Consider the following 72,089-nt stretch of genomic DNA (forward strand, 5'->3'; position numbering starts at 1 on the left):
ATTGCTGAAACTGCTTATAATGATACTGGCCAAGAAGAGGTATATCCTATACAATCATCTTTGAATAACAATCTGGTATAGTTTTTTTGTTTAGTGTTCTTCCAGGACACATTTCCAAACATATCTCCATATGCAGGTTCTCTACACTTCTGATTTACTGTGGTTCATTAGTACAAACTTGCTCTCAGCTTGTTTTTGATGGCAGCGCAAAAGGTGCACAGAGCCCAGCTATGTAAGAACCCACAGGATGCTCCTGAGGCCGAGCGGTGCTGGGCGCCCCGTTCTTATGGATCGCTGTGCGCTTTGGAACCCACAACTGCCAGGTGTCAGTTAGCAGAGTGATTCTCCCAGAGTCTCTCATGAATATGTACAACTTGAAAAGCAACGCAGTGATGGCCTTGGAGCCTCGAATTCTCTGTCAGATTCTGCATAGAAGAGACACAGAAATAATTCAGACCTTCACTACCTGCCATGGTTTCGTATAGAAGTGATCAGACTCTGCTGCTTATATGATGACTCTGCATTTGAGTAATACTTCAGTTGTCACATAAATTTTCGAGCAAGCAAATATAAAGTCCCAACATGTGTTTGACTTGCAGAAGATAAGCTTAATTGAACAGTATTTCACTCCTTTATGGTAGGAAGATGTATTGTGATGGTAATGATGATGCGTCTTCTCTCGCTAGCTCCACTTCTTGAGGCTTCTGCCTTTGCCAGCGAACTCTTCCACGTTGCAATATTCACCTAGAAGCTGTGTTTCTGGTAGAGGCAATCACTTCTGATCGTTGTGCGGCAACATAATAGCTTGGTTAATTGTATGTTGTGCAAAGCTAAAAGAGAGGAAGGTGTCTGTGTTGTTATTCACATGGTATGTGAACCTGCATCAGCTGTCTTTATGTTTCATTTTAAATTGCTAGTTCTTTAAACATTCAGCAGAAAGCGTGATTTAAAGTCAAAGTCATAGAGGTACGTTTAGCAGTGCTTAAAAAAATTTATTACCAGCTGAACTGGTAGCAGAATGACCATCCTGCTTATGATTCGGCTGGTATCCTGACTTTCTTGCTTTCCAGATTATTTTTGGATAGTTTGGCAAATCTGTACTTTCGGGCAGTTCAGCACATCTCTTCATAATACAACATAAATTGAACTGTAAAAACTAATGGGCTGGAATATATCAGGGCTTTAAAGACTTATGGCCAATTCTATATATTTTGTGCAGTGAAAGAGACTATCAGCCTCATGTTTGTCATAAGAAAACCCAACCTGAGGTTGAAAAACCCTCCAAGCTTTCATGTAGTAGCAATCTGCCTTCACTGGAGAACGGCCTGACCTTTCCTGAAGCGCAGTACGTACACGTCAATCTGATTTGAGTGCCCTGTTGTTGGGGGCTAATGTTGCTCCCTCTGCTGCACAGTACTGCACTAAGGAGAAGAGGGAAAGGAAGGTGTACCGGTTCGGTGAGCAATTCAGCAGAACAGAACAAGTGGTAGAGAGACCTTGCGGAGCAAGGTCAGCAGGTGCTTTGGAAGTTGACATTAAGCCACCTTTGTTCTGCAGGAGACAAACTTTTTTGAGAAGCAGACGTCATCTTCTCTCTTCTGCTCCACTGTTTGTTAATAGTGCTAATGCGTCAGTATTAAAGAATGTCACCTCACCGAGCCACAGCCTGCCCGAGCGCCAAGCTGGCTCTGCTTGTGCTTTGAGAGCTGGTCAGTCTTAGTTTTTAGCGTGGTGCTTTGGTAGCAGTATTTCCTTGGGCTGCACGAATCTCTAGAATCGGTATCATTGTCATTCTTTATTTGTACATCCAGAGAATTTGTACATCCTAGCTGCCTCAGACCTGTCACTTTCGCAAACCACTTTGACAGAACAAATGCTCATCATTTCAACCCAATATCGTCCTGTCTGTCCCTGCTCTTGAAAACTTTAAAGGATATAAGAGTGAAGAAATTCACTACTTCATTTGGGGGATGATGTCATCTCCCTTCATTGGACCTTTTCCTACTGTATTTGATAAAAGTCCTATTTTGACTGTTTTCTTCTCAGTCTTTTGCTACACATTTTATTGTCAGCAGTCCCTGCTGTCTGTGCCCCAGGGGAAGTAAGTGTCAGTTGTGTGCAAAGCTGAGAAAAGAAAGAGATGGCCCCTGACCAGCGTAAGACGCGTGTCATCCGTTCTACAGCAAGTCAGCTGTCATGGTTACAAAGCAATTTTTTGTTTGGATTTGGGTTTTTTCTATGTCTTTGTTGTTGTTGTTTTTGTTGTTTTTTTTTTTTTTAACCTGAACACTTTCCAGGAGTGTAAATGCTAAAGACATAAGAACATATTATGTTCCTAAAAAGTAACAGAAACTTTTATCTTACTTGCTACTGATCGCTTATTTGTATATTGATTTCACTCGGAGATGTGAGTATTTTGCAAGTTCAAATGAATTCACGCTGGCTGCTTACTTTTTAGATAAACAGTAGTTTTATTAATTTCAAAGAGGAATAGGTAGTTTACCACTACTGTTTAACGAGTATTTTCTTAAGCATTTGGGCTACTGGAGTCAGGTTTCCATTAGGTTTGTGTCTGAGCTGCTCTGCTGAGCCAGAGGCCAAAGGGGCGACCAGAGGGGTGACCAGAGGGGCGACCGAGGCGTTCCAGTGCGTTTGGCGTGCTGTCAGCATTCATTGGCTCACATTTGGAGGCTTGGATTTGTCCAGCAGCCTTTCTTCAGTGTAAGCATTAACTGTTTCTTAAAAAACATTTATGTTCTTTAGCCACATTTTATAAAGTGGTTTCTTCGGCTGTGTAAATTACTGCTGTGAACAACATCCATCATGCCAAGCACAAGTCAAGCAATTATAGGTTCAACTTGATATAAGAACACACAGAAGGCTACTCACAGATACCAGTGGGGAAAGTGGGCAATTTCACCCCAGATTTGTGCAATACTTGGGCTGTGAACTAAATTGTCTGAAGGTTGTGATGTTCCGAGTCGCCATGGCACAGCGAGCCAGTTACAGAGAAGCGAAAGGGTCACCGAAAAAGTGGAAATGTTGCCCCAATGTACGCGTTCAACAGGCAGATTTAAGCCAGGGTACAGCAGGAATATTTTAGTATCTTAATCTATTTTGTATATCTAATCTTTAGTACTTGGTGTACCTGCCCTGTACTAGGTGTTATGGCTAGTATGAAACACTAAAGATAAATTGTGTAGTGTATTATAATACTAATACATTCTGAATTTATTAGTTCTCAACCTATCCTCAGAGAAGCTGATAATGAATATTAAATAAAATGCTGTCACAAAAGCATTTCACATCATAGTCTTGGGTAATTTGTAATATACTAAATATTTTGCATTTAATGAAAAATCATTGGGTTGCATCTAGTACTTTAAAAATGAGTTCTGAACCGAGATAGCCAAGGCATTAAATGGCTTTATTGTGGTAAGTACTTATGGGTATTTTTTTGTGTAAATCCTTTATTTGATGCTATTCAGACATAACTAATATTTATCAAAGTTACTTGTGCAATGATCTGTTACTATTAGAGGAATTCTTTTCTTTATGGTCCACAGATTTGTCTCACTTTGAGCTTTTTTTTTTGTGTAAATAATTCAAATTATTCTTTTCCTTTTAATATGATCTAATCAGTATGTATCATGCATTTTAATGTAATAACAGTTTCTAATTATTTAGAACCATTATTAGCTTTCTGAAATTCAAGGGAATTAAATCAGGACGATTCCAGTTCCTGCCAGCATTGTCAAGGAAGCTCTTAGCATTTAAACCTCGTTTTTAAACTTTATTTTCCTAAGGTGTTTTGAAGCCTTGAAACTAAAACTTTACTGATTTTTCAACGTTTTGTCTTTATTTTTGAGAATGCTGGTAATCTGCTATTGCTTCAGACCAGTCTGATTACAAGAGAAGGTTGGTTGGTTGGTTGTTTTATGTTTGATAAGGTAGAATGTGGTAGAATAAAGACCAGATTTGTAGGTGAAGTACAGTTAGTGGAGTGACACAATGTGCAATGTAGACTTCTGTTGATCTGCAAAGGCAGGATTTTTTCCACACCCGGTTGTGTGCCTTTATTCTGACCAAGGAATACTGTCTGTGTATGAAGCCTTTTATTGAGGGAATCTTCATTTTGGAAAGAAAAATATTTTAAAATTGTAAATTTCCAAGAACCCTAATGAAGTTAAATCTTTGCTTCTTTATTATACTCGGTTGAATCTTTGCATCTGTTTCTTAAAATTTCGATTTTCACTCTATAGCATTAGGATATTACATCACTAAATGTAAAGAAAATTACATGAGATTAAGAAACAGTTGGGAAAGAAAACTGCTTTCCAGACTGTAAAGCACAGGGAGACTATGGAAGTCTGTGGGCTGATGATTCGTAGCGATGGGGAAGCGTTGCCTGAGAGCTGGTGGGACGATGGAGCTCTGGAGCCAGGCTGGGGCCGTGGGCAGGTCTCTACAAGCAGGCCAGTTCTTGGGAAGCTGGTTTTGCAGGGGAAAAGTCTAAACCTGAAGGCAGGTTGCAATGGACCAACCTTTCTATGACATTCAATTGAAGCGAAGGGCTTGAGTGATTGAGAAACTGAAGAGTTTGCAAGATCGAGAATAAAAGAAACCATTTATTAGGGAGTTAGCAGAATTTATCTGTGTTACTGTACAGCTGAAAAAATGGAATATGTGCCTGTAGTATAGATATCCTTGGTTCCCTCTGGTTTGACTTGGAAAGCTGGGGAATAGAGGTGCGGTGTGAAGGCAATGTGTGTAAGCAAGTTAAGCCACCAGAATGCATCTCCTGTTGGGGCTGTAGTTGCCTTTATATCCCTTTAAGCGAATACTTTGATAAGGATTAAGCTACGAGAATTTAGGACCACCAAGTAAAATCTATATAAATGACTTAATGTACTTGAAAATCAGCACTGGATTAACAAAACAAGTTGGTTTGCCCTCACTTAAACCCTTCTTTAGAAAAACCTTTGGAGGTCCTGTGCTCAGACTTGAATCCCAGAATGATGCTCCTTAGTTTCTGTGTACGTAGCAGCATTCATACTGTCCCAGGACAATATTTTAATACCAGTTTGTTTAATGTACTTTGGATGTGGTTGGAATTGAAACATACTCCCTCAATTCATCAGCACTGTTTTCCATTTGTAACAGCCTAGAGCTTTGGGGATTTCAGAAGAATTTGCTTTAGCTTTCTTTTTCATTAGAATTTATTCGCAGCTGAGGGAAATTCCAACAACAGCCAGAAGCATCATCATATAAATGAATGGGCTGATCCCACTGTCTGACCTGGCACAGCTTTGGGGCAGACTTGTTAAATCCTGGCAATACAGGTGTGCCTCTTGCTTCTGATTTTCCAGTTTAATAATGAGAAACTTTAAGGTCATAATTTACAAATGCAAAACACTGATTAGCTGTTTTAATTAAATTAATAACACATTAATATTCTTTGTATGCTTATCATAGAAAGACTCAGATTAATTCATCGCTTCAGGAAATGTGAAGGATTTCTTTCTTCCTTAAGTCAGTGCTGTGTGCGTGGGCTGGGGATGCAAATCCTCAGGGTGACGCTGGCAGATTTGTCGGGCTCTGAGAGGTATCACAGTATCACAGTATGTTTGGGATTGGAAGGGACCTCAGAAGATCATCCAGTGCAATCCCCCTGCTGGAGCAGGAACACTCAGATGAGGTCACACAGGAAGGTGTCCAGGTGGGTTGGAATGTCTGCAGAGAAGGAGACTCCACAACTCCCCTGGGCAGCCTGGGCCAGGCTCTGCCACCCTCACTGAGAAGTTTCTTCTCAAATTTAAGTGGAACCCCTTGTGTTCCAGTTTGAACCCATTACCCCTTGTCCTATCATTGGTTGTCACTGAGAAGAGCCTGGCTCCATCCTCCTGACACTCACCCTTTATATATTTATAAACATTAATAAGGTTTCCCCTCAGTCTGCTCTTCTCCAAACTAAAGAGCCCCAGCTCCCTCAGCCTTTCCTCACACGGGAGATGCTCCACTCCCTTCAGCATCTTCGTTGCCCTACGCTGGACCCTCTCCAGCAGTTCCCTGTCCTGCTGGAACTGAGGGGCCCAGAACTGGACACAATATTCCAGATGTGGTCTCACCAGGGCGGAGTAGAGGGGCAGGAGAACCTCTCTGACCTACTGACCACCCCCTTCTAACCCACCCCAGGTACCATTGGCCTTCCTGGCCACAAGGGCCCAGTGCTGGCTCATGGTCATCCTGTTGTCCACCAGGACCCCCAAGTCCCTTTCCCCTACACTGCTCTCTAATATGTAATTTCCCAACCTATACTGGTCTGGTGATTGTTTCAGGTGTGGCATCCGTTGACTTTTCCTTTCCCTCTGTTTTTGGCACCGTGACTTTGTTGAACTGGATGAATGAAGGATACACCTTTACCCAGCTAGTCTGCCATGGATCTGCATTTTGCTGACAGCGTCACTTCAGTTTGGGACGTTATCCGGGTGAATCAAAGAATTTCCACATTCGTCCAGGACGCGTGGTGGCCCAACTGGAGCCACTGGGCAGTGTTATCTGAACAGACTCAGGGATATGCCAGGCATTTCTGTACTGTGCATGCCTCTGGCTCCAACCAACAGGCTTCTGATTTCCCTCTGGAGGGCTCGATCTATAAACCCTTCCCTCTTCCACACCTAAGCTTACAGGCCTTGGACCAAAGCTGTGAAGGAGGGGAGATGCAGAAAGGGTTTAGTGGGTTTAGACTGTGCGGGAGAGAGTGGGAAGCTTAATCAGGCTATTAAAAATCATCTTCAAAGAGTCTGTGCAGTAACACGCTTTGTTCTACAAGAATGTAAATTTTTATTTATTCATGCAATTTGTTACTGTGTCAGTCTGCTAAGTGCCAAGGTAGAGCAGTCTGGCTTTAAATCACCAAAATTTCAGGAATTATTTAGCTTATAGTACTTACAGGTATTCCATATGAAAACTTAAAGCTGTTGCCATCTGCAGTTCTTTCAGAACTATTCTGCATCTCCTCGAATGGTATTTCCAAAGGAGCATAGCATCAGCTCATCTTCTCTTATGCGGCAGTCCATTAGACTTTTAACAACACTGAGCATTTTTAAACCCCATTCATTCTCAGAAAAAGCTACTTTGCTGATAGCATCCTGTTTTCAAACGTAGACAAGGCTGAAGTAATTTCATTGCATAACCTGTCACTTAATGGCTACAATTAGCTGAATGAAATTTCCCACAATGGCTGGAGTTAAAGTTCTCCTGATTTTGCTCTTGGCAAAATGCACGCTTTCCCCCTGAGATTCCATAGTTGATTATTAAAAACCTCAGCCATCATTTAGACTTCCCTGCTCATATCTATCATAAAGAAAAATAACATTACATATGTTTACTGCTGTCACCTGCTTCCTTCCCACAATACATGTGTTCTGCAGGATATTAAAAAATCTATGATGCACAAGTGAGTCGTAACAAGAAAAGCAATTACATCTCTATCTTTATTCAGAGCACATAAGGTATTGGGCTGTTCAGACAAGGATATGACATTTTCAGGCAGACAGTGTTATTGTTCCACACACTGTGCAGTTTAGGATTTTTAATAAGAACTTTCTCTTGAAAGCCTTTCTAAAATATTTTTACATCTGTTCAGCTGGGCATTCATGTGTGAAGGTACAATGCAGGTGAGGAACAGGGTTACCCAGAACCATAACTGCTCCTGTCTGTGTAAAAGAAAAGCTCTCAGCTTTTGGGGCTGTTGCTTGCACTGTCCTGTTTGGAGATGAAGCCAGTGGTGGGGCTGTTAGTGCAAGGACAGTTTCTTTTTTACAGGGATATGTTCTCAGATTCTGGTCATCCAGACTTCACCACTTGAAAGTGTCAGGAACGGAGAATTATACATGGGAAAGCAGTATGAATGTATTTTGCATGTATAGAGATGCTTTTTTGAGAGGCATCTACTGCACAGGGTTGATGTTATCTGGACTCATCCCCTTCAGCTCTTGAGGCAATGAAATCAAGGCAGCCCAACAGCTCACAGCAGGGGCAGACCCTCCAGCTATTGAAGCTCCTGTAAAATTGAATAGCTCACACGCAGCTCGCTCAGAAGGGCTGGGGGCAGTGGACGGACTGCTGAGCAATTCTGCTCGAGTCTGGGGAACACACAAGCCAGAAAATGACCCTGAAATTCTCTCTGGGTTGTGCTGACCAGCCGCAGGTATAACGAAGGTCCCTCCAGGAGCAGAGAGGGAGACTGGAGAGCTGTGGATGTCACTTTTCCATTATGTGAAACGTTTCCACCATTTCCAGAGCTGTCTCTGCTGCCACCTCCCTAAGGTCATGTGCGTGTTTTGTGGCTCTCGAAGGTATGTGGTTTTCCACGTCAGGAAACTTGACCGTCGCAGTCTGGCACCATGAGGAGGATGCTGTGGCATAATTTCCTTCTGTAGTGACCCTCCCTGCATCATGTGCCAGGGATCTTTCTAGTGAAAAGTCCTGGGACCTGAGAAAGCAAACATAAGAGCTGCATTTCAAACCTGTCTTTTCGAACTGATGATTTATTAGTTGTCTCGACTGGGCATTTTCTTTTTTGTAGGGCTGATATTTTGTCTGCAGAAAAATGTAACTATCAATCATAAACTGTTTGCTAATTCAGGTAAGTGAATAGTTCTCACAAACAACCAAGTGGATAAAAATATACTAGAAGCCTGAAAGGAATTACACATTTCTGAAATGAAGCATTCTGGCTTCTTGCAGGAGGGTACAAATATAAAATCCCTTATGAGATAAACACAGAAAGTAAATAACGAGTTGTGTCAAATGAGGAGTTTGGGTTCAGAAGTCTCTCCTGCAGTGGTATCTTGGCGATAAGGTTTGCTGTACATGGTTGCACTATCCAGATATGTTATTTGCAGAACGCAGTACGTGGTCCTGTGTACGGGCATTTTCTCAAATATTGGTGTGATATTCCATAGAGAGATTAAAACATCTGACATTTCATAATCTTCAAACCAGAATGTGTTTGTGTGTGAGTGTTAGCAACAGAGGTAGAGGGGGCCAGTAAGAGTCTTTCCTTCCTTATTTACTTAAAGTTGTATTGATTGTCTCAGTCCTCACCACATACTGTACTCAAGGTTTCAGGTTTCTTCTCTTCCTTGCTGAATGCACCACCAAAGGAATACATGAAAACCCTTTTGTAAATACATTTGAGAGACTACAGCTTTTATCTTTGTCATATTTGCCTCTCTATTTTTAAACCTTTGCTGCAGAGAATATATTATCCTTACCTCTTTTACTGTAAAATTATATCTGCTCTCTGTTGTTGGTCTCTTTACCTTTAGACCGCTTGTATATGTGTGTCTGCTTTCTTTGTGGTCCTTAAACTTAACAGTTCTGCGGTTTTCCAGATACTGAAGCAATCTGTGAATTATGAGAATGCTTGGCCTAGTCCAGTGTAACGTGGGAACTTCTTCTGTTGAGTGTCCTGGCATTTCTACTTGGAAAGTTCTTATTCTTTTGCAAGACAGAAGTGGAGGTTTTGCAGGACAGTGCAAATGTATTCTTGTAAAGTTTGGTTTCAGTGGGCAGAAAGGACTGAAGAAAGGGGCCTGTGTAAAATATACCTATTGACAAACATTAAGAGAATCTTTTCAAATTACTGTTGAAAAGACTGTTCAAATTATAATATTCATTCGTATAGCTATAAGAAACCAGGGGGAACAATTCTCAATCATTCCTTGAATCCCCTATGGACTTACAGAGACATTTTGAAGTATTTTGCTGTGTAGCTACGATGCATCAGCCAGACAGTCGAACATGAAAGGCAGAGGTTTTATGTGTGTTTGGGTCAGTGCAGGCTAAGCCGTCAGAGTCTGCTTTTGAACTGCACCATTACTTACACACTGAGTGTTACTTGGTGTTGGCTAAAATTGCTATTAGATGTTGAATTAATAGCAGAAGCTAAAGTTGCTAGTTTATCATGTGGACATTAATGGCTTGGTGGGGTCATATTTAAAAATATATGTGTACATAAAAAGAATACTTTCATGCTTTTTAGCCAATTTTCAAAGCAGCCTGTAGAGATCGGACTGCATTGCTCCCCAAGAAGGGGGACAAAACCAAAAACTGAACAAAACTTGCTTACGTTGGGGTGTTATATATAAGCATTGACTTAAGTCTGGGATAATGCAGGAAAAAAAAATAACCTGTATGTATATTTTCCCCTTTACAGATCAATAAATTAAATGGCTTATTGCAAGCAGGCTTGCTTGCTCTTAGGAGTAAAAAAAAGAATGAACAAACATAAAGGAGGGCAAAATGAAATCTCACATCTGCGTGGCTTGTTCAGCCAAGAACTTGCCTGTAAAGCACAACTGCAGGAAAAATCCCAAGTACTAAGGTCAGCAAGCAGAGGAGGCATCACTTCCCAGTAGATGTGTAGGTGTACTGGTATTTTAAGAACATGTAAATCTCTATGTGAGGTCTCTTTGTTTCTGCCAGATCCCAAGGTTTTTGAAATGAAGAATTTGTGTTACATTTTTCCATTGCAGTTTGACTCTGTATTTTTCCCATGTCTGGGGGAGATGAAGTGCTCTCCCTGAGCTCCGGGGAACCACAGCTCTGTGTGACCACCCTGCACATTGAGGGAAACAAAAATAGTCTTGTCCATCAGTGCGCAGGGCTGTGGAATTCCCCTTTCAATTTAAACCTTGCTGTTGGTTGTTCTTCGTGGAGCCAGAGTATTCTGCTCTTCGTGTGTCCTCAGCGGTGGGGCAGGAGGCTGTTGTTCCGGAAAGCTTTGTGAGAACCGCTGCTCGGCGTGTGCTGAGCCGTGAACACCCTCACATGGGGGCATTTTGTGGTTCGAAAGATGATCCTGGAGCAGCGCTGTGTAGTGATGAAGCCTATTTGTGGACGTTTCAGCTTGTTTCTACATTGGTGTTTAAAGCGTCTTGCGGCTTTGAGAGCACAACGTAACATAAACTACTAGTAACTTTGCTTTTCTCGCCATCAAGTGACAGCAGTGGATGGGAGCAGTGGAGTTTTGATGTTCTTGCCAGCTGGTGTTGTGGTGCTGCTGCTGGGCTCTGCCTGACCTCGAGCCGCAGGTACCCAGATCTGGGGGTGAGCTGCTGCACGCCCCATGGGCACTCCCTGCTTTGGGATGGGGGCACCCCATGAACTGGGGCTGTGTTTTCAAGCAGCTGCTCAACAAACACCAAGAGCTGAAGTAGAGGAAGCTGCTTTCCATCTCTCCAACCCATCTAATGCTTGTGGAAAAACGAACTTCTGTCGGGTGCTGATTTTACCGCTTTTTGGCTTGGTGTATGGCCTCAGTCTTCCAGGTGATGTCTGTAAGTTCAGCATTAGGCATATTTTCTGTACAGTAATAGCAACAAAAAAAGACCATAGTCTGACAGTGATATGACTGTGGTGACCTTATATATCTGAGCTCTACACTTGGAGCAGTTTGAATCTCCTCTTGGCTCAGTAGGGCAACATAGTGACTTACTTTTACAATCACTCCATCTTTAGAGTTTAATCTATGTTCACAGTTTAGCACGCTACTGGTGATAGAGAGAATACAGTGATTAAGTGATGGCAACCTCGGAGCAATGAGGAGACCATATAACGAAATAACTATTAATATCAAATCACCTTATGAGAATAATTCATGAATTTAATTCAGCTATTTTTAATTTTTAATTTCCTAACAAGAAACTCGTCTATACATGTTTAATAAAGGTCTAATTCCTATAAATCATGTAGCTGTATTTATTTTAGGATGTCACGAGAACTTGATTTTAAAACAAAACTGTCTCTTCATAAAATACTATATTGATAATCCATGCAAATATGAAGAAATTGTCTTTGGGGAAGAATCCAGATAGGTGGATCTTAGGATTGAAAAAATGCTGTATGAAAATGGCCTGAAATCTGCTATAGAAAAATGTAGCTATTGGTGAATTGGAAACTTTGTTTGCAAGTGAAAAAACCTGGATGTTTTTTAAATCCATACCAAAATTATTCATACTGAACATAAACCCCCACAGTTCTGGGCTCTAAACCCTAGAGCTTGTGTTTTCACCAAATTTGGGTCAGAATCCAACTCAAACAATTCATGTTGCCTAAGACTTCTAGTCAAGTCTTGTTAATAGTTGAAAGGGTAGAAAAATCAAGCAAAACCTCATAATTGATCCTTGAGGAGACCTTTCTTCACGTAGCCCTCATAGGAACCTAAAATAGGAAGGAAGGTCTATTAAACGTGTTAGCTAATACAAAAAATGAAGGCTCGAAGAGTAAGAAATGGAGATATTGAGGAAAAAAATATCTAGAAACTACAAATAAAGTGGACATTTTCCTACTTTTTAGTGACAGTACTTTGCCTGATCAAATGGGGACACAGTACAAATATGAACCATGCCCATGGCAACTACTCCAAAGGCTACTGAAGTGCAGGTTCTGGTTTGGCTTCATATAGCTTAAGGTATGCCCGGGTACCTCCCCCATCAGGCCAATTAATTGCTGTGGTTTTTTTCATCTCTTAATGTTCTTTATAAGTGGCAAAGAGAGGTATTGAAGCTTAGCGGTGATGCTGATGCTGGCAGATTTTTAGCTGTGAGGAAGTCACTGCTCTCAGATTAGTGTTGCCTTAAGAATCACAAAGCACTCAACAGCATATCAGAAAAGCAAGATGCAGACAGATAGATAGATCAGCATTGCTGCTTGAAATGGCTCCAAGTAGGGAAGTTTCTACAGTGAGGGCTGTAGCGTGTGTGGGTGCCCACCTGTGCGTATAGAGGTGCACCCATGGGCGCATGTAAGTGATGTTTGTGCATTAATTCGACCGTATCCACGTTTGTCTAAGCGTATGGCACAAAATGTACGGTGAGGTATATTATGTTACGAAGTGTGATCCTGCTTCAAAGCACTGACACCTGGTCTGCATCCCACTGGGGAAAAACCCCTTGGAAATTACACTAATGGACTGAACACTCGTCAGGAAGAGAACATCATTTATTAGGGTGAGAAGTGGGTAATGGTGTCTCTCTGACTTCCTGCTGTCACTCTATTTACTCAAGCCTGTTGGTGCCTAAGTGGTGATCACTTGAGGCAATACATTAAGACTTGAAAGGAACAATATATTTTACCATTAGGTTAGCAAACACAAGCAATGGTATTTCTCCCTGTTGATAATTACAAATCAATTATGTTATATGTTCTAAAAAATGATAACTCCCACGGTGTTTTTGCAAAGCAAATATTCTCGGAAAGAGATGAGATCTTCAGGGCCAAGTACTAGAACATGTGCAGTGGTTAGCAACAAAAATATTTTAACCCTGAAGCAGTACTTCTGTGAAAAATAGATTAAATTAAGGTCAGCTGGAGCTAACTGCTGCTAAACATGGTTAGTGTAAAAGAGAGAGCATCTTCAAGGAGTGAGCTAATGGCACTGAATTTTTATTTCTAATGAATTGAAGATGCAGAGTCTGATGCAATGGTTTATAATCTGTTTATTTTACTATAGGGGGTTTTCTTCAATTCCGTGAGCAACATTGCGAGTGTGAAATAAACTGTTTCATAATAAACAGTCTGATTTCCACAAATCATCATTTCTGTTACAAGTAATGGCTGAGTTAGTTATTCTTAAAAGAGATGAGCATTGAAATTATTTACTGTAGCGCTATATGTAGGCTCGTGGAATTAATTATCAAATAATCACAGTAAATCCATTCTCTAGTATTGTATATGTAACGGTATTAATGGAAAGACAAGAAAGGATGAGTGGGAGGTGCCTGTGAGGAGCTGGGGTTCTACAGGGGGCCTGGCCCCGGGTGGCTATGGGGGCTGCTCGCTGCTCACCAGAGGAGGAGCTGCCTTACCGCCTGAATCAGAGACATATTTGATACGTTCCTGAATATTTTCTGGCTTTTAACAGGTGTAAATGCTCCATTCCACCCATATTTAAAATTTTGCTTCTACTTGTGTTTGTTATCGCTGCTGTGAATCGGTGTCTCGTTTGTTCAGGTTTCACTGCTGCTCTATGGTTGTGTTTCGCGAAGGAGGTGTGGACAGGCTGCTTACACATGGTAGTGTTCTGTTGCTGTTGCTGTGAGAATCTGTTAGTAATTAATCAAAACTTTGCAAATAAACATGGACAGTATGTTTAAAACAAATAAATGAAAACTATACACACACCAACTTAATTCCTGTATGCAAATGTCATGCGTGCAGGTGCAAACAGGATAATTGCGCCTGGAAATAATCACAACTCATTTCCATGTATAATTTGTATATACAGTAACAGCATATGAATACCTGCTGGTGCAAAAACTTACTTGGAATCCAGGTAATCACTTTTGTATTGGTTAATACCTGGAAGCATTTTCTCTTTTACAGTCTCTTTTTGCTATAGAGGATCTTAGACTAACACGATGCATGTACTATTGAATCTGTGAGATTCTTTCATAAACACAACAGGGAAAGGTTATGTCTGAAAATCTGCATACAGCAAATAGGTCTTTTCATGTTCAGAAAAATGAAAATATATATGAGGAAAGCACCATTCCCAAATTATCTCCTATTTTTCCTTGGGAAAGAGAAAGAGACTCTGAAATGGAAAAGGGAAGAAACCCAAGCTCATAAGGAAAGGGGCCCTCAGTGACACTGCGTCCTATTTCATGATGTAAGCTGCTGATATTGCAGCTCCACGGCATTTCCCATCAAACGTGACAGGCTTTATAGCAGTTCTAAATTAGAGTATAGAGGAAAGTACAAATGGTTCGAAAGTGAGTGTAGCGGGCAATTGCTGTAGAGCTTATTGTCACTTTCAGTCCTCGTGAAGCCTAAATACTGTATTATTGTCTGTTTTGTTGACAGCACCTGCAAAAGCAAACAAAAAAATAAAAAGTCTTCACTTTTTCTTTGACACTGAAGTATTACCCGTGTTAATTTTCCATTTTTTCCTTCAAAGGACAGATATAAAACTGCATTTTCATACCACAGCTTTCAACTGTGTGGTTACTGTCTGGCAATTAGAGTTTAGGATTAAAATGAGTAAAAAATGCCACAAATACTGCTTTGGCTCCTGTTCTGTTTATGCAAGAAGAACGTGAGCACTTTGATCATTTCTGCTGATAAGTAATTTTAGATCTGTTTTGTATGTGTATCTGAGAGACTTGAAAGCACAGATCTTCCTTAGTACCTAATAACATTATGTTTTATACTTGTGACAGAATATGATATATTGAGTAGAAATTATATTAAATAAATTTATTTTCGTAAGTTCTACTGCATGGTAACCTTATGATTTGTAGTTCCTTTCTGCTTGGGAAAAAATTCTATCATAATTAAATAGCAAAGTTTTTAATTGAAGGAAAAGCTTCCTTTGGGCACTCTGATTCTGAAAGATTATTTATGCAGCTGATGTCCAGAATCAGTAGTTAGTACCTTTAACATGCTTTTAGCAAAATGGCATCTTTCAAGTGGCACGTCTTGTAGAAAGTAGGAAGAATCTATGAGAGATAGACTTGGCTTTTTCAAGGGCCTAAGAATATCTCTTAGGCCCATGTATTGTGTGTGCTGCTGCCTTTTAAAGAGTTTTTAACTTGCAGTTGTCTTAGGAGATTCTGGTGAGAGTTCCTGGGCACATCAGCACTTTCCTGTTGGTTGACTTTAGATGTGGGCAAGTTCATGGTTTAGATCAAACTGATAAAGAGATCGCTACATAACTTCATTTATTTATTTCGCTCTATATTTTTAGGTTTCTGTGCCTACTACAGTTTATTGACTCGTAAAATACAAAATCTGGTGAACTTTATCATCTAGCTTAAAGTTAGTGTGTCAGATACGTGAAATGAATGCAGCTGATTTGTGTAGGAGTTCAGAGTACACAGTGGGAGAACGAACAAATCTGAAAGAGCAGGATTCACTTTAAAAGGTCTTTCCCTTAGAGTATGGAACAAATATAGAAAGTTTGACATCATGAGGAGTTTCATCATTCAGTCTGTCTGGGATAGTTGGCTCATGGGCTCCCATCATGATCTTGTTGTGCTGGATGAAGTTTCCGTGGTGCTGTTGTGGTTTAACCCCAGCTGGCAACTCAGCCCCACGCAGCTGCTCACTCACTGTCCCCGCTGCCATGGGGAGAGAGTTAGAAGGGTAAAAGCGGGAAGACTCGTGGACTTACTGGAAAAGGCAAACGCCATCACTCCAAATGTCCCCACCTTCCTCCTTCCCCTGCCTTTATATGCTGAGCATGATATTGTACGAGGTACGGCCCTTTGGCCAGTTGGGGTCAGCTGTCCCAGCTGTGTCCCCTCCCCGGTTCTTGTGCACCCCCAGCCCGCTCGCTGATGGGGTGGCATGAGGAGCAGAAGAGGCCTCGACATCATCCCTGTCTTATCAATGCTGTTTCCAGCACAAATCCAAACCACAGCCTCACACCAGCCGCTAGGAAGAAAATTACCTCCATCCCAGCCACAACCAGCATAGTTGCCTTTGGAGCAGTGTATGGCATGAGGTGACAGGATGCTTGCATGTGCAGGTCTCAAATGTCCGGTAGTTTTGCAGCCTGTATTTTGTGCACTTGGAATTCTATATGGGTGGATTCAATTCATTAAGAAGTTACTCCTCATTTATGGTCAAGTGTACTTGCAGGTCCCCTAAAGTTTACAGTCAGCAAGCATGGCAGACATCAAAAATAAGCCAGCTGGACAGCTTTGCTATTCATTTTTCCTGTGTGTCTTCAGATGAACAGAAGTGATGAGTTGTCCACAAAATAAAGTGCCAGTTTTTATTTATGTTAGCCACGGAGGTAAGAAGCCATCTCTGCCAGCATCTCGATAGAACAGGACCCTTATTTTTCCAATATGAGAAGGAGTCCCTAGTGAATAGTGTACATAGCCTCCTTCCTTTTGGGATGCAAGAGCTCTCCTAGCACATGTTGCTGGCGCTGTCGGTTTTGTGGAGGAGAACCCACGCCTGGGACTCTGGCACAGCCGAGCACAATAAGATTAGAGAAGTACATACAGACGGCTTAAACTAATACGAGGCAGAAAGCTGATTATGGGCTCTGTTAATTCATTGGACTCAAATCAAAACGTCTTAGAAGCCAGAAGACCTGCTAGGTTTAGTGTTATGCATTACACTGAAGATTATTTCTAGCAGTAATATATATATAGTCTGGATCTGTTATATGAATGCCCACTTTGTCATTTCTAGAGAAATGACATGTAACTCTGGGAAGAGTTATGATATCTATCTACTCGGTCTGACAGGAACAAGAATAAAAGTGGTGTGTGTTGGTTGGTTGTTTCTTTCCAACTGAACATGACGTACAGAAATCAAATCCCAAGTTGTGTAAAGAAATACAATAACAGAAACGCACCACTTATATAGCACATGCATTTGACAAGTGAGCTTAACATTATAGTAAAGATAAGTTATCAAAAAAAATTGACAAAATTTCCCTTAACTAAGAGCTGTGTAATCAGTAGAGTTTGCTATTTCAGCTTGCCAAAGGTAGTTTTCAAATAGGAATAGTTTTTATCGTGGAGAGCAAAAGAATTTCTCTGAACTGTTACTGTAATTTCTCCAGAACTTTCTCAAGGCCAGTCAGTTGTATCCATTACTATAGGTTTCTTTCCTCTTCACTGACAACTCTTTCTTTGCACTCAGAAAGACCCTTGAAAATACAAGTTAGATGACCTCTTCTGGCTCTCAGTCATATTAAATTTCATGCTTTTATCAAAGAAATTCATTACCCTTATAGTTAAGATCTAAAGGATAACTAGCAGCTTTTTGGAATTAGAAAGCAGTCTTATGTTGTATCTCACACTGCACTTTTAACTTGCTTCATATGCTTTGACGTTTTATTTAATATTGTAGAGTGCCCCAAGGTGCTGTAACCTGAAGGCTGCTATAAAAATAAAGTGATAGATGAAATGCTTCCCCAGGAGCATTTTGGGAAAAGTAGGCTGTCAGGTCATTGGTACATAGGGCCAATAGTTAAAATACACAGTAAAAGCAGTGTACAGTGCTCTGCAAGAGAGAAAATAGCCCAGCCCACCAAAGCCCAACCCTAAATAGAGGTTGTTCTATTATATTTTTACAATTAAGATAATAGTTCATGATTTTCTCTTTCTTGTCTTAAGGAAAGATAAGCGTTTGTATAAAGCCTAGTTATTAAGAATCCTAAGTGCTATCATTATTGTATAGCTTTTTATAATCTTAAAATAAAAATGGGAGACACAGCATTTTTAAGTGCTTTAATAACTGGTTGTCACTTGCCGAAGAATGGACACCAAGAATATCAGCAATTCATATACAGAGTCTCTGAAAAGCTTAAGAATGTGTAATTGTTATTAATTTCAATCTAAAGGACCAAATCTACTGACTGGTAACAAAATCAACTTTCTGACAAACTTACTCTGGGGATACAGGGTTTCAGCTTTGGGCGAATCCTCAGAAGTAGGATTGTACACACTCCATCCTCTTACAATGAAGTTTCTCCTCCATTCTATGTTCGTGTCACATAGTTGGGTGGGTGGAGATAAAGCATATTTTAAAAACCGAAAGGCTATTATATTCAAAGAAACTCACTGAGCCACAGTACCAACTGACTTCTGGTTTATGAATTCTCAAAGCAGTTTGGTAGCACCATCTCCAAAATTCTCATATTTATATACTTCCATTTCTTGGTTATATATATGATTGCATATACCTGTATATGTATAAATAACTTTTAGTATTATGCTGTCATCTAATAAAAACCTCCTGAAGGCTTAAAAACTCAAAATAGCTCTTCATTACTGATGGCAAAGCATTTGTCACTTGCATATCCGAATGCTGAAAGTTTCATTACCAGTGTGTGAATTTGCTCCTTTAGATTTTCGTTAAAAAAACCCCAACACCTAAATCAACAATGTGAAACACTTTGGATCAAGCCTTATTTTGTTTTACAGTGTTAGCGTATTGTGAAATATCACATCATATTAACTTACTTTTTTCTGGCTCGTTTGCTTTAAGGTAATAGGACAAAATGCAGCATAACCTGAGCATTAAGTGCATGATATAGTTTAAAATCTTTTTTCCCTATAAATAGCAGCCATCACCATGCACAATATCTTGAAAAAGTGAGGCAGGGGTTCATTGAGAATTCTCAAGGGACAGTTCACAGTGAGTGGCTTTCTGCATTGCCATCCGTACATCACCAGCTATGGCTCTGTTTTTGCTCTCAGGATCTCGCCTTTCCCAAAAAGCCTGTCCCTTAGACAGCCAGTCAGTTCCGTGTACTGGAATTGTGTTAAGACAGCATTGCAAAAATCTGTTTACAGCTATCTGTCCATCGATCCAGAAACAAAGCAATGGCTGAACACCAAGAAAAGCTGTCAAAGCCTAAACGCTTCCTTGCTGATTCTTACAATACATAGGGTAAGATCCAGAAATACTGGTAGCTTGCCACCCCAGAGTTTTCAGGCTTCCTTCAGTTGCTTGTTTACATTTGACCAGGATGGACAAAAGACAGACCCCTATAGCACCTGCATGACAAAGGACCTTTGGCTTAACAATGCAGTGAGTGAATAATTTACAGAAAGGTGCAAAGAAGCACTTATTTGATGCTATTTTCTCTGTTCTAGTCAAAGATTCTGCCATTCCACCAAATTTATGTAGTGTTATAATATTTACTATTAAGTGTTTTTCCTAACCTTCATCCTTTGTTCTGACTCATGCTGCTTAGTTTTATGCGGACAGGCACAAATGCTTCCCCTGCGAATATAAAATGTGGCTTTGAAATGTTCTGGATGGGAATGTTCGGGTGCTGTTGTGAGAAGGGTAGGCTGATAGACATCTCATGGTTCAAAGGCTTTTGATAGATCTAGAAAAGTTGGTTTGGACATCTCAGCGTTGTCACTGGACGTTCATGGGTTACACACTAGTCTGAACAGGGATGTGGCATCATTAATCAAGTTGGTGAAGAACATTTCCCTATTTGAGGTGCCCCCCCCCCCCTTTTTGGAAAGTAACATCCCAACCTTCTCATTTCCAGTCATTATTCCTCAGTTTTTCCTTTCTGGAGATCATGAAATCTATTCCGTGCAGTGATGCATCCCACACGCATCCTTATGTTGATCCAGCTACAGCAAAGCGAGTTAGATGGAGACCTCAAATCTTAGTAAAATCCCTGTATCCACTCACCCTTGGGCAATGTAGCTTTTTATTTTTAAGACAGGAAAAACTGAAGCTCACTATTACACCTTCTTGAAGAAATCATTTGAATTCTTAAATGAGTGATATATTAGAGGCATTACAAATATAACAAATGCTTCTCTTCTGAATAGTTGCAGATTATATTTCACTTTCAAATTGAATTTGGGAATTAAGGGTGCTGCAGTTGCAAGTGGAAGATAGCTGAATTTCAGCTTTCTGCACTTCAAAACAGAATATTTCCATGAGAGCCATTTATACAAATGGGCCAAGACATATCACAGTCTCATAAGTGCTGCTGATGCTCGAGCCTTGTCAGGTTTGTGCCTCCTGATCTTCACTACAAAGAAATTGCGAAAACATGTCACTTTATCACTTTGAGGAATTAATTTGTCATCCAGGATTTTTTAATCTCCGAGAGCATAACCATTTCCGAATTGTTTGTTTTATAACTCCACTCTGAAAGAGAGATGTTACCTGCTTTGATGTGCCTGTTGCTCTCGCCACAGGGAGAAAATAACATGTGAGTAACTAAAGCATTTAAAATACCCGAGGGACCTGAAGGTACCTGTTGGGGGTTCGCTGTGCGGGGGGTTCTGGGTGCCCGGCCGGGTTTGGGGTCCCACCAAAGTGGTGGCGGCTCTGGTCTCATGTGGCCCTGCAGCCGCTATGTGGGTCACGTCTTGAGGTAACAACCGCTGGTGTCTCTTCGATCGTGTACAACGTCTGTTTCTCCTGACTTAACGTTAGAGAGATTTCTGACAAGAGGAGTCATATATTATTAAGTAACATTTTGAGTCGTCTGTTTTCAGCAGATCGCTCTGATCTCTGCTTTCCTTCTCGCGCTCGGAAGCAAGGGGCTGGAGACACATCGCTACTGAAGGCTTAATTTCTGGGGGTGCGGGGATAATTTCTCAGTTAAATCATTTAAGAATCATTGTGTGCTTCATTTTCTGTCTAATACTAAAAAGTCCAATTGAAAAATTACCGGTATTTATCTCCTCAGAATGTGAGCGGTTATTGTCTGAAGGTATATAGTGTAAACTGCCTAATTGCTGGTTGCTCGGTACAGCCCCCTCTCCCAAATCTTGGCAGCCTTTTCCAAAAGAAAAATACTTGATGCCTCCATTTTCTTTGCACCAGCTCCATCTGGGTGTGTTTTGGATCCTGATTTAACCAGTACCTTGAGCACATGTATTTTTTAAGATTTTCTTGTATTATAGCTCTGCCGAAGCTGCTCGGGAGCTACTGTACATTGAATGTGATGAGAACCTTAAAAGTAGTTTCTGTTTTTAACTCCATGTATTTGTGTATGTACATAGAAATATAAATAGAACACTCTTGATCACTTATTTATGAAGGTTGGAATATTTAGATCATCAATATCATACTGCAATAGTTAAGGGTTTCATCAAGATAAAAATTTAAAGAGAAAAACAACTTTTGTCACGGATTTGCTAATGCAGTAATAAAAGCTTTAAACTGGAACTGATGGAGGTCAGAAGTATAAGCCAGAGAGTTAAAAGTCACACAGTGATATGAACAAAGGCCAAAAAGGGCAAAATATGGGTACTTATAGTAAGGTCAGTGGAAGGATAGATAGGAAGCAGATTATATTAAATGTTCATATTTTTATACAAAAAACATAGAATAACCTAGAGGAACTGAAAGTTCTAAATTGGATTTTATTTGGTTTATTGGTAAATCTCTTGGAGCAACTCGATGGCGTATTGACACAGGAGTTGTAGTCGTTGCTCTGAAAGACGCCAGGGGGTAAAGCAAATTTGCCTTGAAGGCGTGTGCTGCCTGGGGTCCCCCAGGATCTTCAGAAACGTGTTGAAGGGCTGAGAATTTCCTGAGGCACAGGACCTGCCACTAGAGATCAGCAGGGGAGGCTTTAGGTGCCTGTTGGGAAAGGCTGTGACTGCACAGAGAGCAAAGCTCTTGCTCTGCAGCTTTGACTTCTGAAGTGCCTGACACTCTGGTGCTGCCCACATAGACGACGGAGCCCATAAACTTAAGAGTCAAAGCTAGGTGCTTACGGATAAGCAGCCTGCAGGATTTACTGCCTGAGAAAGCCTAGGAATAAGTTGACAACGGTCTTTTTCCAACTTAAAATTTGACAGTAGCATGTATTTAAATATAAATATATGTTCACAAACACACTGTTTTACATATATATAATACATATATATAAAATCAGGCTACACTGATCAGCTCAAGTAATGAAGCTTGAGGATGCATCTTCCACTGTTCGTATTCAGGGAGCTGGAAGTGTTTATTTTTTTGCATTAGGTAACCAGTTGGGCTTTTCCTTCCTACTAGCTCATGATAGTATCCTGTGGGATACCCTAGAGCCCCTCTGAGCTCTTTGTGCCGCACAAATCATCTTTAATCTGAGCAGGCTGCTCAGGCTGCTGTTGCGCTAAGTGCCTGACCCTCCCCAGAACACGCTGTTGTGGCTTTGGTTCCATGGATGCCAAGCTGGGCACTGTGATCTGTGACTGACAGGCTTCTAGGAATTTTTTGGCTGTGCGGGCAAAAGATCCTTTTATTCCGGTAGAACAGTTAGAAAAGTACGTGTTCACTTGTGCACAAATGCCATAATGTTGGTATGCAGTTGTAAGTTTGTGTTTACATATTCCACACCTGTGGGTAAGAACATCAGTATATATAATCATGCATTGCCTGAGCATAATTGGCCATGTGAAAAAACCCTGTCATTTAAAATTCCCTCGTTGTGGAGGAATGCAGAATATTTCAGGCACCCATATCAGAAGCAGTTATTTCATGTAGAGTCCTTGTTTATCTTCCTGATTGTTGACTCTGTTAGCCAGGGCTTAAATCAATAGCTGTGAACATGAAAACAAAAAGATCTGTATGGACAACCAGTCTGTTTTGTCCCGATTGAATTTATTATATGCTGTGGTCATCATTCAGTGAAAATCAAGAGCTAGAAATAGTGGCTTCACATCAATACAGTCAAATCACTGCTTAAAACTGGAGTTATAATCCTTTAAATTTAATTTTGTGGGCAAATTGCAGCTGCCAGCTCCTCAATTTGATTGGTTCCAAAACCAACCCAACATAAGAAATTGAAAATGCTGGGAGGCATCAGTCCTGTAAATATATTAGTGTGCCATCTGGAGTGTACTGACCTTGGCCATTTTACTTGGCCTTGCTATCTTATTGCTTCAAGTCATTCAGCTATTAATACTGGATTGAGTTTATGCTTCTGACTAGACAGAACTTGATCTTTACTTCTCACTCAAAGAGCAGGTGACGTTTGATTTAATAATATGTTAAATGTGCTTTATAATAATTTGTTAGTTTTCTTATTGAAAAAAACCAAGCAAATAAATATAGATTGTTTTGAAACCTACTGTATAGTGCAATACAGGAAAGAGAACAAGCTTTCTGGGTTTTGTGACAGCCTCTGTGAAGCATACCAACTAATTTTAGAGATGTCTGCCTTTGAGCTATTATTTATCAGGTTTCAAAAAAATTCTAACTGATTGTACCTAAAGTCATTATCAAGTTTTGGGGAAAACATTTCTAGATTAAATTACTTTAGTACTGGAGAAATGTTGAGACAGGGCCCAGTGAAATTACTGGAAAACATTCTACTGATTTGAAGTGAGCTAATGACCAAGTGCTTCACAGGTTCATTTACATCAGCACGTTGAAAAGTATCAAACCTTTGGCTCACCAGAAGTGACATGTAGCCTACACCTCACTGTATCCCGCCTGCAGGTAACGTATACCTGCATATTTAATTGTGCACGTGTGGATGGGCTTGGTAACATCCATCGCACTGCTCTTGTGGTAACATTAGAGGTGCCAGTAAGGACTGGTAAGTGAGTATCAGAAATTTTAACGCTAGCTGCCTTCTAATATAGTTGTTCGTTATGACAGCAAGAGTGTTGTACAGAATTCTGCACATAAAGCATATTAATAGTTAGTAAGCTTACAGAAATCTTTAGTAACTTAGTGGTGTTATCTAGTCTCCTTGTAATGTCTAAGGTCTTGCTAATCTTAGAAAGACTTTTAATTATAGTTTGAATCTATCTCAAGGTATGTACTTCTAACACAGTTGTTGGAAAAGCCTTTTAAAATAAATAATGTTTCTCCAAAGCAGGGAGATAGTACTGAATATTTCAAGTATATAGTATTGAATATTTCAAGTATATAGTATTGAATAGTAGATAGTATTGAATATTCCCACCACAGTGGGAAGTTAACACAAGGCTTTAGAGCACTCTAGGGTTAAATTCCCATATAGTTCATGTAAAAGCAGCATTTTATGTATAATATACTTGCTTAACCTTGCTCGTAAACTCAAGTAAGCACGTTTCTGCATGCAGGCTGATCTACACAATGAAAGCAGTTTCTTTGTACGCCAGCATTTACATGAACGTGTCCTCGCTGTGAGGGTGGGAGCCCTGGGCAACCTGCACGAGGCAAGAATAGAGCCCAGGTGCTGGGCTGTGCCATTGGAGCTAGAAAATAGAGTTAATATGTAAAAATAGCAGAAAGCAAAGTGTGAAATGTGAGGAAATATTAATTTTGATTTCATATACATGATTCGTTCAAAGTATGAAATAATTGAGAAACGAATTAGTAGCAAATTGCTACAGCTGACATGTGAACTGCCCTGATGGAAGGCGATGGGGAGGGATGGCGCTGGAAGGGGAAGCCTGGTTGGGTTGATGGAAGGGTCAGGGGTTCACCTGAAGTCAATGGCAGATCTTCCATCAGCCTGTCCCTCTGTCCTCTTCCCTTGGGCTGAATTTCGTCTGTTAAACGTGTGCTCCCACAGTACTGTGAATTCTCACAGTAGCGCGTTTTAATGAATTAAATTCAGAAAATGCAAATGATAGGAATTATGAAGTCACAGATCTGCTGATTTGCTTGAAGCACAGATTAAACTCAGGGAGTTTTCAGTGTCATCTCGACCAGATAGTTGTACTACTACTGATAGTTAGCTATTGTACAAGGGGTTTCAAAGCCTTATCATGTCATTTTTTATGAAGCAATTTAGTAAATCAGATCCATATGAGCAAATATTGCAAATAGATAAGTTGTCCATGTCCCAACAGTGACATTAAGACTAAATTCTGAATAAAGGCTGACTTCTGTTAGGCTGGTCACTTGAACAGCGACATTGTGCACCTGAGTATTTGTCATAACAAGAACATCACAAACTCAATGGTGCTGAAGGACTAAAGTGAGAGACCTGAGGAGACAACACGGGGGATGGACTTGGTAATAAATCTCAGTGAAGAGAATGTTTTAGAACCTGGCAAGATATGATCCTGATCTAAATGAATGTCTTGGGGCCTGTGTGACCAGGCAGCATCTCCCACAACATTGCGAACAGGACTGGTCTCATGTTACCAAAAATACTGCATCATTAGATTTGACCACTTACATTGATACATCTTTTCATCCTTTTCCTGTGTCTTTTAAAGAACTAAAAGTCTTTCTGGAAGCACAGTTTTTGTAGTTTGATTTTTAAAGCAACCAGAACATATTGTGAAAGAGAAATAGTGATTTAACAAGGCAGAAGAGGATCACCTTATCATTGCAGCTGTGCAAAACACTAATATAAGTAAAAATACAGACTGAGAGGGTTTGATATTATATGTTGGAAATGTAATGTATAACTCTCATTGTCTGTGATGAGATGTTATTTCCTGTTTCATTGAAAATTTCCTTTAGTTTTGCAAAGAATTGTCCTGAATCTCGGTCTTTCATACTGCATCTTTTAACAAATATTTCTACTTGCATTATCAAATGCTGCATAAAGATGGATCAGTCGTTCTATTTTGAGTGGCTAAAGGTTTTCCCTGCTTTCCTTCCACTAGGATGGAGAGGGAGAACATTTTGACAAACCTTAGGAACTCTGAGGTCAGTTGCCTAGTGAGTCTTACTGATATCCCTTACAAAATACATTTTGAGAGTAATCCGTTCTGCGTAAGAAGCGGGAGTAGCTTCTTACGGAGCTTCTTATGGAGGCTGGCACGTCGCGGGAGTTGTGTTCAGTCTTCTGCCTCCATCCATGCCATGAATCGTAGTGTTTTAAGCATTTTTTTTTCTTTTTTTGCATTACTGAGAGAAAAATGCATTTAAAAGACATAAAAACAATCTTCCCCTTGCTTGCCAGGGCGGCCTTTCTGCCCTCCCTGACTGTTGTGCGGCTCTGTTCTCTCACAGTGTCTCTGTGGGAGAGACGGGGTCCCTGGCTCATGGTCGTGTTTGGTGGGACCCCTGAAGAGCCTCCCACCAAACCCGCCTGGGCATCTTGAGTTTGACAACCACTGCAATCTCTTTGTCTGTTCTCCCCCATTTCTTCTTTAATCTAAAGTAAAAGCAATGTTTAACACACTGGGAAAGCCTGTTAATGAACTCCAGGAAAGCGTCTGGGTAACGTGGTCATTCCTGGCACGGGGAGAGTTGAGAAACTTGAAACCGAGCTTAGTGGTGCTGACTGCAGGCGGTGCACTAGGAAACGGGATCCGCCGCTGATAAATAGCACGGAAAGGAATGGTTCCAATTAGTGGGAGGCTGCAGTATTGCTGAGTGGCTTGCTTTCCTTTGTATGTTTTTGTTCCCAAAATTAAACTTTGTTTTCTGAATCTCTGTGCTTACATGGGAGAGTTGATGTTTTCATTCTGTAAGTACTTGCTGAAATGGCATAAATACCGAGACACAAACACTCCAGTGTTTGCTGAGTGTTGGAGAACAGAAGAACAAACTTTCAGCTTATATGACACTTCAGAAATGTGAGTTTGGAGCCTCAGATAGAGACAGGCAGAACTGGCTAAAAAGTCATTCCCAAACCACAAGCACTCCATTGGAGGAAGAGGAATAGACTTGGCAGACAAAACAAACAATGCCGAGTGTGCTGTAAAACCCAGTGCTTTTTATTTTTCAACTCAGCTGGAACACTACTGAGTGATTTATAGCGTGGAGAGATTTTACAGCTCCACATCCCCGCCTTTCAGTCTTACAGCCATACCTGAAGCAACTTTCTCCCCCAGCCTGCGTTATCCAGGTTGTTTTATCTGCTCTTGGCGTCCACCTACTTGGGACTGACGCTTCCTACGAATGTGGAAGTTCCTTGGGAGCAATTTAACTCTTCAAGACGTGTCCATGCAGCAAAATAGTTACCCTGTATACCTTTCCATCTAGACATGGTATTTCAGAATGAAAGTGGTTAATCCAGACTGGAGTTAATTATCATGGGGAAAAAAAAATAATAATAAAAAATCCTTTAGTGTGCTATGTTTATAGTGGGAGTTAGACCAGAATAGCACAGCAGAATTGGCAGAGTATAGTTATGACTGATGGGAAATTTCCCGTGTAGACAAACCTCAGACAGAGGGTCTAAAATGCCAGGTTTTAAAGCAAGTCCTGACAATAAGAAGAAAGCACTCTTCCCAGACGCTCTGCCAAGTTCCACACACAGGGAAATTCGAGGCTTCCCCTGCCTCAACACAGTTTTTTTCTTAAATAAATCCATTTCCTCTGCCGAAGTTTTCTGCTGAGGAAGCATCTATTGGGAGCACAGGCAATGGCGTGCTACTTTTTATATGCTCCATAGGCCATTGAGCATCAAGCCATTGCGCAAAGAATTCAACATTTGAATTACGGTTTCTCAAATTCAGGAAGGAAGAAGTTCTATTGCAATATCTTGGGTAAAGTGCAGTGCATCAGAGCTTCTTACATTGATGGTCCTTTACTCTGACGTTTTGATTTAGTTTAAAATTCTGTTTAAACTCTACTTCCAGATAGTGGCGCTTAAATTTTTTATTGTCAGTCTGTTTAGAACTAGTCTACCCAATTTGTTTTCCTTCTGTGGACTGGCTGACGAAAATACAGAAGTAAACAGTAGCTTGGAAATAATCTCTGAAACTTTAAATAAACCGTGGATCTGACAGAGAAATGAGTTCACTAGGAGGATTCAGCTCTGGTAATTGTACACCTGCCCTCTTGCTTAGAAAATGAGCCATCCTACTGAAAACATCAAGATTAAATGTCCTATATTTAGGTAACTTCTTTAGAGTCTGAAAAATCTAATTGAAATGCTACACTATTGTAAATGTCTCTTTCCTGGTGCTGTTTTAAAATGCCTACATGTGCACTGTAATTCCTGAAGAGTTAAAAATCAAAGTATCTTACAAATTTTTATGCTAGTTTCAGTAATTCTTGGAGCCTGCAGTTATCAGGAATTCATCTATACTGTGATGATTATTAAAGTCAAGAATTGGTATTTCTGCCTAAGATAGAACAGCAGAATTCTAATATATCTATTAGGTCAATTTGGTGATTGTAAGGAATGACACCAGGGTTTAACTTGGTCCCTTCTAAATTGCAAAGTGTGTAATTTTCTGCTGAGGTGCGGTGTGTGTAATCAGATATCCAGGTACTTTTGTCATTCGTTCAAAACACTTGAAGCCTAAGAATGGAAGCATCCAATCTGATATAGGGACAATCTTACAATAAAAATTGACAGTTGCTATTGTAGAGAAGAAAGGATTAACTACTCAAAGAAATTGTGCTGATCTTCAGAAGTTTGTACTTTGGTTATCTGAAGAGTTATTAGCCTGAAATCCATTTTGTTAAATAGAATTTTGCTCTTTAAACCACTGTTGCATTTATGCTAATAAAAAGCCTAATTTTCAAACGTACAAAATGAAAACCCGCTTAAAGCATAAGTCTATCCAGAGCCACTCTGCGTAATCCCGTAGGCAGGGAATTGCTAAAACAAATACCTAGAGCAGCCCTTCCTGACATTCACCAAGGCAGTCCTTCCAGAAATTTCCTCTGAATTAAGTTCAGCTGTTCTCACTGCAGGGAGATTTCATTATTCATTTAACTCTTTTGGGAACAAAGGTACAGATCTGAAAATCCTTTCCCTGAAAGATGCTGAACTCCCTCAAATGTCTCTTCTCATTATGTATCACTAGATCGGCCTGACAGTTTTAACACAGAGGACCAAATATATCCCACATGCAAGTCTTTCAGATTCACCGAAGCTATGCTGAGGGTGAACTTGGCTATCAACAATTTTTGAAATCTAAATATCAGGGTCGTTGCTTAGATCCTTTAGTCCTTGATGTGGGTGTCTTACAGCTCAGGAAAGGAGCAGGGCTGTTTCTATACTCAGGGAGCAGGGGGTGCCTGTGAGAGCAGCAAGGGGCCTCCTCCTTTAAATGGGCAAAGAGTTCCAAATGTAGAGAGGGAGAGGAAGAGAGAAAGCTGCCAGAAAAGAGGGTACATGGCAAAACGCAAAGAAACATGTTTCAGGAGGACAAAAAGCAGAAAAATCTCAAAAGTACCTACCGCTAGAAATCTAGGAAAATGACTTTTTTTTTTTTTTAAATAGCAAATTGTAAAATGAAGCGGTAATGCAAGATCCCATTGCTCTACCCAACCATTATGGCCCCGTTTTTGGTTAGAAGGAACCAGAACTCATCTTCATACCACTCAACCCCGGATTGTTTTCCTTCCCTTTTTTTTTAAATTTTTCCCATCCCTTCTTCCTCAAAGGACGTTTCAAGTTATAGAATCAGTTTTGGTGCTTAGACGCAAATGCAATAAAAAGCAATCACGGTAATTTTCTTCCTTTCTCTCATTATCGGATTATCATTCCTGTGCTTTGTGCACCTTTAGTCAAGTGGGAGAAGTACCTAAGTCCCCACTATCTGTCTGTGCTTCCTGCTGACCCATCGCGGGGCGTGGGAGGGAGCAAGTGGCTGCCGTGGACGTCAAGTCCAGACCGAATATATAGACATATGAAGTGGATTCATAGTTGCCTTTATAAGGATGTATCTGACAAAGGCTTTGGGTTTTAGCAGAATGAGTGAGCGTTTCCCTTAGTACCAATGCAACTTTAATCTACTCAAGGAACTTCCTGAATTTTTGATTTCTAAAAACGCAACCGTGGAGCTTTAGAGCGTATAACAGAGTTCATGTTCTACCTGTTTCAGAAAACGTGGCGAGCTGTTTGTCTGCTGGTCAGAGACAAGTGGGAAGAGTCTGCTGGCACATCGATGTGTCACCCAGCAGGAGATGGTCTGTGAACATAGCTGGGGCAGCAAGAACTAGGACTGCCAAGGAACTCGCTTGTTTGGATCCACAGTAAGGCAGTTCTGGGTGATTTTTGTTAATTTTTTGTATTTTAAGTGTGTAATTTCCTGCCATGAAGGCATTTGCAACATCTTTAAGTGAAACATTTAAAAGTGCGTCATTGAAACTGTCAGGCCTGAAGAGCCCCAGGGAGAACTTTTCCTTAAGCAAAAGCTTTCTACAGCTGGTAACTTCTTGCAAGTCTAACGTAGTTGTCAGATGATCACATTTCCCTCAGGGTTCTCCTAGTAGGAGACATGGGGCTCTTCAGTACGTGGGGAAAGGCAATTACATAGCTGGCTGCCGGGGAGAGCACTCATCCTGCAGCACAGCACGGGCTCTGGGTTGTACAAACAGCTGCCCAAGTTCTGCCCCCATCTATTACGTCTGCTAGATTAACACTCCTTCAAAACAAACATCCTTTCCTCATCTCAGAGCTGGCAAATAAAGCAGTCTTTGCGGATGAAGGCAAGTTACAGATACCATTGAACTGGCTGCAGTTGCGATGACTAGTTTGTAATCAGAGTCCAAACTAACCAGGCTGGTCTTTTGAGGAGGGTAAATTACTTTCCCTTATAATGCATCTATAAATACTATTGGAATTAAACACCAGAAAGTCATCAAACTGCTCAGGTCCATTTCAGTTACTATTAAATATGTTGTTTGGATTGTTTGTAAAAGTCTCTAAAATTGCCTCATCTTTCTAAAGAACATTTATGGAGTGGTTTGATACATATGAAAGGGCATAGCTTTCCTAATGCTTTCAAAGCAACCATCACTCTCTGAGCAGACTTAACATCTACCAGAATAATTGAAATAAAAAAAAACCACTATTATAATCCTCTAAAACCTGTCATGAATAACAAAAAGGCTGCAGCACTGATATTATAACCAGATGTACAGTACAGAAACTATTTCTCTGGCCAGCAAGGTCTCGTTCTCTCTGTGCATTAGAAGGCAGAACACTGAGCTGAGCCGTGCTCTTGACCCCTGAATAAATATGCGTCCACTGCTCTTTCTCCAGACAACATTATTTTCCATCCACATCAGGAAAAGTTCCCTGAAGTATTTACTTCTGATTTCAGTTTCTGCTGACTACAGCTCTGCCACATTTTATATACAAAACAGATGTTAGTACAATCCAGGTTTTAGCATGGAAGCCCTTATGGAGCAGGATTTTAGATTGTTGGTTTGTTTTTTAAAATAAGTCATCTCTAAAGACAGAAAGATGAATTTTTCCAGCGAGTTGTGTTGGCAGGTGAGTTTTGCAGCCTGTGCAGTTTATATTGTCCCATGACAGTCTGCAATGCATTGCAATTATGAAATGTGCACATTATACTGTGAAGTTGAGGGAATAGCGTATTTTATGTATGTAAATCATGTAACATGTAAAGCATATGGTGTACGTACGTATGCCTAGTGGCACATCGGTAAGCTGCTCTATATGAGCTTCTCCTGCAGTGAAAGAACCCCAAGGACTTAGGTGCCCAAGTCCTAAGAAGTCCAAAGGAGGTAAATTGCCTGTTAATGGGCTTTAAACACAAAATGATAAACCAGAACTTTACTGAACTCCATAAACCCAAGCTCCTATGTCAGTGGGAGCTAACCAGTCATTTTTTGTGAGAGGAATTGGATGCCTGGCTCCCTAAACTACTTAATCTTACTGTTTGTATTGAAAAGTGCTATGTGGTCTTGGAGAGATGCTTTTGGCACCTACACTTTTTCCATTGCAGTATTTGGATACGAGAGATGTGAGTGGACTTGCTTTCTTCTTTAGCCAAGGCTGTGGTGAGGATCAGATGAAAAGTAATTCCTGAAGGCAGCACCATCAGACTTTGCCTCCTAGAAGGAGGTGAGCCTGGGTTTCACTTACCTGGTGCTTTTGCAATCTGATCTTTAATTAGTGCTTGTCTGTCTATTTTCTCTTCCTTGGCTCTCGAAAACATAGGTGTTATTTTGGAGTCACCTTCTGTACAACTCATTCAGCGTGTTTTTCAGTATGATTATTCTGGAAGATAAATAAGTGGAGAGTTTGGGAGGAGATGAACTCTCCACATATCTGCGCAGTCAGCCTGATGTGATTGTCAGTGGAACTGAAAACAGGCACGCTGTCTCTCATCAACAAAGAGCTTGCCTCCCCTTTTCAACGTTCATTTGATTTCCAGTTAAATACACTGAGAAGACTGAAAGTCTCTGTTTACCTGCTCTGCTCATGTGTGCTGTCTTTAACTCTTGTGGGCTCTTACAGAGGTGGAATAAGCAGCCTGGTGTCTGGCCTCCTCAAACTTTGTACCTCTGCTGAGAAATCCCAGAGTTGTACTCCTTGGGACGGTCTTTTTGGGATGTCAGCACCTGCCCACTCACGCTGTGAGTTGCTTTAACTGCTGCCAGATGGCAGAATTTTCTTTCACTATATGAGCTTGCTTTGAATTTAAATTAACAATCTTGAGGCTGCAAGCTCACACGTCAAATATATTGAGCTTACAGTTTTAAAGATGTATTTTCTAGTAACGTATTTTCATATTTGAAATCGTAATGTGTGGTTATGGCAGCACAAGAATACAGCCGTAAGAATACAGCTTATCGTTGCTAACTATTATTGTAGAGCAAAGAGTTACCATCTTAGGCTGGGTATTTAAGACAGAAGAAACGGTGAGTGAGTTCCAGAAAGATTCAGATTTAGCCAAGTTAGACTAGCCTAGGTCTAAATGCTGAATATCAGGCTTTACACTGTACACTTCACAATGTCTTCTACCTTGAAAGCACTTATGAAACTTGAGCTTTAGTAAATAATTAATTGAAAACAGTGTTTTGTGAAGGCACTTACCTTTCAACATACTCTAAAGGTACCTAGCACAGTTGGGCATTTCGTGTTGCAGTCCTCTGAGCCCTGCATCAGAAGCAGCTGGCAGAGGCATGGAGACATATAAACAGCTTATGCTGTTCCCTTATCCCCGCAGGAGTACCTCAGGGCTGGAGAGCATTTAGTACAGTGCTTGTGATAAATTTTAGCTTTGTTTGCAATTTTCTGTGGTTCAGTGGACCAGAATGGAGCCCCTTCTAGAGCAGTGTCCTTAAGTGTTAGCTGTGACTGTTTGGTCTTTGGGAGGTCTCGGGTAAAGCACAGATTGAGTTGGTGTTGGTAAAACTGAACCACCTTTGCTTCAGAGGCGTTTCTCTGTACCACAAATGAAAATCTGGTGTCTAACTTTAAACCACCTTGGCTGGGCGCTCGGAACAGCGCGGTGTCCTCGTGAATGGTAACCCAGAGCTTTTCACGGGAGTTTTGCAGCTCGTGCTGAACGTCCCTGCTCCTGGTGAGGGACTCGGTGCAGCTCCTGAGCTGCCCAGCCTAAAGCAAGCTCGGGGGGTGGCTTGAGGGATGCTGCTGACCGCAAGGCTGGGATACCTTGGGAAATGTGTTCTGTGCAAGTTGTGTGTTGCAGTTGTTAGAAACAGACTGACTTCTCGATGGTTCTGTATGGATTGCTTGCATCTTTTCTTTCTAGCAAGAATGTCTTTTTTTTTGTGTGTGTGTGTTTATGCTTTCTCCTGTGTTTTAAAGTCTGAGAGATTTTTCATCCACCAATTTCAAAGCATGTCGATATTACTCTGCCAAAATGCAGAGCTTGAAGCACAGGGTAAGGAAGTGACTTACTGTAGCCTTCTTAACAGCTTTTAACAGCTCACAGGTCTCCTAAATCCCAAGCCAAAGCTCTGTCTGGTAGGCTACTCTGCATTTTCAGATTTTGTACAGATACAGCAAGTACATATTAAAAAGCCTACACCAGAACACAGGATTAAAAGGCGATATGCGAAGTACAATATCCTCCAAGTATTTGAAGGGAGGGAAGCAGTTGGAGGGTGACAGTCTGTTCCCTGGCAACTTCTGACATTTGTGTTAATTCTCTGTTGGAATGAAAAATAAGCCTTTTGAACTCTTCATGTAAATTGAACTGGTGAAAAACCTGTTTTCAGATTTAAACTAGAGCATAGGAGCATCTGGGTTCTTGGAGGACTGTGCCATTTGTCCTGGATCAGATGGTTATTATGTGGCTCTGGCACATGGGATATTCTCGTCCAGGTTCCTCCTTTATTTAATTCTCACAGGAATGGAGTAAGTACTTAAAACATACTTTGATTGTATTGCAGCCACAAGCTGGTCTGCATGGCTGTTACTGCAGTGTCAAGGTTTGTTAAGAGGCAGTGCCATTCATGAGCTTTACGTTTAAGGAACATTTCCTGCTTTCATCATTGACATCCTTTTTCCATCTAAGGAGTAGAAAACTGTATAACCTTTGCTCCTGTTCTTTATGCAGTCTGGCAATAAACCTCATCATCTGAGTAACTTGAGTCTTGATCTAGTCAGGCGTTCATAACTAAATAGGTATGAATTTCTATTTAAAATGGGGAGGAATTCAGTCTATGCACAGGCTTAAAGTAAAGTGTGAGTTAAGTACCCTGTTGGATTGAAGCACAGACTGGCTGTCACAGGTGAAAGCTGTCATATTGCGGGATATGTCCCCCGAGAGAAGAATAAGAAGGGCTTTCTTCCCTTTGTTTTTTTGTTTTTGTTTGTTTTCCTTCTCCATTCATTTTCAGTGCTCCACAACCTTTCCAAAGTCTGCATGTCTTGACCGCATTGCACTCGTCCTTCCTGGTGGCAGAACTGGCTGAGCCATTGTGTGATGTTTAGCTAAGTTGCGAGATGTCTCAGTTTGTTTTCAAAGAGCACATACCTGGGTGAGACAGAATAACACGTATTGATTTTTGGACCGTTTGTAAAAAGGCTCCTTGGTCTTGAGTACATGAAAGCAGAAATGAGGCATTGTGTGAAGTTAAAAGCAGAAAGCATTCTTTCCAAAATCAGAAACTGCTGATACTTCCAGATGGTATGCCAAGAAAGTTTTATTAGTCTTCCATAGACTTTTCACTTTTTCCAGATCCCTGCGAAATAGAGAGGCCTCTCCCTCTGGTTTTCTTGCCAAGTTTGAATATGAATCTACTGTTTATCCAGATTGCACTGGCTTTAACAAGTGCTTTACATTGCCTGGTTTGCTTTTGTCCAGTATGTTGGATTTAGTGCCTGTGGAGGTGGATTCAGGCACTGCTGGAGAAGGGCATTTGTTGTAAACTTGCATTTTAGGAACTAATTCTTTTAGAAACAGCAGGGAAGAGGAACTGACCCTTTTAAATGACATCTGTGAACCGAAAAAAAAATATTTGTCCGTAATTTGATCTGCTTGAGTGCTATTTTGGATCAATTGATTGCCCCTTTTTGTGCCAGGTGACAGCTGTCTTAAGAGAACGACTCAATTTTCATGTTTATTATGCACAGGTCCTTTCCCAAGAGTGGGTATTTATCTATTAGAGATAAGATAATGGATATCATGTTGAAAAAGGTTATATGACAGTAATTGGAGCAATATGTTGGCCTGGCATATTTAACAATGAGATTTTAGCTGCATATTTTTTAAAAGCAATTTGACAGAAGAAGTAGAAATCGAAGCTGTTTATTGATTTGATCCTTCTTTTCCTTAGATTTAAGGAACAGAGCATTAGTGGAAGAAGTGGTATTATTTCTGGCTTAGTATTTGCATATCAAAAGATGACATTTTAAAACAGAGTCTTTAAAATATGCTGGTGGTTTCAATTCTCTTTGACATATGTGAAATTAGAGGAATGCGCAGAGCTATGTTTCATTAGCTATTCAGGGAAAAGTAATTTGTCTAATGGCCTTTAAAATGCTGTGGTTCGAAGTGAATATGGATGTTTAGGACCCAGCAGTCGCAGTGATGGTTTCCAGGTAGAAGGCACCGTAATCTGCAAACCTGTGAGCATCTGAGCTTTGCTTTTTAGTTTTAATACTTTTGCCATTATTTGAAAAGTTCAGGTAAATGAAAAGTCATCTCTCCTCCAGCTCACTGGAGTTTAAGCAGGGCCTGTCTTATTAGTGTTACTTTCAACTCTGTTGAGGCTTTTTTTTATGCCATAAAATATTTAAGATTCATTTTAGTTGTAGCATAAGGAAAGCGATTTACCCCCAATCCTCTATAAAAATCAATTTTTCTTTCCTGAGATTTCTTCTGTAATGGGAATCTGTGAATTTGTCGGTTTAGACATTGCAGGGAAAAACTGGTTTAAAACACGGGAGATGTGCATCCAAGACAGCTGCAAAAACGCTCTTCACCAATTTTCCTTTTTCTCTGTTCATTTCAGAAAACTGTAGATTGTAAATTTATCCTCACTTCTTCATCCATACAAAATCCAAACTATTTCAGACAGAAACGAACGGACAACTTTGGTTTTAGTGTCTTGTACAATGAAGCCTTTCCCAAATTCAAGTTAAGTGCCATGCCGTTATCTTTTTATTGATATTTAGAAGTACATAAAGGGCTTGTGTTATGCTGTGTACTGTAGAGAAACAGAATAAAGAGACAGCCTGGGTTCCTGAAACCAGGGGTGGAAATATTGATACCAAACCACTTGGAGAAGACCGACAGGACACTATCCACTGAATTGTATAGAGAAAGATAAATTAACCCCTAGGAAAGAGAAAAAAGGAAATCTCCTCAAAGGGATTAGAGTAGAATATTTATGCATAATAGCATCAGAATAGCAGCAGAATTTTGCGTTATCTGGCATTCAGGTACTACAAAATGACTTGCAGCTTCTAATGGGCTGAAGTTTATAGGCTCTGTGTGGTGTCATTTCCTCCTTCAGCAGCGCTGCATCCCACATGTGTCCAATCTGTGCTACTTGTACACGTCGGATAGGTACTGAACGTTCTGGCTGGCACGCTGGCGTGCTATTCTGGGGCCGGAGACATTCTTCCAGAAGGTGTGATGTCAGATGCTCGGCAGCTCCGGGTGCGACGTCATCCTGAGCGCCCTGCAGCCGCCAGCACAGAATATGCATGAGGCCTGACAAGCTGTTAGATGGTGGCTCCCACGCTCTCTTACACTTGTAAGCTCTGAATTGCGCAACCATATGATAATTCTTGCTATGAGTGAAAGAAAACGACTGTTTTCTTAACTATTAAAAATCATAAGAGCCTTACATAATTAGCAGGGTAAGAGAAGGTGGCTCTTTCAGGGGAGTGACTGTCTTCATAAATGCAGGTATGGAAAGGAAACGTCTAGAATCTCCCCACTGCTTTGGTGTCTTTTTATCTTCAAGGAACATTCAGTGTGTCATTGCAGCACTTCTGCTGCCTCTTTCAGCTCTTGGGAACTGTATTGCACAGAAAATGATCTCTCCTGGCCCCCTGGTCTGCTCTGTAATGTTGCTCCACTCTTTCAGAATAGAAGCAGTTCCAAGATTTTGTTGTTTCTTGACTGAGATGCAGAAATTCACTTCACATAGAGAGCTAATTACCCCTCATGATGTATGCATGAGAAGCAAAACAAACCCCCCAAATTAGCAACATTTCTCCTTTATGCTTTTTCTCCTTTCCGTCCCTCCTCTCTCGCCCCTTCTCTACAATTCTATGCATCCTTTCTTTGGCGTCCGTTCGCTGATTTTTAATGTGCCCTTGGCCCAGCTTATTTTCAACATCAGACAGCCTTGTTTTCCCTGCACTGCCTCCAGGAGCTGAGCTCCCTTCTCAAATTGAGAAATACATTCCCAGAAGTGACCTTTATCAGCAGCAGCAGCATTTTGATCTTCAGGGAAGCCTCCTGTGGCTCTGTAACCCAGGGTTTGATCCTATCATTCAATGACACCATCAGAGGGGAGGGAAAGAGCACGAAGCTGAGTGAAGTTCAGCATGTCACAGTGCATTAGGCAGCTCTGTGATGGTGACAGTATGAGCTCTTTTTGTTCTCCTAGAAGACAAATAACTTTCTCAGTGTAATTAATAACCCTAACTGTTTGTTCCAAAAAATGGAATAATAATAGGATTGAGTAATCAAAACTATTGATTAATGCATAAGGCCCCTAGAAAAGGTACGCAACAGTTCTAGCACAAAATGTTTAGTCCTTCTGGGCATGGTTCCAATAGAGACTGTAGTGATGATTGAACAATAGGATTATTGTACAAAGTCATTTTTTCCAGAATGGAAAAATTTTTAGTGCCTTATTTTTTTCTTTAGGAATTCATTCATCAAATAAAACAATACATTTTTGAACAGTGGCATTACATTCACCATTCTTTCTGCAGCTGGGCTCAGCACTTGTGCAGAACTCCCATTGGCAATACTGGTGTTTCTGTTGTACCATTTCAAGGAGAATTTTTGCCTGTAAAATTAAAATCCTGGAGTCAGTTGCGTTTTTATGCAAGGAGGAGCACTGATGATTTCAGGACAGGTACCTACCACCCAACCTCTTGAATGCTTTTTCTCTGCTTTTCAAAATGGAAATCTTGGAGCAGGAGGTGTGGAAGGAAGAGATTGATTTCCTTAGAGTTTGAAATAATTCTAATAAAAATTCTACAAAATATAACTCCAAGGCCCAATAGTCTCTATAACAAATAATGCTTTGGGGAACAATAAATTGTGTAGTGATAGTTCTGCTCAGATTGGCTACATCATTATGTGTTGCAAAATGTCAGCCACTGAGGAAATCATAACTAAGCACATTGCAGGCCTGCAATCTTATAAAAGCCTGATATCATAAAGGGAAAACCGGGACCTAAACCATTTCAAAGATGCTAGAAGGAAAAGGCTAACAACTGTCTTTTCTTACATTTTCAAATTACCTGTTTTCCCCAGGAGAGCATAAAGATAATCAATCAAAAGAAGGCTTTCGTAGATCCTCCTGTGATTAATCTAATTATTTTGCAGAGACCAGATGCATTTGCTGTTGATGTAAAAAACCAGTTTGATTGAAGTATCAAAGGTAAATCAATAGGCCCAGAATGTGGATCAAAACATTATAAGCTAGGGAGCTTAGAATCAATATTTTCATGAAGAGAGTCAACAACTGGGACTGCTATGCTTAAGCTCATTGAATAAATTGTACTATTTTCAGAAGTCAGTTGTCATAAAATCAGAATCACTGTATCTGACGCATTTGCCTTTTCTACAGATGAGCTTCTCAAAACATGTGACTAAATGTTTTAAGCACAGAAAACAGCAGTGAAGCCATGCAGAGGAAAACAACCGATAGCTGGAACTTGCTCTTGACACTTGAAAACCTTTGATCACCAAAGAACAGCAGGCTGGCTGGCGCCCATCGCCTCCCTTCCCTGCGTCCCTGCACTCAGCCGGGCTGCCCGCCGTTCGGATGCTGATGGTGCTCTCGCCATTGCAAGTGGAGCGTGCATCTGCCTCTCTATGCGTGTGGGGTTCGGGCTCCTGCCACCGCGTGCAGACATCCATCACCTGGCTTCAGGGGGAATGTTGTAGTTTTGGAGTAGGGATGCAGATCACAGTACAGGGGCTGATCGCAGGGGAACTAGAGGCTTCCTTCCCAAAGCTTTCAAAGATGAAAGGGAGGAGATGAATAGTGCCAATATCACCCATTTTCTTTAATTCTGCAGGCTTGTTCTGCTCCAGTTTGGCTTCTGATGCCTGCATTGGTCACAGAATCACAGAATCGACTGGGTTGGAAAAGACCTCAGAGATCATCGAGTCCAACCCTTGGTCCAACTCTAGTCTGTTTACTAGATCATGGCACTAAGTGCCATGTCCAATCTCAGTTTAAAAACTAACCAAATGCTGTTAAAAGGATATTAGGAGAGGATGCTCTAGAGGTGTTTGCTATAGGAAAGGATTTCTCTCTTAAACTTTACTGATAACGTAGCATTGCAGACAGCAGTCCTCTCTTTCCCCTCAGTGCATTTCCTACCTGCCTTCTGCCATTACTGTGTGTACTCATCCTGATACAAAGATGCAGCACATCGCTGTAGCTGCTTTGGTAGGGAAAGGTGAGCAGGGGCTGCTGACAGGAGGCACTCCTGGTCATTAGTGCTGTGCTGACCCTGTGTGTGGCTCTGAAACTGATACAGCCGATATGGTGATAGAAGAATTTTCCCATAAGCCAGACCTAAATTTGCCAAAAGACAGTTCTACACTTTGTTTTTAGAGTTCAATGTAAGAAATAATGCGACACTTGTAACAATTTTCTTTTGATTTCCAAAGAGATTGTGAAGAACTTACTGCTTCAAAAAGTAGTTTTAACCTTTCTGACTCTTCTATTTTTAAAAATCCTGGAAAAGAGATGGAGCGCACAAACAAGAGCTCACCAGCTCCATGGGTGAACAGAGTCAGCTCTTGGCCTCTGTGCACAGAATAATTTCTGCTTCAGATTCTTTGTGGATGCAAACAGGGTTAAATGACTCCAAGTAAGGAGCACATCTCAAGAAGGTCATTGAAACATCATCTATGTCTCTTTTAGCTACTCTACAGTAGCTTTCTGGTCTGTCTTTTAATTTCAATCTCACTAAAAAGGTTTCAGGGTTACGTTCCATGCTGCTGGGATCCACCCACATGCACTTGCAGCAGAGGGTAGCACACAAACTGTTGTTATGCTATTAAGTAGCACACAAATTATTTTGATATACTGAAGATTCAGGTTGTTAACACTTGCTCGTGGCTCCTTTTTTCGCAGGATGATGGAATCCATAAAAGTCAGATTTTTAGGCCAGAGGTAGAAATAGGTGTCTCTGGGGAATTTGAGTAGTGCCTGGGTGTTTCATCTTGGCAATTAGGTCTTCAAATACTGTTGGAAAAAACACTCAACGCCTTACTGCATTACAAAGCACCTGAGTATCAAAAACCTGCCTGCAATTCCAAAAGGAAAGATGATAATTGCAGCTGGTTTTCACCTTGCATTTTAAATTTTAGCCTTGAATTCTTTCTCAGCCAGGCATGCATCAGAACTTCAGCTGAGGCCAGCGGCACTTTTGCTGTGGTTGTTTGACCCTTTTCACAAAGTGCTTTGTTTGAAGTTGTTTAGGATTTTGCCGAACTTGTGCTATTTGGAAACCTTCGCTAAGTCTTAAGCAGAATCAATTTGGAAACATGTCAACTGATACAGGCCATGTATTTCTGAAAATCAAACAGGAAGGAACTTTGTATTTTGGAATTACAGTAGCTCATCCAGCCCAGAGCCTGGTTTATATCTGAGCACAGTACAGCTCCTGCTACTGATGCCTCTGTGCCACTTTAAGTGTTTCCATAGACCTAAATGAAGCTTGTTTGTCATTAACTTGTGCAAGGGCTTTCATTCTCAAGGCATTCTGAGAGCAAGGGATCACTTTGATCTGGGAACATGCTGTAGCAACCATGGTAACATATCTCCCAAGGTATGGCTTATCTTGCTATGACTTTTCTTTTTTCCAGCCTACTTGCAAACCTGGATTGGCATGAACTAACTTGAGCTTATGATTGGAGTTTGCCAAACAAAAGGATACTCTGGAGTTACATCTGGAAATTAGGCAGTGCTTTTTCCTTAGGATTTCCCCCAAGCCCTGGAAGCAGGAAGGCAGGGTTGTATGGTAGCTGCTTGCCTTAATGCCGAAAGAGGGAAGAAACCCAAAGGGTCTGTTGTGCATCACCTGTCTGTCTGAACTGTAGAGGAAAACGCAGATTTTGAGTTTTGAGAGAAAAAGTGGCTTAGTCAATGGTTACTGCCCTAGTAGACTTAACGTAACTCTTCAAACAATAGGTCTAAATCTTCGTTAACTAAATGAAGACACATGTAGAGATTCTTTCTTGCTGGGTACTTACTGACTATGCAGCTATGGACTTATATTTCTTCTTTGTCATAAAAGAACTGAAAAACAATAAGACAAAACTGAATTCATTTGTAAATATACAAAGTTCAACATAAACACCATCTGGTTTTACCACTGGTTTCTTTTCTACAGTTCCATCTCTTGACAGGGTTGAGCTCCCCATTTTAGAGGGGATTCATTGCTCTGTTCTGTGGCATTTTCCCTTATATGAACCTCAGCAGAACACGTGCATGCAGAGATACGAGTCAGGATCTTGCTGCATGTATTGAGCTTCACTATGTATTAGGTGTCAGTAAAAATAATTTTAACAGGAGTTCAGCTACGCCAACACCGTCAAGTTAGGAAAATCATCGCTGTTATATGTAAACTTCTCATTTGAAGTACAGGTAGATTGCATCTTCACACACTGGTACTGACTGAAGTCAAGTGACACTTAAAAAAATTCATTGCTTGAGTTTTGTGCTGAAGAATAAAATGCATCCCGAGTTCTCAGTGATTTCAGCACTGTATAGTTTGAAAGGTTGGCAGCAACTGAAACCTTTACAGCCTTTTTTCCTCCTCCCTTACCCAAGTAATTGTTTATTGTGAAGCTTAACCCACTTGAAACTTGAAAGTATCTCCTTTATTTAACAGTGAACAAAATGAAATAAACTATTGTGCATTTAATATTATACATTATACATACAATAATATACATTGCTAAAAAAGAAAAGCTTTCCAGAGTAGAGACAGTGAAGTATGATTTACATGCCTTCCCTCTGACTTCAATGAACTGCGATCAGACTCAAAAATATGCTTCCCTGTGAAACTTTGTAATTCCATTTAGCAGCTGCTTTCAAACACAATGGGAGGTTTTCAAAAATCTCTTTGTCTGGAAGTGTGCATGTGTAGGCATAAAAGCAACCTTGATAACATTAGGGGGGAAGATAACAATGTCTTATCTCTCTAATGATATCACCTTATCTTTAATTAATGTAGAGTACTGTAAGATCTTTTCTGAGATAGAAGCCTCTTATTTGGGTAAGATTCTTCCTGAAACAAAGTGTTGTAGCCAGCATAGCCTTTTGCAACAGAGGCTTAATGTAAGTTGTTCACCAGGCTCATAGGCATCCATACTTGTTTCCTTTGGGGCAGGAAAAACAAAAGGGCTTCTTACAGAAAGATGTAGCTATCACTAATACTGCAGTGGTTTGACTTAGAAACTGCCCTTATTCCTTGGAACTGTGTGACCTCAGCTCAGAGTGTTTTAACTAGAAATGAGCCCAAATAAATTGCCTGGATTTGAGCTCTGAGTTAAACTCATTTGTCTATGAGTTTCAAGTTCCAAACATTGTCAGCATTCAGGTACTTCAGACAGCTGTAGTTCACACCCACATCCATAATAATCATATGACTAAAGCCTCATAAAAGTCATGGTTCCACCCTCAAAAAATAGGAAATGTGGTTTTCTGTACAGTCTGAACCCCTGTACAGTTTGAGTCCCTCCTATATCCAAACAATACAATCTTTAATTAAGGAGTACGCAGTGTTTATTTCTCCCATTTCCACTGGTGCCTCTAATGTTGTTTTGCCTCTGTCTTTTGATTCCTGGTCTGATGAGCAGTGAGGTCTCTGCTATGTCCCACTTCCAGCTGTGTTCTCACCCTCCTCGCTCCCTCTTGTCTCCTTCCCGCTCCGCAGCTTTGGCGCTGCAGCACTTCTCCTTACCCCGGCTGCCTCTGCATTGCCGGGGCTGGCGGAGAGGAGGGGGAACAACCACCTGCAAACAGCTGCTTGTGTTCACCGGGCTCTGCAGCCCAGAACGGGCATGGCCTGAATTTCTATTTAAAGGAAGATCCTGATCAGATCAGGGTTGTATACCCCGCTCTGGAGTGCTATGTTCATGGACCACCGGGTACCTGGGAAGTTTAGCTGTCTGTATTACAATGTTTTAAATGCACCATTTGTTGTGGAACTGACTAACTGATCAAGCATCACAGATATCTGTCACTTCTAAAAATCTCACCCGCTTGGCTAAATTTTTATGACTGATACAGATCTTGGAGTGGGAAGTACCAGCCAACCTGTCTGGTGTGATTGCTGGAAGAAGGCCTGATTGGAAATGTGAGTGAGGAAGGAGAACCTCAGAGCCAAAGCCAGGCCATTCCTAAATACTCTTTCCCGAGAATTAATCTCCAGTTTCAGGGCAGATCCCCTTGTATTCAGCAAGGTATTCCACTTTTGGACCTGCTTTGTTTTGTACACCTAGTCCTGCTGCAGAACAGTTTCTAGACCTAATGGGCGCTGTTGCAAACAGCCCTTCTCTAGTTTACCTTCGAATGGAGGACTATGTATAGTCATTTGAAGCATTTTCCTGAGTCGGGGAGATAGACGGTGTGAAGTGCTTGGCATGTGTTCTCAGCCTGCAACATACTGTGCTCAGCATCATGTAAATACATAACAACTTTGTTCTGCCTGAAATCATCATTGCTGTGGACAGCCAGGTTGCCATGAAAGCAAGAAGGGGGGAAAGAAAAAGCACTTTTCTTTCTGGTTAAACAACAGATTTGTCTATGAGTTGCCAAAATTGTAAGCGTCAAGATAGCTCAGTACACTTTTATGTGTACAATTTTCTGTGCATATGTCTGATAGTCCTTATTTTGGAAGGGCTATAGTAGGTTTATATCAAACCAGCCCATCTGTTCAGTGATTCAGTAATTTGAGAACAGCTAAACTTGTCCCACTGCTCCCCTTGCTGTAGTCCATTCAGACTATGTGACCAACTTCAGATTTTACTGGCATCTTTAAAAACATTGGTACGTGCCACTTAACTGTCTCGTGTGTCTGACCATTATGTCCATGCCGTCCTAGTGCCACACTGGATCTGCCTGCCCAAAGAAGCAAGTTCCTATTTGCAGAAGCGAAAGTCTGTGTAGCTTTGTACATATATGTACAACTCACTCTCTACACATGTCTGCACAAAGATACATCAGAGAAACTGTCTAAATCAGAGGCTGAAAATTAAAGCAAGCTACAGCACACCCCCTTGAAGGTGATGGAGAGGCATTATGTGAGTGCATTGTGTTTTTGGAGGGCGTGCAGCGCTGTACAGATGAGTGCTGTCTTGGGGCTTGTGCAGAGGCAACATGGAGCTGCGATGTGATCATAACGACAAGCTCAAATGAGTCAGTTTGTTCCAGGAGAGTAAGCTGCCAGGGCATTTAGTGATATGGAGAGTTTGGCTGGTGGGTCAGTGCATGATATGGTTGTGTAAATATTAAACAATGCCATGACATGTAATGATATGCTGCTTTTTAGGAGGGTTCTTATGTACTACAGGTAAAAGAGAATTTCTGGTTATTTGTGTGCATTAAAGAAAACCAAACTCTGGCCTGGATTTTTCAGTTCTGTCTACTGGAAATCCCACCTGCAGTTTCAGGTGAGCATGGATTTCTTTGCTCGGAACTGGTGCCTGGTGCTGCTGTGTACCACTGAGCTGCTGGTGCTTCCCACGGGTGACATTCTACAATGGGTAGGATTTTAGTGGCATAAAGAGTTCATATATCATGTTTTGGGATACATTTATATATATAAGTGTAATATAGTGAAAATCTCAAGATGCAAATGCAAAATGATCCTTAACCGTATGGAACAGTGCAGTGCTCCATGCAGGAGCTACCCCAAGACCAAGGGAACTGGAAACAATCACACCTGTTGGAATGGCTCTCTGCCCGTTTAATTCATCCCCTGCCCTTTTAAAGGACCTGGTGCAAAAAGAGCATCGCAGATTCTCTAGGGTTTATCCTTGCCCATATTTTTCCCTCCATCGAGCGTATCTCCATTTCATGGAGAGCTTTCTATTCAGTTCTGTGAAATGCAGACAATACTGTGGAGTGTGCTGTCTCTCTAACACTTTCTGTGAAACAGGGGCTGGATTGAAATGCACCAGCACGGTACAGGCTGTTTTAAGGCTTCTGACAGAGACAGAACGAGTCTCCTCCCTGAGGATCTTAGAATAAAAATAAAGAGGACAGAGCACAGGAGGGGAAGAAAAAGGAACAAAGCGGTGCCTGTCCAAAGGCATATTGCAGGTTAGTGGCAAACCCATGACCAGACACGTGCTTCCTGATTCCCTCTCTGGTACCCGACCCTGGCTGGATATTTTCTGTCCTAAAAATGGGCAGTGAGGTATTGCTCAAAGGATAGGTACCTCTTCTGTGACAGCCTTTTGAGTATTTCATCAGGACACTTACTTTGCTGTTTTGTGTGCATATACATGCACTCATATATATATGGGGGAGAGTGGGGAGAGAGGAGGGAGAGAAGAACATCCTGTGGGATTTCTTTCACCATCTGCTGAGTTCTGACTGCCATCTGTAAAGTAGAAGCGTTTATGTTGTTTAGCCTTTGTTCAAAATTTATTTTTTGTCACCGTGGCTTTTGGCATTATCATGCACAGCAAGAAGAAATACTCAACAGTTTGGAGCAAGCATTATAAACCAATGACAGCTCAGGAATCTGAAACATCCAGTTTATACAGTAATTTGGTAGAAGGTTTTGACATCATGCCTACTGTAATCGCCACTTAGGAGTTCAGACATAACCTTTCGTGTTCACAGAAGACCAGACAGCAGCTTGTCTGGAAAGGCAGAGGCTTATTTAGCAGAACATGGGTAAGGTCCGGGTAACTAGAATCATAATTACCCAAGCAATTACTCTGCTCATCAGAAGTCTCACTGGTGGGATGGCTTGTCCGTAAGCAGTCAGGAAACGCAGATCTTTAGTTTTGCTTTTTCATCTATAAAACTTGTTGCACAGCTTGTTGCATACACCGGTCTAATTGCTGACCTGTTTATGAGTTTGCTAAGCATATGGCTGTGTGATAGGAAGCGGCCAAACAGCAGCAGGATAAAGGGGAAGAAAATCAGTGCCTCATTTCATGTTTCAGAAATCAGAAGCATGTCTTGCGTTACTTTCCGATCTTACATGTAACTTACCTGCAGTTTTCCAGCATCAGATGCGTGATTATGAACACAAATGTGCATGCTTACTAGCCTGAGCTGTACTTCTACACTTCAAATTTGTTCATAGTCAAAAATATTTAACTTAGGTAAGAACAAAAGGAACTCTGTGGTGGACCATCGTGATCTAGGAAGATAACAAGAGGAAGAGATATGTTTTACCTGACATCAAGCCAGAGGACTTTTTATGTCTTGGGTGGCTTTTGTAGATTGAACTTCTGTGAGAAGGCTCATTGAGCTGCTGGAATACAAGCTACTTTCAGCTTCACAGTCTTAATAATATGAAGGATCATCTTATTATGTCAAATAATTAAAAAAATATGGAAGTTTGCAGTTTTTTTCACTGTCTCCAAATGCAGCCCGACTTCCTGAAGCACATATGTAAAGGAAAAAATTATGCTCTGGGTAGCATTCCAGAGACCTTTGCAACTCAGTAAGAGCTTTCACGTATGGTTGTAAGCAGAAGTATTTGAAATTATTTGAATTATCTTGAAATGTATGGCCATTCTCACTGTAAGAGAGAACTTAGAGCAGAAAATAAAGCATGAAGACACCTGCGCTTTCTATAGTTTTAAGGACCCAGAAAAATCCAGTAAGGACTTTGCTTTACGTTACCTATTTCCGAGGTAGTTTCAGGAACCCCTTTTACTGCTGAATCCTAAAGCTTTCACAGATAGATGGAGGACGAGTGCTCAATAGGCCTGATATCAGATGGGGAGTTACAATTAGTGTTTGAAAGTATAAAAGCTCTGCAAGCTCAATTTATTGCTGTGTTCTCTATGCCTGCAGAGTTAGGAATAGGGTCAGTATGGTCTAATGCTTTGTTTGCTTTTTTACTGTAGCGATTAGACCTGTTGCTTTTATTATAATTGGAGTGAGATATGAGACTTGGGAATATAAACCCCATGAACCAAGTTCACTGATAATTTCTGCTAGGTCTGCAGGCTTAGAAAGCCGACAGATGTTGACATGGTGCTGTTTATTATTTTCCTTTATTATCAGTAGATCAGTCGTCCAAATGTAATTGCGTTTGGCATCAGAGTTCAGTTTAAGGATTAGAAATCGGAAGGTTTATCTCTACTTTGATTTGGTCACTCTGTGTTTTCTGTGAGCGGTCATTTCCACATTGTGAATAGGCCTCCTTCTGGAATAAAACAAAACTTCAGAATGAAACACACACTTATCACAACATTTTTGGACCTAGGGTCCTACTCCAGGCAGGTGGACAAGAGTGAAGAAGCTTTGCCTCCTTCTGACCCAGGTAATTCATCAACAGGATTTCAGCAGGCTTTCCATCCAAAGTCCTTCATTGCTGGCATACATCCCGACAGCACGCTAGGAAAATAAAGCTCTTGGGAGCTTCAGCCCAGCTGCCTTCTTTATCTTGAGGACACTGAGCTGAAAAAGCTAAAATAATAACAATAATAATAATGGTAATAATAATAGTTGCTGTTGTATGTCATGGATACAGGACTGAGCTCATTGTCTGAGACCTGAAGGATACCTTAGCCAAGTACCGTGCAAAATGAGTTTGGTCAGACCACCCCAGAGGAGTGTGGACACAAGCCAGTTCCACATGGTTTTGGCTGGAAGGTCTGTGCTCTCCTCTGGGTTCAGTCCATCAGACAGCATAAATGCAGCATCTGAGATGCAGCTAAACTGTGGTTTAACTCAGCTGTGGTTCTAACACTAAAATGAATGGTCCTCTCTTTATTATTGTTGTCTTGGCGTGGGTTACCTGAGGAAGTGTTGTGTGGTTTACCTCAGCTGGAAGTTACGAGTGTTGAGAATCAGATGAGACGTAGAAACAGTCTCTCATGTGGAGAGAAACTGAAGTGACTGAGATTGCTCACTGCACAAGGATGAAGAATAAGGGGAGCGAGATAAAAGTGTGTAAAATAGTCAAACATTCAGAGAAATTATCACCTAATAAAAGAGCAATAGAATAGAAATATGAAAACTCTTGAATTAATAAAGCAAGATACATCTTCAAACGGTGCTTATCAAAGTATGGATTCCTTCATTGTTTGAGCCAAGAAACTCAGCTTTTAAGTATGATTATTTCTGTATGAGTAACAAGAATTTTACATGGTGCCATGCTAACCAAAGTACACTGAAGAAAAAGAAAGCCTCCGTGACTCAGTGATTAAGCAAAGCGACCTTTTGTAGGCCAAATTATATTTGTGTATAATGTATTTATATACTTCTTTTCATGGGCACATCTGGTGCTGGCTCATCCTGGAGACAGGTTTCTGGACTGGGCTGAGTGCGGGTCAAATCCAGTCAGGCAGTTCCTGTGTAACAATCTCTCCTTTGATGCAGATTTTCTCCAAAATTACTGTTAACAGATTAACTAGAAATCTTGTGTTCTGAGAAACTGCATTTGCTGCAGGAACAGCTGTGAAATTTGATAAAATCACCATGGTCTATTTAAATGGTTTTATAGCAGTAGCCCTTCAGTTAACCCTGGATCATTTAATAGCTGGATATGTCTTTCAAGAGCAATTAAAATGATGTTTTCAGAGAATTTAATATTTTATACATGATTTTTTCAAACAGGAGCAGTGAAGACTTAGATGCCAAAGCGGAAAGTCTGGCACTGGACACAGGCTCTTGCTCCCTGATGCATGGATTTGCATATGTATTTGGAAAGGCACAATGCCTGACTTAAACAAGCAGTTTGCTTATAACCCCCCTCCCATCAAGCCAATTGCAATGAAAAATATACACTTGCTGTTACTTTTTCATTATCAAATGAGATCGTTGCTGAAGTGGCATATGCTCTAGGTATGTAATTACAATGTCTTAACTGCTTTGGCACTAAATATTTCATCTCCCTAGCAAGGGGCTATTCTACTCCATTATGTAAACTTTTGCTTTGACTTTGTTTCTAGTGTGTTCTGACATGTAATATTTGGAGTATTTAAAAATAGAGCTTTTGATTCCAATCTTCCCACAGGAATTTTGCCTAAGTCAGTGGTTTAGGAATAGGATCTGTTTGTATTGCAAAATGATCTTTTTTAATAGTAGCTTAGTTCCAATAACTTTATTAGCTGTGTCCAAATGATAAAACATTTAAAAAAGAACAAAGTACACATTTTAAACACCAATCCATGTATCAGAAGCAGAAATATAATTAAAAATTAAGTATACCGTGCTGCCATAGTTAATCTAGAAAATAAGCTGTATGTAGTATGATATATCTCATGAGTAAAACTAAAGCCTTAAAGATAATGTGGAGGATTGAACTGGATCTTATGGTAAAATATTATAATCAGATTACTTTACATTTTCATATTATTTTTATAGCATATCTGAGCATCTCTAGTTTTCATATTTAAAATATAAGCTTCAGGGAAAGTTCGGAAGTAGATGAAGAAAGGATGAAGCTGTGTGATGAACCTTGGAAATAATAAAATGAACAGTCTATTAAAGCTATTGACTAGTTTTAATAGTCAATTAAAAACTTCACCAGTTACTGTGCTGCAAATGGACTATGTAAACTAGCACAAAAATAAGTGACTTTAATGTCTGCCCGTCAGACTCTGAAATAAGTCTGTTCCTTTAACTGGGTTTAGAGTTTGCCTATTTACCTTTTTCACAGTTAGAATCCATTGTTATTATAATTCATTAAGCCTACTTGTATGATTACCAGTATTTTTAAGTATGGATAATTGTGAGTGTTTGAGAGTAGTAATGAATAACTGACATTATTTATATCAGCCATATAATTAATTACCATTACCTGATGTATTATACATCCCATTTATTTCAACAATTAACATGTTTTTTTGTCATTTTATTATTATCATATGTCTCCATTTGACAAATTAATAATAAAAAGGCAAAGCAAAACATTATCTGCCGTTGAGGTAAATGCATCTTCATTATACAACAAATAAATTCTCCAACAAAGGCTGCCAGGTACAATGTAGCAGAAGGTTGGAATTGCAGTGAAAACGTGTGTCACAGTGGTGTAGCTGATTGTTCAGAGGGAACGTGTGTCCAACTCTGCTTCTCTCTGTCTCTTAGAGGCATTAATGTCTTGTCACTCAGTTCCTAGTTGATCTCAGGACACCTGATGCTTGGTTGGATGATCTCCATCTTTAGCAGCTGTACCCAGCAGATCTGAGGGTTTAGGATGAGCCCTGAGATATGTTTAAATATCTGGCTGCCATTTGCACTTGGTGGGAGGTGGTTTGCTCACCCATCCTTTTAATGTGGTGCAATCCGTGAGCATCTGTGCTCTTCTCCATTCCTCCTGCTGGTGCCGTAGCTTCATCTTCACCCTCTCAACACACTCTTCCTGTGCTTCACCATTTGGTCTGATAGAGGATTTGGTACCCAGCACCATGTGCTCCTGTCGATATTGACTCATTCAAGATATAAGCAAGAAGCATTAAAACATCATCATTAATATAATTTGTCAAATAAAGACAGGTGAAAACCATATTTGTCACTTACAGAGTTTTAAGCCAAATATAATTTTTCTGCCCCAAAGCATCAGACAGGCAGAGGTCTGAAATAAAAAGCTGTAAACATTACTTCTAATAGCTAAAGCTGATTGTTTGCGTTCACTGTATACTAAAAAACATAAATGACCCATTTTAGTAAAACTTTTCATGAGGTTAACAGCTTATTACCTGTAGCTCTGACTATATACCGTATATATTATATCCCAATGGCCAAGTGTGTATCAACATGTCTTACAGTGTAATATCTAAGCATAAAATTTAGTATTGAGAGAAGACATAAAAACATTATCTTATTTTCCTATCTGCAGCTTTGATTTGATAAGGACTAATAAAATATAATAAAAATGTCCAGGTAAATGCCTGGTTTGTGATCCTCACAGTCCCTCTAGAAATCACAATTCTCTTGTTTCCACAGCGTAAGTAATATCTAGTAAACAGAATTATGGTTTCATTCAGTGCTGTCACATAATGCTGTAGTTTACAACAAGTGCAATTGTATTTCTTTTGGAAAGGTTAAGAACAGTGTGGAAAGTGCTTTCCCTGAGGGGACCAGAGTCCAGGATAATAAACTCTTCATCCATTATGTGCCAATGAGACTACAAAATAAATTCTTTGCATTCAGAACAACAGAATATTTATTTTAGAAATGTTATACTAAGAGATTTGTTTTGGGATACACTTAAGGAATATATTTTATGGACTGCATAAACGTAAGTACCCAGTGACTTGACTATATCAGTTGAGTACGCACCGTAAACCATGAGTGAAGGTCCCTCAGGTTTTGTGGTACAGTAGACCAAGAGGAATCATTATAACCTTTCAGAGTTCATACTTTGTTCTTAAAAATAGGGGCTTGGGTGCTTTCACGTTTCTTTGGCACTTTTTCCTCCCCCCAGCCCCTTCCCTGTTCTCAAAAAAGTGCTTTCTAGGGTTCTGTCATCCTTCTAACTGTTCAAGGGCCAGAAGGTGGTTGTTTCTAACTGTGACAGTGTGTTCTGGTAGATAATCAGGGTATGTAACCTGTAATTTCAAAAGTTTGCAGTGAAATAGAAGCTATTATAATTTTAATGCAACGAATAAGAATAAATCCACAGACCATGTCTTTCCCCATGTTTGTCCTTTACCTAATGCTGCTGCAACCTGTCTCTTACCTTCCATAAATACCTTAGGCCTGTTGTGGTATCTGCTCAGGAGCTGAGTGTTGAGCAGATTTAGTTGTTTCCTTTCCTGAGGTGCTGCTCTTATTGCTTATCTCATGTTTCTTCTGCGGGTGGCTTTTGTAGACGTGACTGATAGCGCTGGGATTTACAAATAGCACAGGGAAGGGCCTCTGCCAACCTCAGGAAAACCTGAATGTGTGATTCATTTCAGCTCCACTGCAAAATCCAACCTAGATTTTTTGGAGGGGTAAATCGTTGACAAAGAAAGGTTTGCTCTTGTGAATAACCGCATGAAGGCAGTTACAAGCAGGAAGGCATGATCACCTTACCTTTGTTGTGACAATCATTGCAGTGAGCCCTCATGTGGGACTGGCATTATGTTGTACAGCGACAAAACAGGTTCATCCTCTGCAGGCTTTCAAGTTGAGAATCTAAACCTTCTGTCCCACAAAGGAACCTACAAAAAATAAATAGTGTATATTCAAAGCTATGTACCAATGGGTAGCGTTTTGATCTTAGTCATGTTTATAGGGTATCTGTAAAAGGCAGAGACCGTAACCTTAAGTTAGAGGTGTCAGACTCATTTTCACCAGGAGCCACATCAGCCTTGCAGTTGCCTTCAGAGGGCTGGATGTAGTTTTAGGACTGTATAAATGTAGGAGTAGTTACAAAGGAAGATATAATATATCTCTCTCTATATAGAAATTATTATTATTATTATTATTATTATTATTATTATTATTATGCAATTATAATGATGATAATAATATAATAACATATAGTGCAATATAATTTTTCCACTTCAGTAACATGTAATAAACAAAAAAGCATTCTTAGCAACGAATTATAAGTAAGTTTAAATTTATTTAGACAAGGTAATTGTTAAAGGATCACAAATAATGAACAAATTAATGAAATTTATAGCCTGCTTGCCAATAACTTGTTGACAGAAAGCATTATACTTGTCAGTTGAAATTATTCATTGCCAATTCTTTCAGTGACTGAATTCAAAGTTACAAATTCCTCAGTGATGGATGAACTCCCCTATTCCATCTGGTTTACAGACACTCCTGCCTTTAATTTAAATAATTAATATAATCCATTACTTGGTATCATTGCTCTTCACACCTTTTGCTAAATGCATCCAACCGGTGCAATGCAAACCCAGTTGCTTTTGACCCGTGGAAGAGAAAATTCCCTGTAAGTTTGCTCACAATCCCGGCACAGTGGAGTTGATGAGGAGTCTGCAGAAGGGAAAGCTGTAGACAAAGCCCAGCCCATGGAGAAACCCTCTCCCTCAAGCACAAAGGGGCTGAACTGCCGGATACTTCCATAGATATATTCACTCTCCTGAAATACGAAGAGTCATGCACATGGACTCTGACCTCAAAGGTTGGAGACTATCATTATACGTTTCTTTAGGGTTTCAGGCCAAGATTTTAAAATGTAGCATCCCCTAAAAGCCTTTGTTGTACTCTTCTTGGTAAGAGTTGTGCCTTTCAGCCAGGAGCATGGAGGTGATGTCAAGATATCAATATGTATTTATTACTTCTGAAAATCAGGGCATTTTCAAGGCATGTGCTCAGGCTCTAGCACTTTTGCCTTGCATTGTCGTTTGGTATCTATGAAATCCAACAGGTTTCTTTCTAATGTTCTGCTGCTATCTCCTCTTTGACTAATATTCTCTATTTTAAACCATCTTCTTCAACTCTTTTCTACTGTTTTGTTTGTCCTGTGCTTCCCACAGGCATTACAGATTGTCTGGTGGATTCTGTTTGGTTACGTAGTCAGGTGAATATGGAGAGAAAGTGTGGCATAGTTATTTTCCAAAAGGTTTTGTAATTACCAGGCAGTTTTGTTCATTTCCTGATTGTGAGGGATTGCACCCAGTAGTCCAGTGCAGTGTTGAACTCTAGGAAACAGCAATGCAAGCAAAAGGCCGCTTACATAGAATTTATATTTGCAATGTACTAAGAAGACTTACTTCAAATCTTTCCTTGTTCTATGTGCTTTTCTTGCACCTCTTTGCGCTGGCAGTGATCTACTTCATCTTAATTTTGGGAAAGTCCTGGTATGTTTGCAGAGCTATTGGTACAAAAACACAAAGGAGAAAGCTGGGATTTGGTTGCATAAAAACATTGAATAGTTTTCAGTGAGCATAAAACTTTTCAAGAGTTCCTGAAGAGAAGAAATTAAAGCAGGCTGTGCATAGAGAATAATTGGCTGCATCCTAATTTAATTGTAAATTTTGAAGCTGCCTAATTTATTTGGCAAAAGAGATAAAATCTACTAAATCATTTTTCCCAACAGAGGAGCTTTCAGATGTGTTTTTCATCTTTTGATGGGATAGAAGGGACTGTTGATAGGTTTCCTCCAACACAGTCCCTGTTTTGAGGCTGTCTGTAGGCTCTCAAGGAGCGCCCGTGTCTTACCGTGGCAACTGGTTGTGCTTTGCTAATGGTTGCCTGCCTGAAAGAGAATGCCCAAGCTCTACCCTAGCTGATCTCTCCTTCTCACACAAACACAAAATGCAAGATGGAAGAAGCAACAGAGGGAAAGGGATTTGGTAGCCCTGGGGCAGATATCTCAGCAGGATCGGTGTGTTAGGGGCGTGTGGCACCTCAGTGCTCCCACATCCAGCTGTGCGGGGAGCAGGACCCCAGGGCCCCCATGGGCAGAGAGCAGGAGGGAGGATGCAGAGCGAGAGCTGCAGTCGTGCTTCCCGACCCCTCCTTTCCCTTGGCACGTTCCCTTTCACAGTCTGCGTTTCCCTCCGCGATCCACAAGAGCAGCAAAAAGGATGAATTGACCTAATAGGTTATTTTGGTATCTTCTGATGTGACAAAAAGAAAGCTGTAAAAATCAGTACATACTAGTTCCAACTTGAAGACATGTAATAGCATCTAATACAGTAATTTGATTAATGTTCTCTGTTCTTTCTTTAGATTCCTCTCGTGCACCCCACTGAGCTTTTGTAAGTGTTCACAATATACACAGGAAATTAAGTGACAAAGAGTATGCTGTGAACAGTTCATACCAAGCAAACCAGAATGAAATACAGTATTTGTTAGTAGAATAATAAGCATCCACATGTGACTGCTGCATGCTGGCTAACGATTTAACAACTCCTTGAGAAAGGAGATTAACTATATTATGTGCCTCTCTTGACTGTAACTGCTAACTCATTACATAGCAAAATAGGTGCCATCTCAGGCCGGCTGAGACCTTTAAAAATCAATAGAACTCTTTAAATGCGCCTTAGAAACTTCTAGAAAACAAACTCAAACAACAGCATTGGTGCCTGCTATTTAAGTGATAATCCAGAGCTAAAACTTTTTAAAGAAGTCCTGCCTGCGAAAGTAAAAGGCTTGGTACAGGTCTCATTATTGGAAAGCAAAGGTCTTTCCCTTCTCATCAAACTCAGATGATAAAAATCAATCTTCAGTAGAACTGCTACTGTGGCACAGAGGGACAGCTGTGAGGATCTAATATAGCCTCTGAACTGAGGTAAGGAAAGAAGATGTACTCTTCCAGAAAGAGGTAGATAAAATCTTTTCAGCTGCTTATTTCAATCTACCATTATTACCATGTTGTTGTCTGGGTTCGGTCTAAGCCAGCCTGCAGTAATCTAGGTACAGTCTTGGTCTGACGCTTCGTTGTACATGCAATTTCATGAACTCGGTCAGAGAGGATAAAAATGTATAATTGGATTTCATCAACCAGTTAAAGATGTGGGTTTTTTCAGAATTCATTTCCTTTGATGAAATAATACGTTCTTTGAATAAGAATAATGGTCCTTGTGAAAACTCCATCTATTTCAGCACAAGTAATAGATGCGACAGTAACATTTATGGTGTCTTGTGAGTAACGGGATGTTCCTTTCTGTCACCCTCAGATATCCTGGCTCACCTTGGCTCTTCAGAAATCCCTGACCCTGTAATTTGGTGTCAGATGTGAATACATGAGAGATATTGCAGTAGTGGTCCGAGTAACACTTCTCTTTGGCAATGGAGAGAGATTGGGCTGCACACTGATTCTTCTCTATCCAGATTTGGACACTGCCTCTAAGCAGAAATGTGTTTTATTTTGTGATTTTTAGCAAGCTTACAGCATCGGTCTCTAGGGAGCACTTGTTTAAAGGCCCCGTTGAAGTGTTTCAGGTATGAAAATCATAAAAGAATTCCAATTTCAACATTTTAATTGAAGATTTGCAGACCATATATTTCAATCTATCTTTGCTCATTTTTTTCTTTTCAGTTTTATAACTCCCACGTCTCTTTTTGTGAGTGCTCGTAGATGACCTGCAGCTTCTGCTGTTTCAGCAAGAAGTCGCTTAAGCATCTCATGAGCGTCACAAATTCTCAGTCTATTTGTTTATCAATATTTTTTTCAGTGTCTCTCATCCCGTTGGCAGTCCGAATGTTTGTTTGGAATTATTCTTAATATTAGGAAATCAGTCTGCATTATTCCAGTTCTAGGATATAAAATTGCACTGGTCAAGAACACTTCCCAGCTGCTGGACTGGGCCCTGCATTCAGACAGTGGTGTTCACCAGAGCACAGTGATGTGCTAAAGTTTCCTTGCTAAACTCCTTTAGTCTTACAGTTTAGAGAAATTGTTAAATAGGTATGGGAATTGTCATTGAATAAAAGATGCTATCAGTGATAAAATCCAGAGGGGTTTTTTCAGTGCAGCTCCAGCAAACTGATAAGTCAAGCTTCTAATTGTTAGCAAAACAATAGGAAGTCTATAAGCTGAATATTTACCAGCAGGGGCCACTTCTGAAAAGAGTCTTTGCTCTTCTCCCTTCATCTGCTGTATTTGCATGAGTGAGAAAGTTATGTAAACAGTTAATCTTATTATATGGATTTACAAAAGAGAATAAGGAAAAGACTAAGAAAATTGTTCACTTTCAATGGTGACCTACTGAAGAAAAGCAAAGATAAGAAAAGCTAATATCTGAGAATAATAAAATGAGTAAAGAAAATAGACCTAGGAAGAAGTGCACGGAATCTGGAAAGGCTTTACATACAGGACTCCAGCATAGAGGCAGTTTACATGATCCCACTCTTGAGTTAAATGCACATGTGTGTAGAGGGTTTCACTTCAGGCATCTGAGGGAGAAACAGCAACAACTAATGTCAAAAGAAACACACATAATGAAGATTATTGGACTCGAATTCCAAAAACCACCAGTGCAATCACTCCTGTATTTCAGAAAAACAGGACTGCACTTAATTTCTTTGGAGCTAGATCTTAACTGAATGATGTGCCCTCAGTAAGAGCAGAAATGGGCTCTGTGTCCATGGGGTTGTGCGTGTGTGTGGCAGGATGGGGGGGATGTTAATCGAGTGGAGTAGCAAGCGTTGCCAAGCCCGCTGCTGCTGAACAGGGCGCTCCTTGCCCTCCCAGCTCACTGAACCACCCGAAAACGAGCTGGGCGGCAGAAGGAAGTTCTCTGTTGACTTAGCGAGCTGCTGGTGGCAGCGGGGCCAGCGCGAGGGGTCAGACGGGTGCTGGGACAGCCAGGATGGCACCATTTGGGGCCGTCGGGCTGTTATCAACACAGCTGCCTGAGGTACCAAACCACGAGATCTGCCCCAGACGGTTAATTGCCACACTGCGCTCTGAGATTACTTTGTAATCACTTACGAAGTGTTTTTTCCTGATTTTGTAGTGAAAGAGATATTTTAAGTCACTATTTTCCCCCTTATGAGCCATTGTTGTTCTCTTGTGGTTTTCCCTATTTGCGTTTTACAGTTTTTACTCTGATTACAATTCCAAACCTTGAAGAACTGCTTTAAGCGGTGTCTGTTTAACTCGGGTAGTAGTATTTCAGGGTGCTGCCCACACTCAGGTATCCTCTGCAGACTTTAGTAAATGTCTTTCATGGTTTTCTTTGCCTAAAAGCTAGATAGAATCAATAGAAGCAGTACTCTCTTTCTTTGCCTTGCCCTCCCTTGAAACTCCAGCAGATGATGGTTAAATTATTACAGACCTTTCAGTGTGGTAGCCCTAGGCACAGGATAGAAAATGAAAAGGCCAAGAAAGTATCTGATTATCTTGTTTAAATTTTCAACTAAGACCTACGGTGAATTTTTCGAACTATTTTTAATATTGTAGAGTTTTTGTCGTATTTTGATTGTCCCGATATTGTAAGTTGATGCATTTGATTGACCTGAGACAACAATAAATAATACAATTCATTTTTATTTAGTGATTTCTAGTTTCAGTGGTAGGGAAGCTTTGCCAATTTTAAATTAGGTCTTGGAGTAAATTTAAAATTAATGAAATTTAAAGCTGTGATTTGTTTAAGGATCCAGAACATTCACTCTTTCATCTATTCATCAAGCTCTTTAATTACCTAGTATGCATGAAACCTGTATTATGTCTTATTATTGAGAGATTAATTTTATGAAAACCTCTGAGTGATACATCATTAGAGTGACTCCTGGATAATGTATAGCCTAACCTTTTCTACTAATCCCACCACAGAGGAAGAGAGGGAAGTTGACAACTCTTCTGCAGGGCTTTATTCCTACTGCTGCCCTGCAGTATTATCAGCCGCTGGCAGATAGTTTGTCTCTTCTACTCTTTTAATTTCTAATCCTCACTTGTGTATAGCTGTCCATCATGTTCACCCCGAGCTACACATACGTGCGAGTGCCATTCGAAAAGGATGCCTATTGTTATCTGTTACAGTAGAGTATGGAGGACACAGGGAGTAACGGAGTGTGCTTGCCTCTGATGTTGAAATACTCAAATGGTTTGAGTCCCTTGTCCCTGAGGGAAATGAGAGAAAGACAGACCTAAGATGGACCAGCGGTTTGTGCCCCGTGTGGCGGGACCCACCAGATGGGGGCTGCGGGGGACAGCGGGAGCGGAGCTGTCCCCTTCCTCGGTTCCTCAGCCTGGCTCGCACCCAGCTCGAGGGTGCAATGGTATGAACAGAGAGGCAAAGAAACGTGGACTACTGTTGAAGGGAATATTGTCAAATTGCATCCAAAAATTGGTATTTCTCAGGTGTGTTTTACCTTTTCATTCCGTGACCCCTCTTCGTTGCTACCAAAAAGAAATGATTTTTCCACTTTTTTCACAGTGCTCCCATGCCAGGCTAAATCTCCATTATCTTGAAAGCTAACATATCCACTTTCCGTATTCATATTTGTGAGAGTAATATTAGATATGTTTTATTTCATGATCTCACAGCTGAGGACGATGGTCACCCTGCATTATAAAGCAGCTCATTACAGTGTTAGTGCCTTACAGTGTGCCGTGCCCGCACTGCAGTTCATCAGAGTTTCTGAGAATTTCCAACAAGAAAATAGTTTGCAGAGTACTTTTTTGAGTCTAGTTTGAGAAATGTTGCATATCCAGCATCTTTGCAATGCTGTACATCTCCTAATCAAAACTTTTTCACCTCTGAGAGCATTTGCATTTCATGGCAAACTTGATAAATTCAGATTGTTTGATGTATGTACTTTTCCTCTGTCCTTGCTTGTTAAATCAAAAATATTTAGGATACCGCAGAGTAACAGAATATTTGTAAGCAGTGATCCATTCTTCTACTCCTCTGCTGGGTTTGCAATCATCACTAACTTGTAATAATCACTCATGCAGTTGTGAAGCTATAATTAAAACTTCAGATGAGGAACAATGAATAAAGGGGATGCCTCTTTCCTCTACTCAGCCTTCATTAATGTAAATGTCATTAATGATAAAGAATAAAGGAGGGGAAATGCCAGATTCATAAGCATATGTGCAACCTTTTAACTTTAATGTTTTCCAAAACTTAGTCTCCGTTTAGGAGGAACTTGTAAAAGTAGCTTTCTTTGGGGTTTTGTAGAACGCTGTCTGTGGTCAGTATGACATTACATGGAACATGTTTTCTATTTCAGAGAAAAATCTATACTTTTAGAAAGAAAAGCAATGAATTTGGTTACAGTGACTGGATTAACTAACACTGCAGAGGGCTGGAGTCCACTTATATGGAAGAACCTGGAGTGTTTTAGCATTGTGATAAAAATCTCTCTGGCCACTTTAACAGGACACATGTTACAAGCAACTCAGAGGTATTTAATGGCTGTTTAGGGAGCCCTGCTGAGAGCTTCGTGAGCCCCATAGCTCACTCTCTAATGCTTTAGGTCAGAAATGTTTCTCTTGGAGCTTAGAAACTCCACTGTGCCTTTCCTCTGGTGCAAATAATTACTGATCCCATCGTTGCTTTGATGTGTGGTGATTATGGATGAAGTCGATTGTTCCGTGTATTGACACGTGGACATATGTCATCAGTGACAACCAGTGATAGGACAAGGGGTAATGGGTACAAACTGGAACACAAGAGGTTCCACTTAAATTTGAGAAGAACCTTCTTCTCAGTGAGGGTGGCAGAGCCTGGCCCAGGCTGCCCAGGGGGGTTGTGGAGTCTCCTTCTGTGCAGACATTCCAACCCGCCTGGACACCTTCCTATGTAACCTCATCTGGGTGTTCCTGCTCCATGGGGGGATTGCACTGGATGAACTTTCCAGGTCCCTTCCAATCCCTGACATTCTGGGATTCTGTGATTCTGTGTGTGTGACTTCGTCTCTGGTTATCACAGAAATTCTTGTAATAAAGTACACTGCATCACTGTGTTTTTCTGATGGAGGTACAATACATTTTAGTGATGGATACAGATGTGCGTTCCCTGTGATTCTCATCTGATTACTGTCACTACATTCTGTAATCTAGAGGATCCAACAGAGTGGGGGCGGCAGTGCCAAGCTCAGCAGTCTCTGCCCTCCTCAGTTTGCCATCCCGACAGACGGGGCAGCGCAGGGTGCAGGTGAGGGAAGCAGTTTCCCCTTGGTGGTACAGATCTGGATTAAACCACAGGTGTCCAGCCTCCATCTCTTACCTTGCTCACTAGAGACCACTGCCTTCACTGGTCTTTATAAAGAGTTTGTGTCAGAATTGTCTGTTCTTTACCCTTAATGCAGATACTCTTTAAGGTATCAGAAGACACTTAGTAAATACTTCATGAGTAGCAATATATATTTTTTTCTGTACACACACATAAATATATATTGATATCTCATGGCCTTTTAAATGACACATACTTTAATTTCCAATCAAAAAGATATCTTTTAGCGGTAGTAGGAAAGGCACTTTTTGGGGTTTTTTTTTCCCCTAATGATTATGGCAGGTTGGGTGAGCCTGGAGTGATTCTGTTTTACTGCATCTTCTCAGTTTCTGTCAACATTGGAGATGCCTGATTTAATCATTCAGAACTAGATTCTGCAGAAAATATTTGTATTGTGCTTTTTTGAAAAATGTCAGAGCCAGAATTAACTTTCATAAAGCTGGACTATGTGTGGAAAGTGTGTCTGGTCACCTAGAGCTCATGGGAAGGGGCAGGGTTTATGAATACAGGGTTCTGCATTCTAGCACATTGCATTTCATTAAACAAAATTATACTTTCTGTACACCCAGAAATGCCTCCCAGGAGATGCTCTAGAGCAAATCTGTAATTCAAAGTGACTGTTTTATGTTATTCTTTTTCAGCACTTTTTCTCCTTATACATTGTCAGCAACCAATATATACTTTTTATTTTTCTCTGAATCATGTCAACTAACAAATCTTAACCTGTATCTGCAAATTAAAGGCAGTAGAAATCAATTGCAAGTGCTTGGTTTACCTAAATTGAATTGCACTGGCTCTTTTGATTGAACTTAAAAGTCACGTGGTTGCTGTTCCATAGCTTAGTGACTATAAAACTTGTAATTTTATTTCCATCATTAATATCTGATCTTTCTGAATTATTTACTGATTTTTTTGCAAGTGCTTCAGTATTTACTCAAAATCTGCAGTTTCTGCAGACATTTAGTTGGCAGATTTGTTTCTTAGAGTGTTCATGAGATGTAAATACACAAGAGGTGAGCACAGACTCCCTGGATGCAATTGTAGCTTCAAAGAAATATTACCAGACTCTCTTCCCATTTTGCTTCCATAATTTGCTGTTTGGGCTAAGAGCACTGGAAGGCAGGAAGCAAGCTAGAGTGTGTTGCTGTCTCTCCTCACATATGAGGTATCTGAAGTCATCATCTCTTGTGGTACCGTCCTGCACGGAAATAATCGACTGATGCTATGATATATTGGCTCAGCTGCGTCTGTACATGCTTGCAATGTTTTTAGAGTTCACAGGTTAGAAATCTCAAACTCTGTTTGTTGGTTTAGTTGCAGAGAACTATTCCCGTGTTTGGTTTCCTTAATGAACTGAGGATTCATCACACATGCTGGACACCAGCAGAGTGGGCTGTTCTGAAAGCTCACATCCTCTGTCTTGAGATGCGCTGTGCTGGCTCCGTGCGTGCATTTCTCTGTGCTGCAAGGGTATAGCGCTCTTTGAGGTCACGTTCACTGGGGTGTATAGAAATTGAGACAGATTTAGAAGTTACCTTTATGCAGATGAACAAAATTAGAAAGGAAAGAGTTGCGTTATAGCAAAGAGTTTGCCACATTCTGATGGAAGATGCTAAAATACAATTTAGCATTAAAGGATTTGCAGAGGTAGCTTAGCAAAAATACTATAATGTCTTGATATTAAAATATTAACAAGAGTTACACAGGAAAGTAAATCATACCCAAACACAATAGGAATGATTCTCTGTTTCGGACAGGTGTATCATACCACCTGGCTATAATGCAGGTTGGCTGTGTAGCGGAGGAGCAGAGCAGTGACAACCAGCTCTCTCTGCAGACACATCTGTCATGTTCTGTTTGCACCTACAGTTGTTCTCCAGCGAAGGGAGGCTGGGCCACCTTCTTGCAGCATACAAAAAGCACTAATTGGGACTCAAAATTGTTATATGCTTAGTGTAAAAATACACATGAGCTTTTTGGTTGCCTTGCTTTGTAAGCCGTACTGGGTACATTTGTTATTTTAGTGGCACAGCGTCTAATTTGACTCTGTTGTCTCTATACTTAGAACTCTGATATTTGTGGAAGATTCAAGCAATATTGCGGATTTCTTTTACTGCTGCTGCAGGAAGGAAGTTTAATGATGAGCTATATTATGTATGGCTCACTAGACAGTAGTAAACATTCTTCTTCGTTGCTGTGCTTTGGGATTATCGAAAGGTGTTGTGCCGCTAGTTAGCATTTTTCTGGATTAATGAAACAGATCGCAGATCACTGCATAGCAACGTGCCTGAAGTCTGTGAAATGTTTTCTGAATAAGGATTGGATCAGGCCCATTGAGAATATAAAGTGCTGGAAGGAACACAGTGTTATTTTACAGACCCTGCATTTGGTTGTTTTCTTGCAGTGGCCTTATAGCCTCACTAATTAGAAACTTGAGGTTTCTTTAGTTTGCTGTGTTTCTTTCTAACAATACACAGTTAATATCCAAGTCTTTACTGGGGCAATTCTGACTGTCATTGACTTTGGGAGCGACTTTGTTTGAATATGGACAGGTTCAGATTGAATTAGGAAAACTTAACAAAGCTTCAGTTTCCTATAGAGAATTGAGGTCTGTACCCGTCCATGGTGAGATTGCACATCAGTCTTTGGGGTTCAACAAGAGGACTGAACATGGAGACTGGCTGGTGTTGAGCCTCGGAATATTACCCGTCTGTGGAACTGAAGTGTCAGAAGCCAAAGGAACATTTTCAAGAAGTTTGAAATGTCTATCCAGACTCCCAGGAGATTCTGCTACTTAGTAGGGGGTTTTATTTTTGCTCACAAATTCCATAAAATGTGAGAAAAAAGTGCATCTCAAGGCCACATATGAGCAGGTAGAGAACTAGTCTCCATCATGAGTCACATCCCTCTCACAGGTTCTGAATTTAGCTATAAAAATACCTGCTCATTCTGGAAGTCTCTGTACTTGTCTTTTTTCAATCAAGAGAATAGAAACATGTGACTTCAGCTGGGGCCAGAAGCTGCTTTTTAGCTCTTGAATATATAACTTTGCTGCCTATGGTATTAGGAATCTGTCCATAAGCTTATTTTAGTGCCTGTCAAATGATCCTTGCATAGATTTCTGTTCAGTTGTATTTCTTTGGCTGGAAGCTTTGCTTATCCTCTGTTTCTGGAGCTCAATAGTTCTGAAATTGGGGCTCTGAGATGAGCTCACACAACAGTTGTTTTAAAGGCACTGATCTGGCCTTTTTTTTTCTTCATAGATGATTAATATCTGCCTCTGTTTTAACTCAGACTGTCTTGAATGATGACTTTTCCCAATAACGTAGAAAACCTAAATCCTCGTGTATACAACCCTTTAGATTTTGCGTTTGTAAGATATGAGAGTTGTTGCTTTTATACGTGGTCCTGAGAAGGTCCCTGTGTCTTAAAAGGGCTCTTTTGTTTAGAATGCATGAGTGATGAATGTGTTTTTATGTGAAGGTGCCTTGAAATCCTTATGCGGGTGGAAGGCACTAAAGAATCTAAGTACCATTGACATTCCACTACTGAAATGATGACTGAATTTAAGGTCCTTATTCATGAATATTTTGGACTGAGTCGGGTTATGAAACATTCTCCTGTAGGCTTAACCCAAATGTGAAGTTTACCTTGTCTACCCTTGATTGTCTGTGCTACCTAGTGAAGCTGTTTTGCAGGTGAGTATGGCTCGAAGCATATGATTCATGAGAACGTTGCGATTGATTACGTGCCGAAGCTGTGAATAGGTCACACAATTATATTCTGACTCACAGTATGTAAATCCAGATGGTTATTCAAGAGCCTCACATTTTTACATTAGGGTAAAGGTGAAACAACTTTATTAAAATTATTCTACCCAGTTCCATCTTCTATTACATTTTTCTTTTCTTCTGGTTGAAGCTTCTGGGCTACATAACCGATCCAGTGTATCATCTTCCTTCAGGGACGAAAGAAACTGGCATATTAAAGGAAGCCCAGGTTCTCCAAACATCTTAGGTTTGCCGATAAGGTTAGCTGTATTTTATGTGCTGCTATAGCGAGAAATGTGAGCTGCCGTAGGGCATGTGTTTGTCTCCCTGGTCCTACCTAGCACATTATATTTAAATCTTATAAAAAGTTCATTCTCATTTCAATAAAGGCAGAATTCAAAATTGAAAAACTGTCTCTAAGATGAAAATAGGTCACATTTGAATAACTGCACTTCTTGCCTTGTAACTAGCGCTGAATTGTGATCCAGCTACCATCATAGTCTTTTGGCATAAAAGTTCTTTGACGTAATAACCAATGAAATACTCTGTATTAAATTTAAAAAGTAGGCTTGTTTTGGTTGTTTAATTTCTTATTTTAAGCAAGCTTTTCAATTTATTTTTGAGTGTAGCAGAAAGAAATGGTGACATTAAATCTGTGATATTTCAAGACCTGGTTAACAAGGACTATATCAGCCTATAACATTTTCAGAGCTTTGCAGGGAGGAAGTCAGACCTGCTGTTAACAGCAGAAATGGTGCCTGACTTTGCACGCAAAGACAAAAAAGTGTAGGTAATACACTATATGGGATTTAGTATTCTATTTTATTTAATTGGATATCGATAGGATATATGAAAGTTCAGGGCTCCATCGTCAGTTGGATCTGGTCAGTCAGCATAGCTGCATTTTGTACCAGCTGAGGATCTGCCTTTCAATTTGGAACCAATTTTATACCTCTTTTTCTATTAGATTTGGACTGAAAATAGTAAATCTGGAATAGTGTTTCCCTCCATTTTCTATTTCTGTCTTTCTTAGTTTCTTCCTGGAGGAGGGGCCGTCCTTTTTCCTTCCAACATGAACCTGGCAAATGATTTATAAACAGTAATGGAGTACAAAGAAAGGATTACTATCCATTATTTACGTACATAATTAAATAGAATCCCTGGTCATTTGAAAGTACAAATACAAAACTTCGCGGTGGGTGTATTACGTATATAAATGCTGAAGCACTTCACGGTGGTGTTATGTGAGAATGCCGCCTCCATTTTCACTCATGCAATTACATTTGGTTTCATCAGGTAGCTCTCAGTTTGCAGCGATGGCTGGTCGGGTTTGTCAGAAATGCAGCAATTAATGGTCAGGTAGTTTGTGGGTAGTTTTTTTTTTGTTTGTTTTGTGTGTGTGTGGTTTGTTTTGGTTTTAATTTCATAAGTCATTATCATGCAGTACATTGAAAAACAGATCTGATGCAAGTAGTGCCATGCAAGCAAATAGGATGGCTTAAACCCAGTGCCATACGGAGCAAACCTGCTGGCCTGGGGCACCGGGCGCGCTCCAGCAGGAGGGATGACAATCACAGCACCGCGTCCCAGCCGGGCACGCCGGGCGCTTTGCTGCCTTGGAAATGTGCGTTTATTTCACGGGGTGGAGAAACTTTGGCATTAAACATGTTTGCTCAATTAAGTTATTGAGCCACTGGTTGAATTACTCCTACAGTATGTTGTTTAATCCCCTGGTGATAGTTGAAGCCGCTAATGCAAACACAAAGAGAATATTTTTGTTTGTTTCATTTTTGGCATTGACATCAACAATGTTACATTATTTTTATATACTTCTCATTTTCTCTTTTAATCCATAGTTTGATGCTGTGGCATTTCGTCCATAATAATAATCCTATCTTTTCATACATAGGAGAAACTGCGGCAAATACAAATTAATTGAGTTGCCGTAATCTAACAAGGAGATGCTTATAGTTAGAACATAAGGAGCTGAACTCAGAGGTCTTAATTTGCTCTGCCAAATTATACCATCCTCCAGAGTGACGGGTTAGTAGGTTTTATGAACTGTTCTTTTTATTTCACCCTACTCTTTTCTGTGAAACTTAGCAATTCACCCCTCTACAGGACAATGTGGTGTGAAGCACGTAGAGAATCACTCTTTAGGTGCCAGGGGGTTTACGTGCGTGCCGTGGTACTGCTGCCAGGCTTGGTCTCCATGCTGGACACCGCCGAGCTCTGGTTCTGAATGGAGATGGTGCGGTGGTGGGAGCCGGGGCCGTGCAGCCCCTGAGGCCGAGCACAGCAGCTGCACAGCGCCCAGCACAGCGCCCAGCACAGCGCCCAGCCAGCGCTGTCACAATTAGCTAACGAAGGGACCTTGCCAGCTCGTTGGAGAGAAAGGCCAGCTGGCCGAGCCATTCATCTCTCCTTTCCAAGAGGGCTCCCTCTGGCTAGAAATTTGCCCGTTCCATATCTAGTGTCTCTTCTCAGCTTATTTGGGGTGATTAGAAAATAATGGAACTCACCATACTATGTAGTAGATTAGGATTTTGAATCCTGTAGTAAATGTATGTGTGTTTCTATATACACACACATATACTGTAGACAAGCTCAGTGATGATTTTGACTTTCTAAATTCATTTAATTCTGCTTAGGACTATCACTTCTAAGAAAAAAGAAAATACTTTTTCTAATGTAATGAATATTGCTGTTTTGTGTCAGTCATCAAAATCCATTGGTTTTGCCAGAAATATACCTCGCAATTTCACGAGATAGGTCAGGAAAATGAAATTCAGCAATGATTTTCCCAAAGGAAACCACAAGCTATCACAAAGTTTTATGACTGAATCTCCCTGGTTTTGGAGTGAAGACATAACAAAGTACATATTTCACTCTCCTTTTTTGAATGTTTTTCATCCACCCAAGCCAGCTACTCTAGCAGTTGGCAGGGACACTTGGTCCCATTATGAGTATTGGCTTGTAGCACACTCTATGATCCAAATGTCTCAGCTCATTCATACCAGACGCTATCAGACCAGGTGTAGCGAAGGCTACAGTCGCCTCGTAATATTGTAGTTTTGTGGTGACCTTTAGTTTGCAAAGCATGCAGAGGAAATCCAGCATTTCCATGTTGTGCTGGACATAGATGTGGGTCACAAATGAAGCACTTAGGCAGCAGATCCTGCGTGCGCAGAAAGCTTTGAGCATACGCTGTGTTCCATCAAGTCTGTGTGTGATGAGTAGATCAGATTTACTACACATGCACCCACTGACCTGTGTCACCAGCCAGTGGACCTGTGTGTGCACTCAATGTTTCTGCATGTTCCAGCTCTTTGCCTGAATGAGCTGTGGGACATCAGCACATTACGGACAAGTGTCCCAAATCTTTGTCTATCCAGCCGGGATTTCTGGGTGAAAAGGAGGAGTGTGTCTACATGTCTGTCGCTGTTGTAGAGTTGTTTCTAGAGATGTTCTGAAGTCAGAAGAAAGCAATGACTGCAGCTAAACAATGCCGAGGAATGCACTTGTTTTTTGGAGGGGAGGAGAGAATGGCTGGAAGAAGCAAAGCAAGAATGGAATTCTAATGCTACGTTTTATCAATTTGTAAAGTTTAATTACTTGTGCTACCTCTGAAGAGAAATGAAATCCAGGTTGATCTTTGCAAGATACGCAATAAAAAATTATTTATTAAAATAAGGCCCATTACTGTGATTATCAGATACATTTTTAATTAAGCCCCAAGTTGCTTCAGTAGAATTTTTACTTATATTATCTCAAAATGTTTGGACTTGTTCATCTTTCTCAGCTTTCCTTCTCTTGTATAATGATCATGAACTTGGCTTAATTAGAAGTAGTAGTTGTAATGTCAGAGCAAATTAATTTCAGTCAACTAAACGGTCCCTCTGAGGATCACAGTGTGCACCTGTTGCTCCCATCTGTGGAAATACCCGCGTTCCGACGAGGAGGGAGCTCGTTAATGGCACCTGGAGTCGCTCCATGTTTCTCTGTATCTCCAAAGTTCCCTGACTTTAAAAAAAGGTAATTTAAGGCTCTTGAACCAGGTTTGCATGCAAGACTTTTACGATGCAGTTTGTGACTGGTGTCTCTTGGGAATGCCTGTGTGTAATATATCCAGTTTACAAATAAAAAAGATGTATGTCCAGCTACCCTTCCAGCGCAGCCAGGCCTAGATTCTCAGCTTAAGTCAGCAGATCAGTTGATCTGAGTAATCATTTTTACATCAGAGTCTCTGTGAGGTCCCAAGCACAAGAAACCATATTTTTTCAGAGATTTCACTCAATGTTGGCTTTAAATGTCTCCCTTCAGTCCTTTTTTTTTGATTGGATGCGTTTCTTTTGAATGTTACTACACACATTTTGTATCTAAAATGGCAGAGCAATCTTGCATTCTGAAGGGAATTTATTTGCATAAAAATAAACAGTAACTTTTTTCCTAGGTGTTAAAACATTAAATGAAAAGATAAGTTAATTGTAAACCATTACTTAAAAATGCATTTCGTTACAAAATTCTGGACTGCTCAACTAGGTTCTAATGAGCTGAATTCATTGGTTAAATTAAAATGCTTCTTCTCATATTCAGTAAGTGCAGTGTGTATGCAATTGAACAAAAATAAAATTGAAATTTACATTTTCACCAAATGAATAACCACATGCTGAGGTTTGCTCAACTGCAATTTATGATTATGCAAATGAAACAGGTTTTGCAACTAGGATATGTACAATAAATGGGAGTTCCATTATTATATATCAAAAAGCCATTAACCTTGAAAATTATATACAATTGACATGAACATTTCTAAAACATGTCTAAAAGCTGTTAATGTTCTCTTTCCCCCTCCCGTATGTATGGGGTAGTGTAGATTAGATTTAGCAAAATAATTCAGAATTAATAATTTATTAAATGAGCTCTGCCACTTTTTTGTTTATGAACTATCTGTAACAACTTGCTGGGTTCTTTATCCATTATTTAAAATCAGTGAATGCTACTGAATAATTCCTTGCCTGCTAACAAGAATGTGAGTTACAAAAGCCGCTCACAATGAGGATTTGCTGTGTTGAAAAGCTGGCGAGGGCAGTGAGTCGCGTGGCAACTTCCCAGGTTAGAAGTTTATTTGTTGTCAATACTCAGCTTGGTGCTGCATGTGAATTTTGGCTATTTGATGGGTCTGGATCAGATACTGTTTTTCTCAGCCCCAGTGACAAAACTACCAGTATGGGGAGGGAGAGTGAGACGGGGCCATCTCTGAACACGCTGTCAATGTCTTTTGCTTGGGATTGGTCCCTTCCTTAGCACCTATGTGGATTTTGGTCGCCGCAGTGCTGAGGGCCCTCCCTGTGCGAACCAGGGGCTGTGCCCTTCACCCAGCATCACCCTGCTGAGGCCGCGCTGAATGTGTCCCAGGCACGCAGCTCCCGGCCCCGTATTGCCCGTTAATGCCAAAATTCTGAAGAGAAAGAAACAAATGCACAACACAAAGTGGTAAAGAAGTAATATTTATATAACCTAGTTCTCAAGAGGGACCTCAAGGCTCATATGTTCTTTCAATGATTTTTTAATAGCTTTGTGGAAGTGTTTCAGTTATATCTCTGTGTCAGTTTATAGCTACAGAAAGGTTTGATGTCCTGAGTTATTTTTTACCTAAGGTGGTGTTCACGCTATGATACACAATGTTTGAGATACCAAGAACTGTCCGGAGGAGATTGCCTTATGTGTGTTATCTATAATGCTTAATTTGCAATAATTTCTGATATTCCTTTTCATCACATCCCCATAGCTATTGGAGGACAATGATGAAAGTCTTTTACTGCAAATAAATCAAAATATTACTAAACGTGGCCCTCATCACTCTAAATCAAGGACCCTCTCTGGCTGTTCTCTTCTTCCCTTGTCTCTGTAAGAAAGTGAATGTGTTTCCTTGCCCAATTATCACTTTTAGACTGGGCTTTAGATCAAAACCACTGCCAAAAAGATGTTAGCATAAAGTATTGCAGTAAAAGAAAACACAGATTAAAGTAAATGGAAGTGTCATAGATGAGACGAAGGACAGGAGGAGCTGGGAATCCATGTATGTTCAGTTGAATGTAAGAGTAGATACTGATGTTTTGAGAATTCTAAAGTAGAAAATTAAAAGTACAAATGATTTCTTTATCCAAGCAGACAAGTTATGCTATAGAATTGGAAAAAATCTGCAGGAGAAAGGGACAAAAGGATGATATTTAACTGTAGTTTTGCAATATTAGGTATGGCCACAAGAAATAGTCTGGTGACTTCTACTGAGGGAGCCCAGAGCAGCTCAGACTCCTCGGAACTGCTTTTGATGCATACCCTTAAACACTCCTCTATATTCAAGTAGTAAAGGAGGATCTTGTGTTACTTTTGACCTTGAAAATGATGCCCAGAGTACATACGTATTGTTGGCAGGTGGAGGGATATACTCAAAATGAAGTCACCCAAACTTGGGGATATGCATTTGAAAGCACTGTACAATTTTACCTGTTATGCTTTAGATGGGAGATGCAGATGTATCCTATAGGATTAGCAAAAATTTTGCTTTTTACTGTTAAGGTACTTAAATATTTTTATCCTATAAGAAGCGTTGGATTAGAGAACTTTAAAATCAATTTAAAGATTTTTTTTCTAACATGGATAGCATATATATAGCGGAGGGCAGGATTTATTTGCGATACTGCCCCAGCTTATTAAGCATTCTCAGCCATTCAGTAGCAATTTTGGGGTGAGCACTTAGGTA

The sequence above is a fragment of the Nesoenas mayeri genome (genome assembly GCF_963082525.1).
Source record: "Nesoenas mayeri genome assembly, chromosome: 12".
NCBI lineage: Eukaryota > Metazoa > Chordata > Aves > Columbiformes > Columbidae > Nesoenas > Nesoenas mayeri.